Consider the following 72089-nt stretch of genomic DNA (forward strand, 5'->3'; position numbering starts at 1 on the left):
CTGAACTATTTGGCTGCAGGGCTGCTTTTGAAGGAAAGGCCCAGAACCTGAGCCTTATGGTGTCATAATTTAAGACGGCACTGCCAAAAATGAGAACTTATTTCCTGCACAGGTCCCTGCCTGCAGAAGTTTGGGGCCACGGTGAAGAAAGCGGTGTGCATATCAACAGAAGCTTTTCCTTTCAGTTTCTTTTCCTCCTGTAGGTGTCTATAGTCTTTCTGCCCCTAACTCCCACCAGCTGGCTGGAAACAATGTCGTTAGGCTGTTAGACTAGAATCCAGCTTGCTGATCTTGGCCACTAATCTAAGCTTTAAATATTAGGCTTATGATGAGGCAGTCCTCCTAAATTAAATGTTTCAGTCTCTACACAGTAAATAGGGAAAAGGGAAGGCTTCGATAGGGAGATTATGTGTCCAAATCAAGTGACCAAATATAGATGGACTACATAACTTTTCAGAGTTTTTTTAGAAACACTTATCATCCCCAAATATCTATACAGAGGGCACCCATATAAAAACTTAGATAATTCTATAGAATGATCATTTAACAAGCAGCTTAAAATTTAAGCTAAAGTTAAATACATAAAGTAGGAGGACTAGACCTTATCTTCATCTTGTATGCCAAGTTCAGTTTCTTTTTTTTCAATTCAACCAAAAACATAGTCCAAAATTATTTCTTTAGAAGTCAAAATTAGTTTCCATTCATAATCTATTCAGTAAAAATCATTCTCTAGCCAACCTTTTTAACACAAATATTGTGGGAGCTGAATTTTCAGTCACTCTTTTACAACATTGAGAGTCACAGAGAATGAATTGTCATCTTCTTACAACTGAATTCACACTGCACTAGTTTTATAAGTTGTCTGCTCACACATCAGACATAGAGCTATCCTGAAAATATAGGTGAATAGTAGATTTGATCAACTATGTTTTCACATGGTAGAAACTATGTAAATTTGACTTGCATTTATTTGACATTTCATTTGAAAAAAAACAGGAATGAAATTTTCAAAATGGTACAACATTTCATTTCAACATTTTCAAAAGAAATCTTTTGCATTTTTTATTTTCAAATGGTTTTTTGATATCAAAATTGACCTCATTTAAAAATAAGGGGATTCAATCGTATATGGAACATGTGGGTTTAGTTGACTACACATTTCAGTTATGCCAGTATGGAGCAAATCATATTATTTTTCAGTCTCTGCATCTACCCCCCAAAAAAGAGAGACACTCCAGTTTGATGTGAGTTGAGCTGGGGCTTTTTTCTCACAATTTTTTGTCTCAGCCCTCAAATTGTGAACTCTATGACTTGTTATTTTCCCATTAGCAACAAAACCCTAGAGTCACATTCATCTCATCCCACTTAACTTAATGCCCCCGAAATGCAACAGTGGAATTCAGATACTTACACGTAGATGTCTAGGATGCAGGTCTTTACACGAGGTGGACTTCCTCCAAGAGTAAAAGTGAATACAGCCAACAGAGTCTAGAAGGGTACTGAGACCAACTTCGAGTAAACACATACATCTGATCAGATAAAGAAATCTCTAGTTTCATTGACCATGACGACTGAGGGACACACGTTCAGGGATTGCAACACACTGTAAGCACGTAGGGCCATTTGAGATGCCCCAGAAGAGGTACCTATGACACAGGGGCTACGGAAAACATGCCTCACTAGACCAGATAGGGGCAAGGCAGAATCCCCTAAGACTTTTCAAATGGCCTTCAAAATATCAGGGTGGGCCACAGAATTAAACCCCACATGTTTAGTCTAATCCACTTAACATGCAACAATACTCCAGTGCTACCTATTTTTATTATTTCATGGTTTTCCTTAAGGAGCAGGTGAATCAGGGTTGGACAGTGCCTAACTCTTTCTACGGATAGTGCCTATACAACTAGCTTAGAGTAAATACATCTTGTAGATTGATAAAGATGCGTAAAATAAATTCCGTTCCATCTGATGCATGTGGCTTTGCAGTATAATAACAAGTGTGAACTTCAAATATTCACAGCAAACTCATCACACTGAGAGGACCATGAATGAAACACAGCCAGTCACAAGTACTTCATGAGCTATTCACTAGCAGTTTGCAAAAAGGAGAAGTGGGTTCAGTTCTATAATTAAAGCATCCATGCCAAATCATTTGCTCTGTTAAAATAAAACTACTCGTTAAAGTGTCATAGACAGCACTTAGTTTCAGTTGTGGAAGCCCAGGCGGTGTTCTAACTGGCACTTGGGGGATTCACGTTGCCAGCTTTAGGCATCCCAATGAAGTGCCTGAATTAGGAGGCCAATTTCCCTGGGCTCCCTGCATAATCCACAAAGAAAGAACAAAAGGAACCAATCTCCCTAACTACTACCTAAATCTCCAACAGCAATCAATTGTGCAGACTTCAGAGCCCTTCAAGCCCTATAGATGCTTAAAATCATTAATAAATTAGTTTTTGGTTGCTCTCACATGGACGTTTAGGATCATGCGAGATACCCTGGAGTATCATGGTGATCAGATAGGAAGCATAGACCCCTCTGGAAAGGTTGTGGGGGCCAAGCACAGCACCTCAGAGAGCTCTAGACCTAAACTACCTTAAGGTCTAAGTGACTTCCTACTTCACCTCAAAATTCCCAGAAGTTTATCTTTCATTACCCATGCACACTGAAAAGGACCTCTCTTTTGAGGCTAAGCATTTATTGACTGCCTAAAGCTCTATTGCAGTCCAGGATTAGGCAGACAGGTGACGTTCAGGAGACTAAGTCTCTTGGAAAAGCTCAGTTTATTCTGATCTGGCAGAAATTCCATGGGAAGCCGAACGGCCCTCTTGCTGAAAAGGCTTTTTGGTGGCAGCCGAAAAAGGTAATGTAACGATTTAACGGTAATATTTGAAATTCACTTCACTTCACTGCGTTTGGACTTGTTCCCCCCCCAATTGCCTCCCCCTTGTCTAGACTGAACAATCCTCCTGATGTGACTATGGAGGTCCTTGAGATGTGCACCATATTTGGGACAAAATAATGCTATTATCATACAAATGATGCTGAAGAGCTGCCTCTGTTGTGCAGGCTACACTAAAAAAATGAATGAAAAAAAGATTAGATTCTGTGAGATCCTTCCTTGCAGGAACAATGTATTGTAAAGCAGATTTGCTTCATTTCCTTCAAAATCCCTCAGATAATGCAGGACAACGCTTTTCAATGGTTCCCACTATAAGCACTGCGTGTCTAAGTAAATGGGAACATGGTACACTTCAGAAATCATTGTAAAGAATTACTGTTTATCTGGATAAGGAAGGGTAGTCTTGAGGCCTGATTATGCCTACTGATCCGAATGCATTGAAAACTCTGTTCTCATTTTCACATTCCTCAAGTAGCAAAACTTGACATCTGTGCAAAGACTGTCCTGCTGAACAAAAAATATGGCTGCTAGTGCAACTAAAAGGGCTAGAGTTTGTTGCTAATGAAACTTTCACCACATTTTTATCTGTCCTTCAGAGGAGTTTGCGGTTATTGTTTTTTTAAAGTTCCCACAGGAAATCTCGGCGGTTTTATCTGCACTTTGAGGGTCATGTAAAAGGTTGGGGCGTGTTTGAACGCTGAAGAAATTATTCAGAATGCAGATTTGTAAACGAGAGCGATTATTTACTCAGAACAATTGAGCCCGGGCATAAAAGCCAGGAAGCACATATAGAGTGAGTTAGATGCCAGCTCTGTGTGCTCGCTGCCTATCTGGGTTTCTGAGCAGCTGTATCTCTCGGTCAGTGACATTAATGAGGGATGAGGATTTTCAGCATCTCACAGGCTCCGACTGCTGCAGGGCTGTTTGCATGGACCATCCTGGGGTTTGCATGCTTGCCATAGTTCATGGAAATACGGCAGTGGGGATGTATCACCTTGCACCTGGACCTCTGCTCTAGCCTTAAATACATGGCACGGCTTCTGACTGCTGTTATTTGTTCATCTCTTTAACGTTAGAACTGCCACAGTCACAGTTATGCTGTATAACTTGACAGTATCCTGGCAACAATTTTCATTAAAGGACGACAACACTGAATTTTCCTAAACAGCCTTTCCGTCCTGTAAAACCTCGCTTACATGCATAGAACGCAGCTGATATCTCCTTGAAAGATTTGTATCTGTTTCATGTAGAGAAATGCTGAAGTCAATCATTTGGTCATTTGTGTAGTGAAATCAGTCGTTGACCGTAGCAAGGAGCAGGCTGCAAACAGTGCTGATTTCATTATGCACAAAGAGCAGGTATGGAAATGATGGGGCATTCAGCTCTGCCTCCTAAAAATTCCCCACCACACAAAGCAGAGTAATATAATTGTTAAGAATGGAGGGGTACATTTTCAGAGTGCTTTGCTCAGCAGTTTATTCTCCTGACTCTGATTAAAGTTAATGGGAGTCATGCAGCTGAAACCCCATGGATTGCACATGGTTTGATGATACAATACAGCTGCAAACGAAGGCAGGATTGTGAAGAGTCAGGTACAAAATGGCAATTTTTGCTCCATTTAACCATCATCTCTTTTCCAGCTCTCAGCACATTAACCACTTTTCTGCTGATCATGTCTGCAATGTCTAAAACTAAGCGGTGCACTTTGGAGCACCCTGTTTCGGCAGTAAAACTGAGACATCATCAATACAGCCACTAGTACCTATGGTAACGCCTATCTTATGTTTTGTTCCCAAAAATAGAAGTTTTTTTACAATGTGGGCTAACATTGGATGGTTTTCACCCTGTTGCAGACTACTAATAATTCCTCACCAATATATATGAAGGATTAACTCCTGGGAATGCACCACAGGTGCTACTGCTAAACCCTGTTCAGTGCATTGTTTAACAGCATTTTTCACTGTATGAAATAAACTTGTGTGATTTGGGGGTACAGAATATTTCTTGGCCAAAAGTACATTGTGAACATAGTTTATGGGCTGTAAACACACACTATATATTTAAAGGAAAAATGTGCCAAAAGCTTGCTTAATAAAGTATTTCAGTGCCAGGAAAATTTGGTAAAGCATTATTTCTCTCAAAGACTGTAAGTCCAGAAACATTGCGGTCTGTCATTGTTATTTTTCACCCCCAAAATCCTTTCAAAGCCAAGCCATTCAAAACCCTTCTTTCTGTTTCGATAACATCCCTGTATTTACACCTTTCACTTTTACCCTGTTAATATCATCTTCAGATTACCTTGGACAACACACCACTTAGGATATCCTGTCCAAAACCCCACCATAGGCTGGCAATGGAAAAACTTTTAGCTCATGTTTTCCGGATATATTTTGTATGGAACTCAGTTTCCCAGGCTGGGAAAAGGTATATCCATGACCTGCCTGTGAAGTCACAGAAATCCCCATTGCTGGAAGCTGAAGCTATGCACTAAGAGAAGAGCTATACTACTAAATAATGGAGGATGAGGATCCATGCTGGATGTTTTCTCACCCCCTGGCTCTGCTCTGAACCCCTCTTAACTAGATTTTTTCAAGCCTTAGCTATGAAAGAACTGGGAGGTCTCACCAGTATGGACTAGCATCAGTCTGTGCCACTTGGACTGAGCCCTGTTTCCCTTGCAATCTAGACAGTGCCAGTTACTTTTCTGAGGGTTGCAAAAAAGGATTTTGGTGATCTGCTTATGAATCCACAATTCCATTCTGAGGACATGAATATGTGCACTTAAAAAGCCATTGATTTATGAATCTAACTATACTAAAATGCTTTTAGGAAAGTTGCTTTGCAACAGAAAGAAGTTCCTTGCTCATATTTTTCCAGTTGGAAACATGAAGAGTTAACACTGGATAAAACTAAAAAACAACAAAAGATTGTTCTTGCATTTGCAGTTCTTATGTTGTGACCATCAACCCAGAATTTGGACATCACTCAAGAAGATCAGAAGAAGAAAAATAATTGCCATCCTCCTTGAGCCTGATTCTGTGCCTGCAGACGCATCTCTGGATCTCTCTAGGCCACTACTCTTACTGCCAGTACAAAGGGAAAAGCAGAAATTAGTCTGAGCTAGGGAAAAGAGAAAATACTTCCCATCTCTCACAGAGAACAGACACACAGTTAAAGCCCCCAGGCCCTCAATAAGAAGACATCAAAGAATCACTTCCAAAACATAATCCGGTTCCCAAAGATTTGCACTAAGAAATCCCTGCAGGAGCTGGCGATGCCAGAAGCAGTACCCGTCCCCATCCTGGTTCCTGTCCTGCGTGGCAGGGCTGTCGCGCTTTAACCCCAGCCGGCAACGCAGCCCCACGCAGCCGCTCACTCACCTCCCTCACAGTGGGACAGGGGAGAGAATCGGAAGGGTAAAAGTGAGAAAACTCGTGGGCTGAGATAAAGACAGTTTAAGAGGTAAAGCAAAAGCCACGCACGCAAGCAAAGCAAAACCAGGAATTCATTCCCCACTTCCCACGGGCAGGCAGACGTTCAGCATCTCCAGGACAGCAGGGCTCCATCACACCTAAAGATGACTTGGGAAGACAAACGCCATCACTCCCAACGTCCCCCCTTCCTCCTTCTTGCCCCAGTTTTATATACTGAATATGACATTGTATGGTGTGGGATATCCCTTGGGTCGGTTGGGGTCAGCTGTCCCGGCTGTGTCCCCTCCAACTCCTTGTGCCCCCCCAGCCTGCTTGCTGGGGGGGTGGGGGAGAAGCAGAAGAGCCCTTGGCTCTGGGTAAGCACTGCTCAGCAGGAACGAAAACATCTCGGCATTATCAACACTGTTTTCAGCACAAATCCAAAACATAGCCCTGTACTAGCTACTGTGAAGAAAATGAACTCTATCTCAGCCAAAACCAGCACAAGAGCGTAGTGTGAAGGTGCACAGACTGCACCCCAATTTTTTTAAGGGAGTCAGGTTGCTCGAAGGGAAAAGACCCCAGTAGTCAGTGCAAAGACAAAAGCCCAGATGTACACACTTTGTCTGACCTACAGAAACCTGACTGTCCCCCACTCTGCAAAGCTGCAGATTCCTCAAGGGAAGGGAAGATATAAAAGGAATGCTTTGCAGATAAAGAGATCTTTCACAACTTCCAGCTGACTTTTTCTCCTTCTCCATTTATAAAGGCATGGAATTTAGCATGAATATGAGGAGTATTATTATATCTTCCCCTTCTTCACATTGAGGTTTTCATGTTAAATTACTGTTAGTGAAAGACTCTGTGGCCCACAGATAAAAGACACTATACGAAGAGCTAACCATTATTATTCCCATTTAAAAACCCAAATGAATTTCTTTCCCCTTTAAAATGCACCAAAAAGAGACATGCAGAAAATGTTAAATCAAGGTGCATTTGATCACTCCAAACTTTCCTAAGTTCCAAAGACCCAGCATCTTTATCGTCACTGTTTCTTGGGGGTATTTTTCATCACAATAAAACGATTCAGCAGAGAATGTTTCCATTCAAAATGTTTCCAATTGCTTTCCTGTCAAATGTATGAAATGTCCTGCATTATGCATAAGAAGGATTTGTACCTCAGCTTTGCTAACATAAACAGTGTTTCCGGCATAGGCGACTAATAGAACAGGTTAATGCTCTGGGGTCTGTTCATAATACAGATGGTAATGATTTGTGCAGCTTGTGTATGTGCTTCCCACATAAACATCAAGAACATGAGTTCTTTTATGCCAATCTTTCAAACACCGATCCTCCATCGCACAGGTAATGGCAGCAATCCCCCGTCACATCAGTCTTTCCAGAGTCTTCTTTGGCCCTCCCTGATTACAGGTCAGCGGCTAATTAATTGAGTCACAGAGATGCACGTAAAATTAGCCAAGAACCCAGTAGGTTAACAAAGCTATGGCTCACTAGGTAAAGGCACAAAAGGCATCCCCACGTCCAGTTGCAGAGTGCCCAGCACTGAGGAAATTGCCCGTCGATGTACCCACAGCAGGGTGCACAGACGGGTTTGTCAGGTATTTCTAAACAACCTGGGTCATTTCTGTGGCACAGTGCTTGCGCTCTGGAACCAAGTTAGTCACATTAGCATAGCCTGCTAGCCAAGTGCTCACGTTCGAATCGTGCTAAAACAGCTATCCTGTTTTTCAGCTTAAAAAAGCTGTCTATACTGCCAAATGAAAGACGGCAAAGAGATTTCTGTCCCTGGTCCAAGAGGCACTGGCAGCTTTACATCATCTCGGCTTTAGTGACTGAAGTGTCACTGTAAGGAGCTGCACCGCAGGGCACAGACGCGTCCTTGGTTCCCCATGCAGTATCTTGAGAGACCTGAGCTTCTAAGAGGAGGATGCAGAGCAACCAACACACGGAGCCAGCCAGAAGGAAATGCCAAAGACAGAAATCTCCTAGTTAGTTGCCGTTGCAACACTAGGAGTCAGAGCCAAACCCTGTACAAATCCATGTAGCCCTCAAGTCTCATGACAGGACCAGCAGGCAATAATACAGGGGCTGGGGTGTGGGGTTTGGGTGCAAATTCTCCATCCCTCCTCTGAAAACTGTATTACCATGCAGGCAGGAATGCAATATCCCTGGAGGCTGAAGGATAATGACAGCCCAGGTCTTCTGTGTCTCTGATGAAGAAGTCCCAGGGCTGGCTTCTATAACTTAGACAGCTTCTGCATATCTCATGCACACCATTCATGAAGATTAGACACAGGAGGCAGGCTGTGGCACTATCCATGTTCAGGGAAGTTGCTTAAGCTAGGGTGTTTGCCCTCTTCTTGTTTCCTCTCCTCCTGGCTCCTTAGTGCTTTCCTTTCAAACCAGATGGGGCCCAAATCCATCAGCAATAGAAAAGATGGTGCCAGTTCCAAGTGTTATGCGTGAGATTTACAGGTAACCAGTCCGTTCTCCTCAACGATGACGAAAAAAGTTGTAGGTCAACTGAAAGGAGAGATCAATACAAATTTTATAAGGTTTGGAAAACTTGACCTAGGAAGAAGGGGTGGGAATCTGGGCTTTCTTTGTCTAGAAAAGAGAAGACATCATAGATATATGAAAAGCATTTTCCACTGGGTAAATGGTTCTTACACAGATGAGAGTTAACTGCGCTTTGAATCTGTTGCAGGCAGACCAAGAAAACATTCCCAAATTTCAGGCTAAGGAAGTCCAATGGCAGGATTATCACTGCATCCCTACCCTGCTTCTAGACACTTCTCTGAAGCCTCTGCTATTGGCCACTGTTGTATAGAGGACACTGGGGCAGTTGAGCCTTTGGTCTGAGCAACATAGTCATGATTATCTTCTTAAATCCGCTTAATTTGCAGCAAAGAAGGTTTATGAAAAATTTCCCAGTTGTGAGGGTACTTAAGTGCCCAAAGAGGCCACCTAGGGAGACTGCAAAATCTCCATCATTAGAGGTTTTAAAGAACAGATTACACAAACAGCTGTCAAGGGCAGCTCAGACATATGTGATCCTGCCTTCAAGCAGAGGGATAGACAAGGAGACCTCCTGGGATCTCTGTCTAGGATTCTGCCCCTCTTCTGCAGAGCTCCAGCCAAAAGCAACACACTCAGATTGTCTTCTTCCAGTGACAGCTTCCACCATCGGTGGATCCACTAGCTGTGTAGCAGTATTGCCCATCTCTTTCCCTCTCCCGCATAATACACGTACCAAAGGCAGAGAGATATATGTGGGATATGGCTGTGTCCCGCTACTCCCTGGGAATCACACGCAGCAGGCAAAAGATAAAGAAGTTTGGGAGCTGCTGGGCTGGGGACTGGGCCACCACTTTCCAGCCTCATTGCCGAGGAAGAGCAGTGGTTTAAAGCCAGATTTACCCCCACCCATGGCCCAAGGCCAAGTACAGCCCAACTGGCCTGGAGAATGTAGGCCAGTGACAGGAGCCATTCCCTGAAGACTTGAAAGAACGGTTGCCCATGCAGCTTCCCTCACTTCATTTGCTTCCCCGTACACGGCTAACAGCTTGCAAACTGGCAGCAACCCAGCAAGCAGAGGGGAAGGATTCCTGCTAGACACACACATTCACCCTCACACGTGCTCACTTTCACAAACCGTAACGTTGCGATTCCTTAATTCTCATCTCTCCAAACCCAGCTCAGCTACAAAGCGAGCATTTTGTCCTGTTAGGAGGAGAACTCCTAGTCCTGCAAAATCACAGGTTGTTTGGCACTATGAAAAAGATCACGGCTGCAGACTCTGTGTGTGGTGCGCACTTGTGCCATTGGTCTCTGGCTTTCAGGGAGCAACTGTGGTGCAGCCACAAAAACGCAAAGAAAGAAAGGAAAGAAATCAAATATTTACAGGAGGAAAAGAGATCCTACCCCACATGGTACAAATTTAGGGTTGCATTGTAGCTACATTATGTGCACATAGCTACTGAAACAGTTTCCAACAGAATGTTTACACAGTTGTCTGGAAGTGTATTGTTTGCCTACTTTTCAAAGACAATTTATATGCAGCACACATAGCAACATGCATGAAAATTCAGACAAAAACACAGATGCATGCAACAATCCCTGGCCAGCTCTTGCTGCTCTTTACTGTTTGTTGCTCAGAAGTACCTAGGAGAGAGGAGGAAGGTAGCAGCCCATTGTGCTAGGCGCTGTACAACCCCAAACTAAAAGACAGGTATTTCCCGTGAGGAATATACAATCTCCACTTAAGACACAACAAGTGAACGTAACAGAGAGTGAGGGAGTGACATACGGGAATGAATAATAAGAGGGTTTATGCGTGCCAGCTTTATGCTCTCATGTGCCAGCTAATTGAATACATGATGCAAATAAATACCAGTCTCCTACTGAAGGCAACAAGTTAGCTGTAGTCAGTTGGCAATTTATGAGGAGCTTCACAGAGAAATTCATGAGAAATTTGGAGGAGCCCAGGGAAGCTGATAGATCTGTTTGGAGAGGGCATCCCAGAAAAAAGTGTCAGTGTGGGATAAAGGGAAGGGTGTGTGACACGGGAACAGGAGGATGAAGGAGGTTGGCGTCACTTAGGCAGCAAAGCAGGGAGGCTCTGGTAACAGGGTTGCTGAGAGGGAAGGATGTGAAAGTCCTGGACCAAAGAATAGAGAGCTTGTATCTAACTTTTTAAAGAGATGGTGGGACCAAGAAGGGCTGCAAAAGGCAAAGGAAGATGGATTTGTCGCTGCACTTTGAACAGACTGGGGGGAACGAGGTCGGTGGGTGTCAGGAAAGCCTGGGTGAAAAGCATCAGAGTGAAACTTCTGTCACTGCAGGCTGTCTAAGAAATGGTGTGGAGCCACCAAACCAGTAACAGCCTGTGCTGGGAAGCATGCGGGTGAGACCTTCTCCATTGCCAAGGAGGAAGGAGAGGAGGAAAAGCCCCCAGAAAGAAAGCAGAGGTAGCACCAGCTACGGGAGGGGACGCAACAGGGACAGCGAGCGAAGCCTGCCCAAGGCTGCGTGCAATTGCCAGCTCAAGAACACACTTTGATTTTAACAGCCAGCACTACTGAACCACCTTCATCCGAGGCCCGAAAGAATAAGTCTGCTGGAAGAAGTGAGAAGATCTATTACTCCCTCTTCTTGAAGTGCTCCTTTGCAGAAGGTCCCTCATTCCCTGCGTGCAATTGTTGCACGGGTCAGAGCCGAGTCTCCTGCCTTAGGTGCCTCGAGTTAGGCGGTGTGAAAACCACTCATCAACGAAATTACATCAAAGTCCCTGTACTGCAGTTCCCCGTGTCACCGCGCAGACAGATGTCCTCTCCTTCGGGCTCTGTGGCAGGTACTATTTATGTTCAATATTGTTTATATACCCCAAAACCTCAGCAGGGAGATGCCAAATCAATAGGCCAAGAGCTGGAATATAGTCATTCCGTGCCTCTATTTTTCTGGCTTTAAAAGGACGACGCTCTTTCTACAAGTCTGTGGAGCCTTTTATCAACAGAAGCACTGCCAGCTGCCAGGCCAACAAGGGCACTTTTGGGGCCTCACCGCCCACCCTGCCCACCCCCTGAGGACTCCCCCATCCCTCCCCACGGCCCAGGACCCCACGTCAGCCCCCCACAGGCTCTCCAGCTCCCCACAGCCCTGCCCGGCCGTGGGTACCAGCCCGGCCTCGGCCACCAGCCCGGCCTCGGCCTTTCTCTGTCCCCGGGGAGGTGCCCGATGCCCGGGGCTGGGGGCTGCTCCCGGTTCCCCCGGCTTCCCTGCTCCCGGCTGAGGTGGCAGGACAGGCCCCGGCTGCCGGGCCCTGCCCTGACAGACCCCCAGGAGCCCTCGCTGCACCCCGGCACCAGCTGCCTGAGGAATATTAGCACGGGACAAACATCAAGGGACCAGCTCAGCCTTGCCAGGACCGAAACGTCCCAGCCCAGGCCCTCCACACAAGGTATTTTAAGGTTTTGTAAGTGCAGGGATGTTTCTGCTCTCCTTCTGGCGCTGAGCTGCTGAGGTCTGACCTGACTGTCTGTTATCTTCTCTGCAGTGACGTTGTGCGGTCCCCTGAAGACATGGCTGCCGCTGCTGTCTTCCCACCTCTGGGCCACCTCAGCGAGGTCCTACTGGAGCCTGGTGCCAGGTCACACAGGGTCTGGGCCACACCGGGGTCTGGGCAGCCATGGCATCCCCACCGCCACTGTGGAAGCCTCCAGTCCAGGTCAACTGCTGTTTCCAAAGAAGACAAAGCTAGACCACAAGGACCTGTCCCCAGGAAGGACTTGAGAATCACAGAATCACCAGAATCGGCTACGTACATGCTGACATCAACACCCTCCCCAAATGGTGGTGAGCTGTGGAGCCTCAAGGCCCATGCTGACAGCTTTTCTTCATAACAAGTGGGGAGCTGCTCACCTCAGCTGCTCACCACACACATACAGACGTAGAAGGAGAAAATATTTTTTGCAGTATTTTCTTCTTCCTTTCTCAGCCAAGTCCTTGCTTGGGCTGTTACGGATTATTCACACGGCAGCCCTGCCTGTGCTGACTGATCAGATTACTGCACCAATGCCTCCATGGCTTTCAAATTCATTTCACAGGTTTCCAAGAAACAGATGCTGATACCTGATAAGTGGCAGCACCTGGCTTCAAAACGTGTCATCAGTTCATCAGCCTCTGATGTCTCGAGTAACATCTCAGCTTGGTGGAGAAGTATTACCCTAACCAGCTAACATATTTCTGTGTGGGGAAATAAAGCTCCTCTTAGGTACTTGTTGACATACTGATTCACACCTTCGTGTTGTTCCCAGAGCTGTTTAAGCACACAGAGCCCAAGTGAGTGCAACGATCCTGTTTCAAACATTTGGTGCCCTAGCTTCCCATTGCACCCCAGAAGTTACCTATTTGTCACAAGCAGCTTTACATGGCTCTATAGCCCAGGTGAGATCCTTTGAAATATTTTTTTTTTATTAAAACAAAAGCAATAATTTGCATACGTATTGATTTTGATTATCAGACGACACAGACTTGATTGCATAGGTAACAGAAGAAAATGAACCACATAAACTGCTTTCTTCATCGCTGTAGAGCTCTGAATTTCAGTATTTCAGCCTGCTTTCTGACATGATGAAGGCAAGACATTGTTACAGTGCACACACAGTCAGAAACTATTACACAATACCCATTAAAAAAAAAAAACCACCACATCGTATAACCAACTAGTTTGACCAGAGTTCTGTTTTCCACAAGACCTCTTACCTTGCTGTAAGACAGAAATACCCAGGGAACAAATTGGACCCCACACTAACAAGGCTCTCAGGAAAATAATTACAGAATGGCAAAAATGTTGAATAGAGGCACATTAAATAACACGGCTGTCATTCTATGGCAATGCATGACATACACCTAAGAGCCACTCGTGGCCAATAAAGTCAACAGGAGGATTTGCATCAGTTTACAAGAGCATAAATGAAAGGAAAAGTGTTTCTTGCACTGTACTGCCAGGAAAATGGAGCCATGGTGACCACAAAACATGGCTAGATTGCAGTAAGACCATTCGTAAGGCCAGGTTTAGGCACATGGAATTGCTAAGGGAAGCAAACTGGGACAGAGGGAAAGTTGGTGAAAGCCTTGTTGCTGGTTTTGTCCCCCCAGTCACTCTGAGAAGCCAGGCTGGTGCTCTGGCAGTTTGGGAGAGGGCTGAAATGCTAGGAGGCAGTTACAGGGGCGCCCCAGGGGTGGTTGTCCCATTGCATCAGTGATGGCGAGGGCAGTGATGCCTCAATGCCTTCTCTTCCCTCCCTGTGGTAGGACTTCAAACAGCAAAGTGCATTTCTACCCTCTGTCCTGAAGCCTTGAGCCAGATACTACTGCTTGCACCAAACGAATGGGTTGCTGTCCTCCGACCAAGCCTACTTCCTATACTATTTTAATCCTTTGATTAATTTCTCTGAGGCCTCAATTCACTCTGATGAAGATCAGTGGAAATTCATTCTCAGTTTCTGGGTGACTTGCCTGTGTTATACTGACAAATGCACATCAGTGGGTAATTAGCTTCTCGGTCAGTAGATAGGCTGTGCCATCAATTTCTGTGAACAAAATGCACTAAGTCTATGCAGTAAATCTACCCTTAGAGGCAGGACAATTGTAAAGCACTGAGCATCAACAAACACCAATCAAAATCTAAAGAACCCACTACTGCCAAACACTGCTGCCAGCAATACTACTGACCGGAGTGGGCAATTCCTTTAAGGAGTATAAGTAATATATATAACATCCACAGATACAGTACATTAGACCAGACGAACTCTAAACTGGCAAGAGCATTGTCTAAAGGCATATCAGATCTCTCGGTTTAGTTGCTGCCAGTTTTATCACGTGCTTATGTCACTGAGATACTAAGGCTGAAAGGTCACATCATATCTTAGAAGGTAACCATCATTGTAAACATACAGTCTCTGATCTGTGGGGTTATAATCAATACTCTGGATCGTATCTAACTTTTTATCCATGATGACACTAATACTACCTTCTTGGCCAGTACTTGTGTCATACATGTAGAAGATTTCCTCTTTCCTAGTGTTCATTGGCCTTGTGGCGTACAGAACACCACATAACATGAAAGCATTGGAAACAGATGGCTTGTACTGTCTTGTCTGCCAAGTATTTAGCACATCAAGTGTGGTCTCATTGAGTTTGCTAATCACAATGTTGCCCATGCTATTTTCTGTTGAATATATTACCCATAAGCCACTTTCATCCACGGCAAAATCTATGTCTTGCCATGATACACCTGCATAAGAGAAACGGTTACTGGTAACAGCATCTGGAAGCTCCTTCCTCAAAACCATGGTGTTTGTTTTTAAATCATGCTTCACCATATGTCTTGAACTATAAGCATGATAGTACAAATAATTATTATAAAGGGCAGCACCACTTCCTTCCCCATATCTTATTCTACTTTCATACATGGGTCTAAACAGCAGCAAATTATCAAAGGAACTATAAATTCTGTAGTATTCCAAATATCTCCCATCTGTGTTCAATGGTGCAACCCAATAGACTTCCTTCTCTGGGTTAGAGGGAGAGTAATCTCTACCCCAGGAACCGTATTTGTAGGCAAATCCTCTCCAGTTCAGCTTTACAATATAGGGCTGGCTAACATTCAGCAGTCCACGGTGAACACAGCTACCTGTAATTAAAAAGAAAAAAATGGGTTTTCCAAATGTCATCATTAGGAGAGAGGTTTTGCATACTGTAGCCTCTAGAGTGTGCTTACTAGGGATTAGCTCTGTGGCAAAGCACAGACATAAATGCATAGCTTCGTGTGTAAAAGGCTCATTTTGGGCCAAGGTCAACAACTGGATAGCACTAAGTGTTCCAAGTTGACTCAGAAAGTTAGTAAAAAAAAATAGAGCACATATTATTACAGCTATTTGGAGACGATGGGAGGGTGGAGAAAAGATAGGACATCCGTCCTCAGTCAGGATTAATTTGCAGAAAATAAGTGCTCACTGCGCTATTCCTGAGAAGGGACCGATTTCTGTTTCTACCCATTTGATGCATGCCAGCCTGATGCACTAGGAAATCCCTTGGAAAATACAATTTCAGAAGCATTTTAGGTTATTTTCTACCTCAGTGGAACTGAGAGTATGGGAGATGGGGGAAAAAAGAAAGAGGAGCATCTGATTTCGTTGTATTTCACTGCAGAGGAGAAGGAAGGAGCAGTAGCAGCAGTAATTCCAGAGTCACATTTCAGATTAGCATTCTGCTGTCAGAATCACAGCTTTACAACAGTGCGTCACAGCCGCATGGTGCCTTCCACCTCAGGCCCACAAAGAAATCTGCAGACAGTAACAATCACAGCCTAGGAAATGTAGCCAGATATTACTCCGAGTTTTCACGTGAGACAACTCTAAAGGGAATATGACTTCAAACTGAACCACAACAGCTCTGTTTTCCACATATCAACTACGAAGCCATTTTCAGAATCATGGAAAAATGAATTTAGATACAAGAAATACTTTCCTTTTACCCATGGTGAATGGCAGTGACTTTCCCGTTTCCTGAAAAATTCTCAATATTGTAAGTCACTGGTGGAAAAAAAACCCTCCACTCAGAAATGTCCGTGGGCCTCTGATGAGTCTGAAGCTGCCACTGGCAAAAACCAGCATGCTTTTATCCAAATGTTAACATTAGCTTTTTGTATTACTGCCACAAAAGTGTCCCAGATTTTTCATTGTAGGGATATGTTCACCTGAGGTAATGGAGACAGAGATGTCAAGTGACCGGCACCAGCTCACAAGCTTAGTGGTAGTCCCATGTTTCCCAGTTCAGTGGGATCCTCTAGCCACTAGACAGCCTTCCTTATTAAAGATGGGGTATAATATGAATAGACCCAAGTCTCACATTTCAATTAATGGATACATTAATGGCCACGACTGTTTGATGTTAATAATACCTCTCTCAGCACAGGAACTCTATGCACTACCAGCTGTGGCGTCAATGATGAAAGTCAAACTTATCTTTTGAGGTTTTAATACTTTGCATGGGTACCACATCACAATTGCTTGCAGCCCGTATGAAAAGAATGGCTCTTCATAAGCTCAGCCATATGAAGGGATGTCTAGCATATAAATAACCTATGTCTTAGCACAAAGAAGAAAGAGAAATAACAGAGAATTTAGGTTTTGCCCTCAAAGCTGTCCATCCCTAAGCAATTCCAGACAATACTTATGGAACCAAAGTGGAAAATCCTAAAACCACTGACAGAAAAACCTGGGAGGTATCTTGTTCTCAAAGGCATCCTAGTCTGTCCCACAGATAGAGGGAAATGCGGAGACAGAACAATCTGAAGTACTCTACTTGGAAAAAGCCTGGGAAACAAGACATGTGGTGAAAAATGGACTGTTGCAAACAGAGAAATCTTTTCCTGATCTGCTTTGCCCAGGAGGAAGGTTCTCTGCCTCTGGGACAAGGAAACCTGTGGCCTGAATGTTAGAAATGTCAAAGCAAGAGGGTAACATTTGTGCCAATGTGTAAAGTCGATTTGGGCAGTGAAGCTCTCCAGGTCTCCTCCTTTCACAAAATGTAGTATTTTTCTCCTCCCTCTACATAACATCTTCCTCCCTCACAGTTTTGTGCTGTCTTGTGCTAGTGACTTGGGGGATATGTGATTCACCTGTAGCCTCCTCTCAACATCTATAAGGAAGGTGGGCAGTAGCTTTATATTAAATCACTACGCTGAGCTAAATCCCTGTGTCCTCGGGCTGCACTGGCAACTTCCTTGGGGTCAGTGTTGCCCACGGGAGCAGCTCTGCATCACCGAGAGCCCAACTCACGGCAGAGAGGGTGACACAGGTTGTGAAGAACCCCATCTCCTCCGCCAGCCCCTTTCAAGTCCCGGGATTCTTGCAGCTGAAACGCGAGATGACCCTGGTTGAACGCTGCTTCCCTCCGTGCCACCAAGAATCGATGGGAATCAACATTCCTGGCTTGGAGCAGATGAGCATTTAAGCATGCACTTAAGTGCTTTACAAAGGACGAGGCCCTGGAGCAGAAACCTCATTTCCAAATATAGCACACGAGGAAGGCACTGCTGTATGGCTAGCCAGGCTGTATCTCTGGAAATGGCACGTAGCATGGCTAGTAACGTGGCCTCGGCACTTGGCACGGATACCAACGTTTGGAGGTGCTTGTACCTCAGCTCATGCAAAGAAAGCAAGCTAAGGCAGACAGTGCAAAATGGCTTGCAGCCTGCCAACTCCATAAATCAATTTGGGCCAGTTTTTTCTTATATCTCTATTATGTATTGTTACCTCCGGCGTGAGGGCTTCTTTCAAGCTGGTGACGTATTGAATATATTACTGTGTTTAAATCACAATAAACTTATCTCAGAATTAAATGGTTATTAAATGCTCTAAAACTCTTGATTTGTTTAGAAAAATATAGCACCGAACCTTGCAGGTAGTGAAGTACTGCTAAGCTCATCTATATGCGACCTCAAATAATTTTTCATGTCATTAAGCAGAACACAATTCCAGATTTATTTTAATAATTCATACGTTGTTTCATAAATAAAAAACAAACGTGTGTTCAGCAGAGAGACCTTTTTTTACAAAAGAAATAATAAATTATTATTTCTTCCCTTAAAGAGAGCTCTCTGCTGAACACTTGTTTGGTTTTTATTTATGAAACAATGAATTATTAAAATAAAGTTAGAAGCGTGTTCCGTTTTAATGACATCAAAAATTGTCTGAGGTTTCTATAGAGTATGTGCTTCATTTTGATTTCCTTGAAAACTCTCCCAGAATTTTTTTATTTTTTTTACCAAAAAACTCTGTGGTAGTCAGGGGGTGATCTGTCTTCTGCACAGGTTCAGAAGAATTCATTGTTGTTTATTTAATCTAAACTTGCCTCCCTGTCTGGATCTTCTGGGGAAAAAAATGCACAAAGGAAACAAAGTGTCATGTAATTTTGTAAATATTAGAAGGTACTTGAAATAAATCCATATGCATTATTCAAACTTTCAAGTTTTTAACTCCTTTCTGCACTGTTTTGTGCCACTGATAAATGACGTCCTGGTATTTTTGCCTTCCTTTGTTTCATTCTTATGTAGCAAATAGGCATGAGGAAGACTAACGTAGGTACATACACACGTACTTCTCCTTCTCCCTACATAAAGAACCAGTATCTCAGCTCAGTTGTTTACTAATCCTTCTGATTCATCAGAAAAGGAGCTGGCATTTAGTTGTCAGGACTGAAGGGAGCCTGACTTGCTTGGCTAACAGGCTGCAGAACTGAGCATGAGATGCATCCCGTTGGGTCTCGCTTCACCTACTCCGCTCTAAAGCGCTCGCAGAGCACATCACCTTCTCACTCCAACAATACAGGTGCCAAAAAAACTCCAGCAGCCTCCCCCCACCAACAGCTGCATCTGATGGCAGAAGAGAAGGGACCACAGTCTGCTTATGCAGCTGAAGACCACAAGACAAGGTGAGACCCACGTTTAAAGGAACTCGCACGAGGGGCACAGAGGCCGGAGGCTGGTGCTACGCTCTCACACGTGTTCCCAAGCACCAGATGTGCACCCTCCTCTCCCATCAGATGAACCACTGCATCCAGATGTGTGAGCTGTGACCAGCCTTACTACGGCTTGAGACACAGGAGACAGAGCTGCTCAGGGAAAGGCTCATTTTGGTTCCTACTGTCTCACTGACATAGGAGGAACCCACACAGACACTTCAGTTTTCACCAGTATCACAGGGCACAGACACAGGCAGACAGCTGCGTCAGAGAAGACTTATGTTGTCAGCGTCTAACAGGAGATGAGGTGGAGGGCTGGAGTTCATCTGACCTACCTGCAGGCTACTAAAAGTTCAGGTGCCTCAGCTAAGCTCCCTCCATCGCCAATGGAGAAATGCATGTGTCTCCAGGGGCAGTTCGGGCAGTCCTGGAGAGGAGGCACTGGCCAGCTCTTTTCAGGTGCCTGTAGACATGTCTCTTTCGTTGTGTATGGATGTATTGATTTCAAAACACAACCCGAAACACTTAAAAACCACAGATATCTTGAGTACATAGGAGGTAAAATACAAGGTAAAAGTGAAATCACTATAAGACTCCAATAGGGTTGCCTGAGTTTCAGCATTAGGCTACACCGGGTCTTTCTCCTGCTGAGACCTATTCACCAGTAACTTGAAATCCTTAATTTCTGACTAGATAAAAGCCAGAAAAAACAGCTTTGCTCTTTTTTTCCTTCCTTTCTTTTTTGCCTTTGAGAGTTTCATCTGACTCACTTCTCCCTGCTGCCTCTTTCAGATAATTTCAGTGAGATGTGACAAAGAAATCTGCGGCAGAGTCCTCAAAGAACCATCCTGGGGTCTTTTCTCTCTATACCTGCCCTGATGCAACCAGGTGAGATCGGCGTAAAAGAAAAACAAATGGATAAATATGTCTTCCCATTGGAGTGGTGATGAGAGAGATGCCAGGAACAGCTGCAGGTAGGAAAGCCAGTGATGATGAGGAGGATTATTAACTATATATTTACTGAGCCCCATCTCAGACACCCACCTCTCCAGATGGAGAGAAAGGCAAACCCGTGATTTCTTTCTGCTATTTTGTTCGGGAACAGGCCTGCTCACTCTGAGAAATACAGCAGCAAAAGCCTTGGGGGACAGAGTCAGAGGGGCTGTGTGCTACAGCACTGAGAAGCAAGAAGCTTTAATTAAACTTGCCTTTAGACTCACGGTCTTAGGCAGCTTGGGGATTAGCCAAACTCTCTCTAGTTCATGTTGCCTACCCAAAATATGCAGGAGAGAGGATGAAGGGGGAAAGAAAACTCAGTCTGAAAACAGGACAAAGAGTCAGTTTAATACAAACATTATAAATATAATATGAACTAAAAGCAGGGCAAGGCCAAATGGTTTGGCAGGAATTCAAGGCATTCAAGCTTGCAGAGAAAACGTATGGAAATTTTGTTCAAATGCATAAATGAGATCTTCAGAGGCCTAGGTGTGAGCATCCATGCAAAGCCTCCAAAATGACCACCTAGAAAATGCAGCTCTCTCACATACTTACTCCATCTCCCCAAGCAATAACATCTTCCTCCTACTACTTGTTTCATATACAGTCTGTAGGACATGTAATTGCTCTACAAAGTTCTCTGCCCAGAGAACATTTGCTCCCCGCCAGGCACACAAAGTCAGGATACGCCAGTCCTGCGTGGATTAGCAAGGATCTGATCCTTCATACCACCTGGGTTATCTGTATAGCTGGCATCTCCCAACACGCAGGAAACTTGCCAGCCCTCTGCAGTTGCTCTGCCATTCCTTTGTGCCAACCTCAGAGACCACCCTCACCCTAAAGGTGGCCACGTCAATACGCTCACACACGTCATCCAACCCCTCCGGCATTCCTATTGCTGTGGGCAGGAGATAAACTCACAGGTAACACCAGAGGATGTCCTCAGCTGACGTCAGTGGTGGTAATTCTCTGGAAGTCATTGGAGCTACTGGCATTCCTACCACATGGGGCTTTGCACCTTCTAGGTTATCTCCTGCTCTGCGGTTCCCACACAATGCAGTGACATGCAAGGGTGCCTGAGGTAGCTGGCACACCAGTCAGGAATAAGGCAACGCTTAAGCAGTACCTTTTTGGTCCCAGATAAACTCCATCCACCTCCCCATCATGCCCTAAGAAGCAATGCTAAATAACTCTATTATGGTCACAATCCTGTGCAGTTACATTTACCCATCCCAGAGCTATCATCCTGCTCTAGGCACGACTTGCCTATCCCTGCGTGGAGCTGCGCTGTGAAGCATAGACCTCCCTTTCCCACTCTGTGAAAGCTCCTACACGGCACAGACGCTCAGGCCAGCCACCCAGGCATGAAAGCAGCCTCTTCCTCCACCACTCATGGAAGGACACAGTATTCTTGTTCGAGAGCTCAGTACTTTCTCAGTGAAACAAAGGCTTGCTGTAGGCTTGAAGAGAAAGAGGCTGTTTCTTTCCACACACCGTCACCCTCAATAAATCAATGAGATGCCCTTCAAATACTTTTAAAACACTGCTTTGCTTTTTTTTTTTGCGTTGAAACATTTTAAGCCCTTCCTTAAGGAGCAGAGAAGGGCCCTGAGATTTTGTGATGCAGGTTTTTGTTCGAGCTTTCTCTCCTGCCTGATCCCCAGACAAGGTGTTACTCGGGCATCGTGTCAGGGAAGCGCAGCAGCTGCCCGCACCGCGATGAAACCCTAAGGAGATCGCAATAGGAAAGGCTGCTGACCCTAAGGGAAGCTTGTATTTCTGCCTCTACCTTTCCAATGAGACGTTTGAACTAGCTGACCCCAAGGTGATGAAAGGTAAATGGTGGTAGGTGCAAATCTGTGCTCCTTGCAAGCAGGACACCACTCCTTCTTTTTTATGGACTCCTCTAGCTGATTGCTAACCAGCTTATGTGAAAAAGCAGGATTCTTCCTCTGGGTATTGTAAACAACAGAGCACTTTTGCTCTTACAATACTCTGGCAGAAGGAATCCCCTGTGTATAAAAAACTCAGGGGATAAACACAGTTTGACAAATCCTCCTGTCTGTTAGCAAGTGGGATGCTTGACCTGGCATACCTAAACTAGTGTTTCCTAAACAGTTTGTTCCAGTGTATCATACCTGACTCTCAAAATTTCTCAGACTATGATTCACTCACAATGTGATTTTTCAAGCTGAACACACGGTCAAGACAAAAATTATTCCAGTTGTAAACTAATTACTGCATGCCCTGTGACTTTTGATACATTTATATGAACTGCACTCTGGGAACCACTGATCTAAGCCCCAGAACATAACCTTTCCTAGTTAAGAAAATTATAAAACCCTAGTTCTGCTGAAATCAGTCATAAAGCTCCCACTTATTTCCCTGAGACCAGAATTTCCCCCCAAGGTTCTTGACCTTCTGATTTAGAAGAATCTTTTGCCTGTGAAGCAAAAGTAATCTTCATGCAAAGCTATCTTCCAGAGCTTGCATACCAACAGCTTTAGTACATCAACTGTTGCTCATACATTTCCAAGCAGCATTAGAGCAAAATTGCCATGACACAGGTCACTTTCACAGGAACTATTAAAAATCAAAGCTGGTCAGAAAAAGAAAAAAGCATAGTTTCCCACAAAAAAAGGTAATTGTTTTGAAAAAGAGAAGGGGGGGGGGGGGGGGGGTAGGAGAGATTCACTTTTCGCACTGCGGGTGAGAGGAAGATTACAACTTTTTCCAGTTGAAAACAGCTACTGTGTCTGAAAGAGTTTGTTTCCTGCCCTCATTTTCCTTTTGAACCCGTTGATGAAACATTAGGAGCTGTCTGCTCAATTTTTCAAGAGCTGAGTAGTATCATTACAATTGTATTTAATATTAACAAAGGGAAATCTCTGCATTTACTGTTGTACCCATGCATGTACCCATTATGTTGTTCCTTATCTGATATACAACAGAAATGCTTACCTGGTGGGAAATAAGGGGGTACTGTAGTTTTGTTCATGCCCTCTTCACACTCTTTCAATTGATTCTGCAGAGACACAATTTGTCGACGAATTGCGAGGATGTTGGTTTTGTCCAGTGATTCTAGTTCATTTACCAGTATAGTCAGATTGGTGATCTAGAGAAAAAAAAAAAAGAAAGAGAGCAAGTTTAAATTTCTGTCAACTTCATTTTACAGATATTTGCAGGCAGGGTTGATCATACCACAGAAGATGCTACAGAACAGCTTTTAAGAAATATCCCTAAGAATAGTCCTTATCCTGCTAGCCTGAACCTTACATTTCCAGCAGAGGTATGTGATCGCAAACAAATGCTGTAACACTCAGTTGTATAACATAATGCAAAAATATAGTGTTATTTTATACATAGTGTAAACATATCCAGTAAGTCTTAGGCAAGTACTAGCTATTATATATAAAAAGTACTTATTCCAACCTTACAAAAGTATCTGGAAATTTTATTTGCAAAGATAAATAATGTTCTCAATCACCTACTTGATGATCTAGAGGACAACGGAGAAAATTATATTTCACTTTCCATCTGAAGTAATTATTCTCTCTAGGTGAGTGATTAACTACAGTTTTGCAAATGTGATTTATAGTCTGCTGGGAAGGTGATAGTCTTTCCCACTTCTTGATTTCATATTGATTGGGCCACTGCCCTAGCAACCAGAAGCTAATTTTTTAATTATCTAAGTTAGAGCACAGAGGTTTTCAAGCATTGGGGTCTATAAATTAATACTTATTTTAATAATTTAATCAGCTCATGTGCTTAACACTATGCAAAACGTTAACTTTCAGGCAGGTATTTGGCAAAAATAAAGTTGTCTCCATTTGTTTTGGGGTTTCTTTGCTTTTCTGTGCTATCAAGTAAAAAGATCTTAATATGTTTGAGGTCAAGCTTTCTTTTAATTTATGCTGATGAAATGCTAAAATAATTCCACTGGCTGCAGTAGAGACAGGCTACATTTCCTCAACCTACACACTAAAGAGAGAATAGACTATCTGTATGTTTGAACCCTCTGTGGCTAATTAAGACCTTGGCAATACCTCCAAATATATTTGCTCAACGGTGACACTGCTTCCAACAAGGCTGGATTTGAGCTGTGTGACCAGTCTCTTTAGGTCACTGATTTCCACTTTCAGTAACTGGAAGTCCAGTTCTGTGTAAGATACACTGCTCTTCTCCATATGCTCCACTCTGATGGTTAGATTAAGGATTTGCTGCTGATACAGGTCAAGCATTTTTGAGTACTCTCTAACCTTAAAGAAAGGGAAAAAAAGGTACATATTCATGTCCAGGTTAGCAAATAAGACAAGCCTGTTTGACATCCTTATTATATTTCTGAGTGCCTCATGCATAACTTCCACATACTTGACATATATATTCTTCACATAAACTACATAAATGAAATTCTCATCACATACATAAAAAATGTGAAATTTAACCCTCATTTATTGTTGGCAGTTCCACAAAGTCCCCTCAGGAATGCCTGGGGATGACTGAAGGCAGAATTTTACTCACAGTCTTCCATTTTTTTTAATTCTTTGCCAATATTGTCTCTGAGAGCTAATTTTATCCTCAGTATGCCAAGAACTTAAACTGGCGAAAATTTTATTAGGAAATCTGCAGTGTATTATCTCACAAAAGCAAACCAAGGAGGCTGAAAAATGCAATAAAGGATTCCCAAGTTTTTCAACTTCATTTCCTATTAACTCTGAATCCAATAGGATTTTACCCTGTGTACATTTGAATTGTCTCAAAAGTTGGCAGAACTGGTTTGGGGTTTGTCTTTGGGCAGGGGGGAAATATTTAAACACAGTGTTAAAAATCAAATCTGGTTTAAATGAAAGTGTAAAATATATTGCAGGCTTTAGCTAAAGTAATTTACCTAGCAGCCTTTTCAGCCTTTGAACCATTAAACAGTTGTCCGGATAAATATATTTTCACACATGTATCTGCTGAGGTAAAGGTCACAGCACAAGCATTGTGATGCAGAATGTTAAGAATATTATACGGATTTGGGACATCCCTTGGGAAATGTTAGTTCCTTGAAATTTAACACTTTGGGAAAGATACATCATTTCTTTTTTCCCTTAAATCAATATAATTATATCATGAAAGGTAAGAAGTAGGTATAAGTATAATTAGTTTGTTGCACCAGTAACTCTGTATTTATACTCTCAGATGGTATTTGTAATACAAGTCCCTCTCTCTATGGCACTATGATTTCCATAACTATTACTTCTTCGACTGAAAGATTTTTAGCCCACATCCTCCCAACCATTCTTGCATTATCTTAACATAAAATGAAAGTCAGTATTTTTCCCATTGTCTCTGGCATCTAAAATCCTGTCATGGTGTGAAGACCATGGAACCCCCATTTTCCTGTTCTGGCAGCAGCCCCTGGGAGAGGGACCGCAAAAACCACATCAAATAATTACTTTCAATTTTGATTGAACCCTTTGTGTACCAAAGAGGAGGTGTGGGAGCCCACGGCATGGAAATTCATGAAGGGCAGAAAGGATCCTTTAAGATCATAAGATATTCAGTGATGTGGTTTACGAAGGAGAACAGTAAGAGAGAAGACCCTCTTTTCAGAAGTATAATTTTCAATAGTGGCACAACTACACTATAAATCTGAAAGAACCCGCTACCAAACCTCTGTATGCACATACATAACGTACACCAAAAACGGGCTGCTCAATCCCATGCATTCAAATTAGAGTTTGAAACAGATCTTCTGCTCTAAATGTGTGCAGCCAGACTTCGAGCTGCTCTGGTATAAACTGGCAAGTCTCCATAAGCTGCAGTAGAAGCACCCTGACTCATAACGCTGGATGCTCTAGATCTCCCAGGTCAAGCCAGGGTAACTTCAAGCTAAGTAATTTATTATAATTAAGAATCATAAAATAGCATATAAAGGCTTAGATCTGGTTCCTTGTAACTGGCTGGCAACAGAGGCAGCTGGGATGCCTTGTCCTAGCTGTCACCATCATCTGTTCAGGAGGGAATAGTAGGAAATACTGGGCAATGTTCTTGGCAAAGCCAGATGTAGTTGGACCTCACACTTTCACTGATCACCCAAATCTGTTTGGAGTTGGAAGATACCCTCAAAAAAAAAATCTTCCGAAAAAAATCTTCAAAGGTCAATGTTTAAACTGTGTGTCTAGAGCTTGCACAACAAAAGAAAAAAGGATATATTATTACACCCTGAGAAATTTAAAGCAAGCCCATGCCTGAACAAAATTGCACTGCTGTGTGAAGCTATGTATATCATAGAGGTATTTGGAAATCCATCTAGGTATTAATAACCTTTCTCAGAACGATACTAATACTACTACTACTACTAATGCAATACAGACAAATCTACAAATCACTGAAATAAACAGACTTCTGGAATTAGTGATGGCTACTTATTAGTGAGAAACCTGTGAATTTGGAGTTTTCTCCAGGGTCATGAGAGCCTGGACAAAATGCTGAGAGCTGGAACAAGGCATACACGGTTATTTCAGCCCTGATCACAGAGTGCTGCAGGACACAGACCTGAAGTTCTTCTCCCACATCAGAGGGTTTTCACTCAGTTCAACCATCTAGGTCATTTAAGGACATGTCACCACCATCCAGTGGAGTATAGCTGAGCAATACCCACACAAGTTGAGCCTAAACTAGACCCAGCACTCTGCAGTGCTCTGTACAGCCACACCAGCGTCGCAATGAACTTAAGCTAAGAGCTCCCCTGGCGAATTATTGGGCAAATATCATTTTCTCAGCAGTGCTGCTCTAACAGATCCATGCTGCTTTTGCAGACAAATCCAGCACATATGTCAAGCACTGCAATGCCCTGTGTGGACATTCCCGCCTGCTCAGATCTGGCTTAAGAGTTTCAGTAGTTTAGAAATATCTGTTGAAAAAAGGAACATGATGTTGCTCTGTTTGGCAGAGAGATTTAAGCAGCTTGTAATCCCCGCTCTTCTACTGCATCTACCTGCTAGGGGCTGTCTCTTGACAGGCTGGCACAGAAATTCTGTGCATATCCCATATTTAAGGATACAGACCAATAACTAGTACTGATTGCTGCCACATTTGTCGTAAAAGCTTAAAGTTGGGTATGACGATTGCATAGGGCCTGTATTAGCCCTTTATAGGAATAGAATGGAGCCATGTGAGGCATACGTAGGAAAAAAATTCCTCAGTTTCAGTTTTTCCTCCTTTCGAAGCCTTGTCACCCTCGTGGAATGAAAAGGGCAGGAAAAATCTGCAATGTTCATTTACTGTGTCATTTACCTGCAATTGGTATTTATCAAAACAGGTTTTGCAGCATGCAAACAGACACTTCTCCAGCACGCAACTGGAGATTACAGAAAGGGGAACAAAGGTACAAGATGAAGATGTAAAAGAAAGAATGCGGAAGGACTGAGGGAAGATAAGAAAGAAGTGACAAAACCAGCAACTCTATAACGTCACTCAGCCGAGGACGCTGGCTTCGGGCAGGCCTGACCTGTAAGGAGCAAGGTTGGCACGTGGTCTTCGAGCTGACACCAAGCAGAATTCCACTGCAGGTTAACTTATTTTGAAAACAGCTGCTCCTGGCAGAGGGCAGGCATGATTTTTTTTCTCCTCTTTTTGTTACATGAGGATGTTGTGGCCGTTGTTAGCCAAGTTCTGAAAGGCATTTTTCTCTCCTTGGGATCACGTGCTGATCCATCCCTGTTACGGAGGTGTCCTCTCCCCTTTCCTTTTGAGAAGAGCAGCCAATTCCTGCTTTGCTTTGAAAGGTTAATTTACTTCTGTAATCATAATTATGCTGGCAAAGGTTGATGTGACAGAGGAAAAATTAGTCTGGTATTTTCAGCCTACGGTTTGTACTCATTTGGCACATGAGAGCATCTCTTTATCTGCGAGCTTCCTTGCCTGCTGATTCTATAAAAGGACCCCCTTGCTTTTTGAATTAGCCTACAATCAGGCAAAAGGTTAACGATTCAATCAGGTTGTTTATCTGGGACTTCTAGCGCATGGAAAGCATCCTTAAGGGTTCCAATCCTGCAGCTCTTACCCAGGAAAAGCTCCCATGAGCTTCAAAGGGTGTTTTAGAAGAGCAACTAAAGCATGGATTCTCGGAGTCAAAAAAGGAAGCACTCAGTAGAAATTCCCACCCCTGTGGTGAGACTAAGTTTTTTGAGCGTGATTCCTTTGGAATTTGCTCAGGATCATTTCTAATAATGATCAGTAACGAGAGCTTGGCTTTCCTCCATTTCATTATTTCCTTCTTTCTATGAGTATTATCATGACTAAAGTAATATACAGGATTGTGTAAGGAGGATTTTTTCCACAGCTGGAAAGGTGAAGGTGCGTCACAAGATTTCAGATTACTTAAATTCAGATATCAAGAGGGCAGTGCTCAACAGCTTTCTTCTTTCTACAGAAAAACAACATCATAACTGAGAAATCTTACACACATAGAGTTACACCAAAATGCAATCTGTTCTTTTTCATTTCTGACCCAAAGTGTCTCTGCCTATATCACACCAAAGTATATGTCACCCTTTGTCTAACTAGATGAATTGTAACACTGCTTCACTGATTGGTCTCGACAGGATGAAATTCAGTCAAGCCTGAGTTAGGTCAAGAATTTTCACTGTCTGCAGCAAGAATTGAAAGCCAAGGTCAGTGTCTACACTGCGGTACACTGCTGGGCACCTAAGGATGACAACACAGTTACACCGGTTGACACCAGCTGGCAACCTGGACATTAAAGTCCATGGTGGGGACTCAGCTTGCCCTGAATTTAGAGGTGAGATTCAGATACAAATCTGGACACCTAATTTTAGGTATCTGTAGTAACCTGTGCCTTTATATGAGCAAGATTTCTGAACTCAGTGGAGATCGGAGGCTGTCCGCACAGAAAGGTCGAGCAGCACTTGAGATTCTCTGCAGACCTGCATGGCACTGGCAGATAAGTCACACATCTTAAAGGAAAGGTGCACCATTCCGAGGAAAGTACTGGTAAGAGACTGGTTACACCAGGGCAAGTGACGGGCAAAGGTGGTACACAAACCCCTTGAAGAATCACGCCAACTTTCTGGCTGGGAATCGTGCCCCTGATCCTGTCCCAGTGCAATTAGCTTAAAATGGCAACACTGACCACAGTGGGAACAGTACGGGGACTTGAAACCGCAGTGATTTTCATGGATCGTTAACTCTGAGCTACGCCTCCATGCTGCAAGGGATCAGGTAACTCCTGTGCTTGGAGGCAGTGGGGCTTCTGTCAGCTTGCCCTTCATATCCCTGCTGACAGCTGAATGTGTTTCGTTGTTAGCTCCAGTTCTTTCAAAACAAATGATTTGAACTGAAAGATCTTACCACAGGATCCTCCGCCTGTTGTTGTGTTTTTTATGCACAACTTCTTATCTGTTCTTGATTATACCAGGGAAGGGTTATGAATATTTATGGTTAGAATTTATAATTTAATGCTGTGCCTTTTCTGCTGATTAATTCAAGGACACTTCATTTCTTAAGATGCTTGGTTCCTGGAGAAAACACTTTCGGCTGGACACCTAATCTAAATTCTGAATATTTATCCACTATCAAAAGTCAAAGACAGATTTCTGTCTTCACAGGCAGCTTTACCCAGTGCACCGCAGCATGTGTAGGTTTGCCCAAGTTCCTCAAAAAATGGATCTGAATTCATGCAACTAGCAGCCAAAGTAGTGGAAGGTGTGTTTGTCTTCAACAGCAATGCATAATTCAGCAGTCTCACTGCCACGGCTTCAGATGTTGACAAGGAAGGTACTTGATTTTTTTTTTTTTTTTTTTTTTTTTTTTTAATCTGTGAAAGCAAAAGAAGTGAAGGGGCAAATATTCACCTACTTCGTCACTCTGGGCTGTGGTGACTTTTCTCCTCTTTCCCTTCATTTCCCTCTTACAATCTGGCTGGCTTGATACAAATAATAACACATGAAAGAGCAGGAAGCTTGGTTTCCTATAGCTCTGTGTAGCAATCTCAAACCAATAAAAATGAGCCAAAAAAGGCAAAATATAACCATTCTTCCAAAAATACCATATGCCTCTAGCTGCAAAGGCCTAGAAAAGAGACCTAAGGACGTTCAAATGTATGACATGCTACAATGTCAAAGATTCGAGATTTAATCACCGTTCTTGTTCTTACAGAGCCCTCTTCCCCGCTGTTTGAAAGACATGTCACAGAAAAGCGCTGACTGCCGTACTTTTTCACAGGCAACCATTTTTCAGCAAAGGTACAATTGTTATATTTATGAGAAAAGAACACCTTACTTGAGAAAGCTCTGTCTCAAATTTCTCTGAGAGTGTTGCGGCTATAATTTCCAATTGCTCAGCCTTCTGCACTGGAAAGGTGGTATCTGGCAAGTACACAGAGCACTGACAAGTTCCCTCGTCATCCACAGAGCCGGACACATTGGCAAAGAGCTGCAATAACAAATCGGTAAGGAAAAAAGTGTTAATATTCTACTTTGGAAGCAGTAGCTAATGTCTGACAATAATATGAGCTGTGATAATCATGAGATCAACAACTTTGTTACGAGGTAGCTTTCACCTTTTTCTTCCAAGGAACTCAAAATACCTAGCAATTTTTATGACTCAGCCTTACAAATCTTTCTGAAAATAGTTAAATATTGCTGTAAAGATTTTACCACCAGAAAAAGAGAGGCATATAATAGCCCTTGCTTTCCCAATCTTGTGGACAATGTTCCTAAGATAATGAAATACCTTTTCCAGCAGATAGAAAAGCACACAACAGCAGGAAAATAATAGCTCAGTAAGTTAGGCCTTATAGTTACTGCTCTGTTAATCTGAATTGATCAGATCATCTAGACATTTCCATCCATTGAGATGAAAGCACCAAAATAGAACTAGTAGCAGGGGAAGTTTTGAAAAGAAAAATGCTTCATTTGAAGTTTCTCAGCCAGCCCCAGCAAACAGACATGTGCATTTAATTACACACCACTGAAAGGTGATGAATTAAAGACGCAGGCTCAGACTAAGGTACAGATACTTATTTTGCTACAAAATATTGGGCGTAACACCCACATACCCACCCATCCACGTTTGTGGATAGTTTGTGAAGCTATTGCCCATGCCATTAGGATGAATCACCTTGTCCTGGTTGTCTGCACACTCAAAGCATCACCATTGGAGCAACGTGCATGGTGTATGGAAAGGTCACGGCTGGCAATTCATGATCTTGCCATAATTTACAGCCAAAGCACATAATTTCCTATAAACACTGGGTTGAATACTGAGTATGTTTGGAGCAGGTTTTTTTGTTTGTACACAAAACGTTTCCCGGTTCATAAACCTATCACGAATTTATTAATAAAGATATTTGATGTTACTTTATAATATGCTGGCACACACTTCAATGCAGCTGCATATTTTAAAGCTACAGATTGCTCTTTAAATGCACTTCTTTCTATAATGTCTCCTCCTGCCTTGCAAAAATCCCAGTGTTATTCAAACGTTTTCTCTTTCTCTCTCCCTTTTAAAAATAAACAAGCAAACAACAAAACTATCTACAGAAAGTTGACATTTCAGCACTTCTTCTCTTGCTTTTTCACAGTGATTTCAACTAACTTCCTCACCATCAAACCAGCCCAGAACACGCAGCGATGGCCAGCAGCAAAGCTGTCTTGATCTGTGAGCCCAAGAAGAGTACAGCAGCAAGCAGGAATGATCCCAGTTCACACTTCTGGCAACCTCTTTACCGCAGCCATAACAAACAGCACACATCTCATTTTGCAAGAAAGCATGAAGAGACATTTTATCTGTGTTATTCGAGCACCACGGGCCTTAAAACTTCACTCATAGACGGACTGTTGAAGACATTTAACATGAAAGGAAAAAAAGAAGTATCTTATGGCATTCCAGAATGGCCCAGCACATAACTTCCATCCATTTACCTGCCAGGTAGGTTACCACTGAGAACATACTGCAAACTATTTCTATGTTTCTAAGCACTTTTGAAGATACGGCTATCAGTACCTCAATTACTATGAAAAATAGGTTCCTCAGTCACTTAGATGCTTCTGCACCTCTGAGTCCTGTGCGTATGGGCATGACTGTGATGGCAAGCTGCTCAGCAATAATAAAAGAAACAGATGCGAGGGAGGGAAAAGAAAAGAAGGAATAAATGTGGTTTAGTGAGGATATGGGACCTTCTCTAAGAATGTTGTGCACCGGCATGCTAATTTTTGTGTGGACAGTATGGTATTCAATCTCTTCTGTGTATAACACAAATATAACATATACACATATAATTATAGGAAGAGACAGTATACTAGAGATAGTATGGCATAGTGTGTACTATAGATACATATACATTTCCATACATTATATAGTGTGAATTATACACTGTATACTGTCCTATAAACTACAGTCTTGACTATATATAGCTATCAGTTTGTCTAGAGGTACCATGATTATTTCATGTGCGAAACAAACCATTCATAAATGTATTGAGATGATCTCCCAAAAAACCTCCAACTTGTGCATTTAAACTCCCTATGAAAAACAATTATTCTGTTTTAACATTTGTCTTAGGAGAGACCCTTGAGTTGAAGGCAGAGCTTCACTGCAGTAAGTGCAGCTTATATCTAAGCCAAGAGACAGTTTCCCCAAAGAAGCAGACAGCCTGGGCAGACGGAACTGCTTCCATTCTTCCATTGGCGTTACAAACATTGGCATCTTGATGCTGACAAGACCGAGAAACATTGTTTGGTTAAAAGCCCCTTGGGTCAGTCAGTGCTTCAATCAAAATATAATACCACTCAAATGACAACCATGTAACAAAAAAGTCTTCCCTCATCCTGTAGAAAAATGCACAAGACAGGCTGTTACTTTTGATGGAGTTGTAGGGGTTTTAAGGTTTAATAATTTACACTGAATGCTTAAAAGAGAGCAAACTGTCCTAGCTTACAGCAAGGACTTGACAGCAACATTTCACTCTGTAAAATTAAGCTGTTACATATACATATTTGAAGCTATGAGAAATGTTCCTTTTCCGCATCCTTTCAATTTAAGAAAGGGAGTAGGAGCCGGCAGTTACTCAATTTTCTGGAAACCAGAAAATTTATTCAGCTACCTAAATGTGGACTTAGGGTTACATCCTCAAAACAGCCTAGCCCTTTCAGTGCTTAATTTCCAGCTACACTGTAGCCCAGTGGCACTCACACCTCTGAATTAGCTACTGGCTCATCCTAAAACAAATGGGATCCACAGAAACCACGCGGCAGGGACAGAGTCCACGGCAAAGATAGAGGTCACCTCAGCTGAACAAGGAGATGGATGAGGTTTGGGACCTGCTATTGAGACTCAGAGAGAGACTCCTGACTCCATTTAACTTCCTAAACACTCTACTGGAGCCAGAGTCTTAACTTTCTCTCAGAAGAGGTCCCTCCACACCTCCCAGCTGCCAGACTTGCCTAGCTTAGACGGCGAAGACCTGCCGTCAAGCTGTCTACCATCTCCAGCCTGATCTGGAGCTGTGCTTGGGACAAACTCTGTTCTTGATACTTGGTTGCAGGACCATTCAGAGCAAGTGTGTCCCACTGAATCTGTTCCAAAGCAAACATGTTATTAAGCAGTCAATGAAGGAGAGAGGGAAAGAGACCAAGCCCTGAAATCCACAGACCATGGACTTGAGCACTATACCAGAAGGCATGGAAATCAGATTCATGTCCCTCTATCAGTAAATAGTTGAATAAAATTTGAGCTAAGTAGAACAGGGAGAATCAAGATTTTCTTACCCCCAGCAACCACAAGTGGGCACTTCTCAGAAGATAGTTTTAAGGCCCTGTTCTGCTTTACATGAGAAGACAGAGCTGAAAAGAAGCTTTCCCCTTCCTCCAGGGAGGCTGTAAACACCAAACTGTTTGGTACATTGCCATCAAACCCCCACGGCCCCAGCTGTTTCGTGTCTGGGGTCCACTTCAGTAGTCACAAGGGTAATGCCAGAGCTTTCGATGTGAATTAAGGCATAGAATGACATGGCAGCAGCACTGATGATTTGAGGTATTCACTACTGCCTAAAATCCCGGATACACAACACCTAAATGTTTTTCCTGGGCAGCTTAATTGACATACCTGTATCAGGGTTAAGCCTCTGAGTGACTGTGTAGCATTTAAAAAATGGGACACAAGTTCCTAATTTTGCTTTTTTCTGGACTTTATTGAAGAACAGTAATGGTTATACCTTTGGGGCAGCGTGCAGGTTGCCAGGCATCTTGCTAGGCTGAGTCAGATACGGAAGCGTCCTATTGAGATGAGGGGTCTAAAAAGCAAAAGAAAGCCTTTTTCAGTGTGAATTCCTGCGTATGGCACCATCCCTTCCCCACCAGCTAGCCCCCATTCTGCAGCTCCGAAGCACTTTGATTTTATTATGGGAGCCATCCCCAGCAACTGTAAAATTAATTGGCTTTTCTGATCTGCTGCTGAGGCGACTAACGTTTCCCCGGGCACAGTGTCACTTCACAGACACCTCTTCTTGAAGAAAGGCTCTGTGTGACCAGTGCGAAGCAGGGGATGCTCAGCCTGCCCGGGAGGTGTGAGCTGGGGCTCTGACAGGCAGCCCGGGCAGATAGCGTGGCCATCTAAAACGACAGTACCGTGCCCCCCTGCCCTAAATCCGGAGACTACTGTCCTCCCAGCAGGGATGCCCGCTCCTCACCTCCCAGCTCACGCTCCAGCCTCTCGGCGCAGGACTCGCTGCCCCTTTCACGCCAAGCTGTCAGGTTGCGAGCTGCGACGGCTGGGGCACGCGTCCCGCTCTGCCACTAGCCCCACGTTGGGGACAGCATCCCACCGCGGGGAGGGAGCGCCGGGAGAAGCCGCCACGCTGCCAAGGATACGGCCAGGTTCAATCTTGGAAGTCTTTTATGTGGTAAGACTATATAGCAACCTCCACAGCAAGGAGAGCGGCTGTCACCCTGGCACTGCATTGTGTGTCCCTAAAGGTCTACCGTGTCCCCACGTCGCCCGTAGTGGGGTCTTACCAAAATCTGTGGCAAACTGGGAATTGCAGCAAGACGCCCTCAATGTCAAATGGTGTGACAGATGGAGCGTCAAATGGGCTTCCCCCGCAACAGGGCGCTCACCCCTGGATCTTTTTGCATTTCCCAAATCCCAGCCGGAGCCCCATTCCCGAGGCAGGGAATGATGGGGAAATCCAAATGGCCGGCAAAGGGCAGGTCTATTAAAGGGCACAGCGTAAATAAGCTTTTGTGGGACAGTTTGTCAAATAAACCCATTTGAACTGCTCATATGATTCCACTGAACATGGAGGGGGTGGCTAATAGCAATTAACAGTGGTAGGGGAGAGAGCATCACAAATTGTGTAAATTACACAAACTGGGGACTAGCTTAAAGCTAAGCAGACCGAGGAGCAATGTCTCCCATGTTAAGCTTTCTACCCTCAGCTTATCAATGTATATTTACGCCTCCATCTGGACTTTTGCAACTTTCTGTTCTTCAGCAGATAAAAGCACCTTCCCAGGAGATGCTGACTTCACTGCCTGCATCCACAGCACTCCCAAACTTCAAAAAATATAACTAGGGGCATGCAGGATTTTTCTGGTTGGTGACTAAACCGGACAAATAAGAAAGTCATTGGGAGCCAAAATGGGGTTTCTTCCAGATTTTAACTAAAAAAATACCAAAAGGCAGTCACTTTGGGTCAAACAAACCCAAAATGTTTTGTTTCATTTGGAAGAGCTTTTAAGCTGTTTGCAAACTTTTTCTTCTGATAATTTAAGCTCAGTTTTAAATTAAAAAAAAAAAAAAAAGAGGCAGCACAAAATCAAATCACTAATGTAATTTTTTACTTTTTAATTTTTTTTTCAAATTTTTCTCTTCTCTCTTCCTCCCTGGATTTGTGGTTGCTTTGGGGTTTGGGGTCTTTTTTCTGATTGAGGGCTTTGATTTGAATTCTCTTGCCCATCCAGATACAGTTTTATGGGGAAGAGGGAGAGCACCCCACAAAAACCACCCAGCATGGCTTTCACGTGCCTGGTCACAGAGTATGATAGCAACCATGCAACTGGGAAAGCCCCCACCTCCCAGCTCCTTCCACATCAAAGATGTGGATCCTCTCCTGCTATAAGCCCTTGCTAATTAATTAGAAGCTACACAGAGCATTTAATATCCACTCAGATCCTCACTGGGAGTTGCACTCATCTAACCAAAGGCAGAATTTGACTCTGATTTTAAACCTGTGCCTCACTTCTACATTTATTACCCAGTCCCTACACATTAGTTGGGGGGAGGACGGAGGTATACTTTAAACTTTCTCCATGCAGAGATCTCAACTTTTGCCTAAGAATTTTCCAGTAACCTTACAGGAATTTTCAGCAATCAAAATTACGTGAGAAGACAAGAAGGCACCACAGCTCAGGTTATTAGACCCCCATCTTACCACTTCTGTTGTTGCCATTGATGCAGCCAGAACAATCATGCATTGCACGAAGAGCAGCACAGCCACCTGTGTGTGCTTCATCTTCTCAGCCAGCAGATGTGACAGCAAAGGGACAAAGGAGATCTTTTATAGTAGAGTCCGGGGATTTCCCCAGCCAAACCTTAAGGAACTAGCATGATTTTTTTTTCCAGTTTTTGGATAAGTGATATCATGAAGTCATATAATTATAGGTGCCAAATTACTAACGTACAAAGAACGTACAAGTTACTACCAAAAATTAACTACGTCCAATTTCCTAACAGGAAAGCTTTCCCATGTGGTGCAGTATCTAATCTTAATCTTGGTTATGCAGAACATCGTGTGCTTATTTGCTAGGACAGGTAGATAGGCATTTCCTCTTACTGTGACTGAATCACAAATATTCTTAGATTCCTTCTAAGTTATACAGACAATACAGGTCTGGGTGGTATTTATTACTTATTACAGGTACAGAGAAGAGCAGGTCAGGGTAGACTGTTCACACATCAGAAACATCCTCCCTTCTTTTCAAAGGCCAGCAGACCTCTGACGATAAGTAAAACGCACAGGGGTCTCTACAGCTTTTCAGTTCCCTCAATTCTCACATAGCACAGGTGGGACACAAACAGACTATCTCCTATTTCCTTCCCAGCAGGCTTATGTCTTGTACATTAACACTATGTACCCATTAATGCTTACTCGTGCATTAACACTGTGTACCCATCAATGCTTACTCACTTGCTCTCTTTTCATGGAGCTGCACGCCACCTGACCACACACTCACTGTCCTGTCTCCAGATCGCTGATGCAGAGAGATAAAAAAAGGTCACAGGCAATGTCTGGTGTGGCCCCCACACTCCCCAGCTGTACCACACCATGGTGTGACAGGCAGCGAGCTGCCTGCAGTTCCCAAGGCATCCAGCCCACCATGGGAACTCCCCACTTCCAACAAGCTACCCCCTCGGTGGAGTCAGCTGCAAGCCTCCACCTGGCGCAAGAGACATTAAAATTTCTCTCCAGAGATCACTGTGGATCACTGGGAAAATGAGCTTGGTGTTTGGGAGGAAGGTTCCAGTCGGGACTAAGGGGATGGCCATGTCAGTGCACTTGTAAAATAAGTCAGAAATCCCTAGACAGAAACATGTCATCTCTTGTCCCTTCCTGTGCCTGTACCATCAATGCAGCATTTGCCCTTTCCTTCCTCATTTTGTCAGACTTAGTTTTTCTACTGGTTCAGCAACAAAAGGATGCTGTTGAGTGTAACTGGAGAAAGTGGTTAGGAGACCCTTATTCCCTTCCAACGTTGGAGAGCGGAGGTAAGGGCAGGAGCAGCAGTACTTCTGAGCAGCAGTACTGCCTCATATGAAACCCACCTCCTGGGTGAAGAACTCCGGTGGCTTTCTTGTGTTACCATAGCACTATCAGCTCCCGGTGGAAAATGGGAAAGCTGAGGCTTAGGGCAGATGCATGCTAGAAAATTTCAGAGCAGTCAAGTCCATTGGGTAACGTGTTTTTACCACAGCTTCCCGTAAGTGTAAGCCTCCCAACAGATTCACAAGGCTGGTAGCAGCAGCTTTTTTGAGGAGTAACTCATTTTGTAGGGAATGGATATAATATGTTCTTGCAAAAACACTTTTTCACAGCAGTAGTTGCATCTCCACTGGAGGATTTCATGGCTAATAACTCAATGTAAGATAGACAAGATCTGGAAGACATGTGATAATGTCTAAGCAAAAAGAATGAGAGCTATGGTGGTAGAGCAAGAAAACAAATCCAGGCGTCTTCCTCCCAAGTTCTAGTGGTCTGCTTTCCTGGGGTAAATCACAGTACTTTCAAGGGAATGGCGCAACTGAAGCTGTAGCTACAGTGTCGTTGTAAGGGCTCAAGCCCTGAGCTCCAGTCCAAGAGGAGCAGACCGGCCCACCTCAGAGCAGCTATAGGCTATGAACTATCCTCTGCACCGTAAGAAAAAAACTTTGGCCACTTCCGAGCAGAATTCAGGTGCAAACAACCACATACATACTGCAGATAACTCGTAAGCCTATGCTGCCCACCAAGTCAACTCAAGTTTACTCTCAGGTTGTGATATCCTGATATTGTGTAATTGCCACTTCCTCTTTTTTGGAGTGAACCAACTGATCTTCTCCATACAAAACTGAGAGAAGTCCTGGAAACAGATTGCTCCCAAAAGGTGGCGATGTTAAGGGTTTGTTCCTTATCAACCCTGCCTGGTGCTAACCAGCCCTCCAACAATATCCCACCAAGTCTATACTAAGAAATTCCTGCCATAAGCTCTCCTGGTGCATCCTTTGTTATGGAAATACCACTCCAGTGGGGTGCAACCCATGCCTCAGGTTATTTCTGATGCTCCAAACAAAAACAAAAAATGAAATTAAAAAAAAAAAAACACTCACAGAAAAGCAATGATCACATGTCAGAGCCAAGGGGCCCAGAAGAGACCCAAAAGGACAAGTGCTTCATCATGTGGATACAAGGGAAACCACCAGGCTGCTGTAAAGGAACCAGCCCTGAGCAGGGTGTGAACAGACCACTTTTCCTGTGGAGCAGACATCATTCCCAGGGGTAGATCCATTTAGCAGGATAGATGCAGCCTCAAGGGAAAAACCTAACACAGAGAAATAGGGAAACCAACCTGAGAGTACAGATGCATCTGTATGTACGCAGACCCCGGATGAGCAGCATGTTCCATGCCCATCCATGCCGCAGCACCTTGGAAACCTGCAAACGGCTTGAAGGCAGCTGGCTATGGCACGTACAAGCCCACTGGCCTTGCTAGGGCACCTGGAGTCCTGGCAGCTACAGAGAGGGCAACCTTGCAGCACACATGGCCACGCTCGCAGGCTCCAGCGCGTAGCGAGCGAGAACAGTTTCAAAGGCAGCTTTGGGCAGTCAGCATAGACAGCCTGTGAGTTTGGAGCCTGGATCTCTAATCAAGAGAAAAACCTGTTTTCTGAGCAGAACAGTGAGTCTCTGTTCCTTCCAGAGGCTGGTACTGCAAATCACCCACAAAGCACAATAGTTTCTCACCAGTTTTTCTTTTATGCTTAAAAGCCAGTTCCAAGATAGGAAGCAAATATTAGCTAAGTAATGATACTTAATCACTTGCTTTGGCAATTTCTCCTGTATTTCTGTTTGCACATGACCTCGCAGAGACAATGGGGACCTACGTTTTTATTCCTAGTCAAAGCATAATAATTACTAAATAAAAAATATCTATATATGTAGAGCCCTGCATCTGAAAAATAAGTCAGACAGACTCATTGTCTGCCTGCATTTTAAAGGAGAGAAACTTTACTTATATGTTATACAGGAAAGTTGCACTTATTTAGGAATTTCCACTTAGGAAAACAGCAAAATACAAGTGTTTTCTCTTTGTAGAGCTGCACCCACCGGTACTTCCTTCTTGTGCAACAGACCTAGCGGGCAATCCAGGGCAAAGTTCCTGGGGCACAGACCTCTTTGATTTCAGTGAGAGTTATACATTAAAAAAACCCCTTTGTCTCTCAGAGACCTGTTCAGCAGAGCCCTTCTCAAACCTAGCCTAACAAGCATTGTGTTTATTACAGCAGAGATTATTGTGATTATTGTTCAACAGAGTGGTAGGTGATTAAGATCATCTGTTCTCTCAAGCTGCTGTCTCGGTCTAAAGTCATTGGAGACAAATATTACTTGATCATACTTGGTGGTATAAACAAAACCCTGTACATCTCAATTTCTCATCTACATTTGGAAAAGGTAGTATTTTGCTGCCTCAGAATCATGTTTTGAGATTAGATGCATTAACAAGAGGCACTCAACTATTACAGGAACAGGGACCACATTAAACATGCAAAAATAAAGGCAAAAGAAAGGATATAACTTGTCTCAGCTTAGTAGACCAATGACAGGATGAAGAATTGAATGTAGGTTACATATCTTGGTTCTATCTATCAAATAATCATCAACCAATATATTTATTCTAGCTGATGTGACAATTTCAAATTCTCTCTGAACTGTTCAGGACATTCCCAGGACAGGCATATGACTTATACTTTCTTAAAACAAAGAAAAATAATAAAAAGAAGATTCAAAATGGGGTGTAGTATCTAATCATGCTAACTTGACAGAAAGGTTCAGGCAGAAAGTACTGCACTGCACGTTACATTTTGCAAGTCTAATGTAAAAGCATTTCTAGTCTTTGCCTGCAGACGCGATAAGGCTCCGAGCCTCATGGAATCAGCATTGCAGTGCATGTCGTCCAGTACACTCTATACTGTCGATTTAGCAAAGCTTGCCTAAAGCTTGTTAAATTCCCCCTCCCACAAAACTATGTATTTCTGAAGTAAAGCCAGAAAGATGGAGAAAATATTAATTCGAATTCATCCTGTGACACAAGAACATAACAGCTAATATTCCTTTTTTTTTTTTTTTTCTGAAGGTGGCTGCAAAATGGTTCTTTCTGAAGCTAACCAGACTGGGCTTCTTTGGTGATAGGATCATCTTGTAGTGAAACAAGGAAGTTATGGTAGGCAGCTCTCTTCAGTAAGATGCTCTGTAACAACTGACATCATGAAATCCTCCTATTTCACAATATCAGTGTCTGACATCGGCCTGTTCTACTCCGCTGATCTCTTTACAAATTACTTGCACTTTTTCCCCCTCCAAGTTATTCACATTCTTATGCAATATATTTTGGTGTCATCTATCATAAAGCCTATCTTTTTGGAAGACGTTATGCAAATGCTTTCATTTAGTCCCTTTATCAGTAGAATGTTAAGTTAGTGTTTTAAGAACCATCCTTCTGCGCCATGTCCGAAATAAGAAAGCGTATGAGAAATATTAACACCTAGTTTAAAAAATTATGTTAGTAAGGGTGAGCCTCAGTTTTCTGATACTGTAGTAAAGCGGCATCTTACTGCAGCAGAATGAGAAACTGAGTACTATTTGCAGAGAGGGCAAAATTTCCTTTACACCTTTAAAAATGCCACTGACACAAACTAAGCTGATTGAGCTGCCAAAACTGAAAGAAGAAAACATTATCCATAATATCAAAAAAGAAAGACCTTCACTAAGAAAAACATAAGAGGAAGAAGACAGCAGGTGAGGTACACGCCAGACAGAAGGATGAGAAATGATTAGCCACAGATTCTGTGGCTTGGCAGAAGAGCTTGTTACCCTGAAACAAAGCAACCTAGAGACTCTTGCATAAATTAATTGTGTCTAGCCATAATCTGCCTATGAGTTCAAAGCCAAAAGAAATCAAGAAAGTATAGTCCTGGCCTGTAAGAAGGGAAAGACAACAAGCAGAAGGGAGAGGATGGCAAAAAGGAGAGAGCATAGAGGAAAACTGGCACATTTTGTTAGACAACATCAAAATGCATGAAAAGCAAAATCTAGAAGAGGCATAAGTGTGTATATATGAAACACGGATGGCAGTATCAAAATGTGCTGGGGTGGTGAGTAAGAATGAAATCCCATTGCAGGGGCACTTAAGAAAAAGCAATAACTACTTCATTAAAAGAAACTAGAACAAAACCAGAGAGTAGGGTATATTCATATAGCATAGCAAAGACGGGCAGAAGAAAACATCTGGGAGAAGGAGGGTCAGAGGACAGTCGGGCTAGGAAAGAGGTGTACCGTTACATTGAGATTATGATAGATTTGCATGGACAGCTAGCCACATGTATAAAGGCAGGAGAAACCTGCATGCAAATGTTTTTAAAGAATTAAAAATAATTGCTCAACAATAACCTGGGGCAATGACAAGGCAGGGAGCATGTTATTGTTAACAACAGGTAACTGCTCCTTCAAAAGGCGTCTCGGAAACAAAGCCAGCATGACATTGAAAGGAATAATTTACTTTGGTGTCATGTTGCAGATAAATTGATTTTCAAAAAGTTGACAAACAATTAGGAAAGACCTCAACCTAATAAGGGTTGTCTTCTCACCTGAGCAGCTATTTGTTTAGCACTTCAGTACACTGCAGTTGAAACTCTCAGTCTTGCATTTAGTTCCTGTCCCTTCCCTTAAAAACCGCATCCAATGATGAGAATACCTACTCCTTCAGAAAGATTTGTCCTTTATACATATGTCCCTTGTCCCAGGGAACAGATGAACATGGTCTGGACATGGTCTGAGTCATTAATACCAATCCCAACACTTACAGGCACCTATATAATAAAGACTTAATACAAAAAGGTCCTTGAAACATCTGCTCCACATACCACCATATCACAGGTCCCAACAACAATAAGACCTTTATTAAAAAAAAAAAGCCATTTCTCTGATGCCTGCACATGCCTCTGGTTGGTGAATGTAAATACAGCCACTTTGCCAAAGGGAAAAGGCTCCCAGCTGCTTTTATGGCTCTGCACATTCCCAGCAAACTGCTGCCTCTGTCAACTCGCAGAGCAGCACCAACCTCATGCACCGCGGCCCCAGCTGCTCCGTGAACAAGAAATGTGGCTACCCCAGCCAGGAGGCAGCAAGCGTTTAGTGACCGCTTGACTAAACATGCACGCACCGTGGTGTGTAGAGTTAATGGATGGGGAAGAAAAAAATCTTCTCCCCCACAATAAACCCACATCTGAATGATGTGGTCCTCTGCTTCTTATTCTTTCTACCTGTTTTGAATCTCAGCCCAGGGTTGCCTTGACCAGGCTAAGGAGGTGATGAAAGAAATGGGTTTTCACGGCAGTTCTGCTAATGCTTTCCGTCCCACAGATAGAGAATCTCTTCCCTCCTATATGGGCAAGCAATGTGAAGTGTAATACGTTCATAGAATGATAGAATCATGGAATCATTTAGCTTGGAAAAGACCATTAAGATTCTCAAGTCGAACCGTTAACATAGCACTGCCAAGTCTACCATTAAACGATGTCCCTAAGTGCCACATCTAGACGTCTTTTAAATACCTCCAGGGATGGTGACTCCAGAACTTATCCGGGCAGCCTGTTCCAATGCTTGACAACCCTTCTGGTGAAGAAATTTTTCCTAATATCCAGTCTAAACCTCAATTGCACTAAAACCAGTAATGACCACTTCCTCTTCAAAAGGCAAAATCTTCTGGGCTTGGCATGGTAGCAAAAAGGTCGTCCTTCAGGCATCATCTTCAGCCAGATATCACAATAAAGATGATATGGAAAATATCTGAGCTGGAATAAGAAATAAGGAAACCTATAGACTATCAGCTGGATACAGCTGCAGCTTTATTTAGCCATTAGCATTGTGAATATTTTCACATTAATATTAGACATCCCCAAGGAGGCCCATAACGTGTATTTCAAAGGCCTCATTGGTCCCAGGCAAGGAGAATATTCTCATGCCTTTCCTGTGACATGCACACAGAGTTAAACTGACCCTACACCTACTCAGCCTCCTTGGAGCATTGCATCATCAGAGCATTAATGTATCCGGGATCAAGGTGTGGCCGTTGCATCTTCAAACAGCCCGACATTGCGTGGCATAGACGTGCTGCATTCATGTGTGAGATAGACTGTATAGGGACTTGACTATGATCGAACAGACTAGATGAGCAGCTATTCACACAAGTAGACCCTTCTCTTCAGCTACGAAGAAAAGAAAGCTCTCACCCAGATAACACTTGATCCTAGAAAAGAAAGTCATCATTTGTTTTTATAAACTATTCGATTGTTCTATTTTTCTTTACCTGTAGACATGGACATGTGTGCTTTGGGCTTTGCAATGGACACAATAATCCATTCTGACCAGATACACACTTTGCATAACGGCAACCGCAAGCAATGCCAAAGTAGCCCTGCTCTCCTAGCAATAAATAGATGGACCACAGAAGAATGTGCATATTGGTCAGCACAAAGCAGAGTCATGCTCAGAGATGTTCTCTGCAGCTGATTGACCTGAACTGTAACTATAGTGGCAAGCCAGATTTCTGCAAATCTCAGGATGGGTTAGGCTCTGTGTCACCTGCAGTTGCTATTATGCACCTCAGCCTGCTTCTCAGAACAAATTTACATAACCACTTTCAATGTTTGAGACAACTGAACCGAGAGTCTGAAGAAAATAGAGTGGCCCAAGCAGCCTACCCTCTCCCTGCCCTGGGGACCCTTGAGCAAGGAAATCTTTCCTGCAATAATGCTCACACTCTAACATGCACGCTGATTGCTTTCTCCACTGTTGACTACTGCAGGCTTTCTATAGGCTCTGGAGTTTATTAGTCCAATCCATCCTCAGCTGCAGTGGGCTTAATGCAGTCGTAGAGAGAGCACAGGTAATGACCCCTCTATTAAGGCATTTACCAGGGCAAATGCCTCATTTTCAGTCCTTTGTAATACAGCCAAATTTCAAGTGTCTGAGCTCAGCGCTTGCCTTAAATGGTTTTTTAAGACTCAGGAGGACCAAAACAATTTTTTGTTGCTGTTGCTTTGAGAACAAGGTTAAAGGAGAACAGACAGTTCTCCTGACTGCTATTTTTTGGCAGAATTCTGAACAGCCTCACTGGCTTTCAGAAGAACCTGACATTCAAATGAACCTAGCGCAGGGGCTGGAAAAGCTCTCTTGTTGATCTCAAGAAAAATCTGATCCAATTTGGCCAAGTTATAAATTCACCTTTTATAGACAAATATCAAAGACACTACGCAGGGTCACTCATACAACGATGGGGGAAAGAACACGAGTCTATAATGTCCAGACCCCAGGGTGAGCTACTGAGGCACGCTGCCTCTCAGGCATCTTCTGACAAATCTCTGTGTCTGGTTAATCTTGCTGCAGCAGCCGAAGATGGTGCTGCATCCAGCTGCCCCACTGAAACAGTTCAGCACCCCCAAAAGAGAGTCAAAGGAACAGAACGTGCATCCTCAAACACATTCCAGTTCACAGTCCAGTGTAGCTGATGGGTGAAACTGGGTTTGTGCTAAGACAGTACCCTTTGAACTGGAGCGGTAAGATTTGAATGAGCCGGTGCTCCAGTCTGCTATCTGCCACCCTGGCAGGAATTTCTGACAGAAGGGCTGTGATAAATAGCAGAGAAAGTGGGGAAGTGATAACATCTTGAATTGCTGTAGGTTGAATTGCACATGAACATGAGTTGGAGTACTCACAAAAGCTTACAAATGTAATTCAGAACACATGGCATGCTCCCGAGGGCTTGTTTACACGACAAAGCTTATTTAGACTGAGATAGTGTCAACTTTAAAGAAATATAAGTCTTTCCTCAATCAATTTTTGGATAAGCTTTCTTATGTCAAAATAGGAGTGACTTAGTCTGAATTAGTTTAAGTCCACTCTGACTTGAGCAAAGCTAATTCAAAAAAAGACACTCTATCGATGGAATTAGAGCACCTGCCTAGAGAATGAATAGCTGTTAATAGATCTCTATGTAGACAAGTCTGGAGCAATTTCTCAAAACACATATCAAAACCAGGTAAGAATGTAGCACCAGAGGAAATGATGGTAAAAAGGAAAGAGGAGCAAAGAGAAAATCCGGGTTGTAAAAAAAACCAGAATTGTGATGTTCACTTATCTAGTCATTAATTGCTGTAAATGCACTTCTTCACGTGCCTTTCTGAACAGTCAAGAGCAATATCTGAAAAAAAAAAAAAATGTTTTTTTCACAGATCCTGACTGTAGAACCTGTTTTTTCTTTACAGTTTGGATTTCAGCTTCTCCCTGAAGGTAAATGAGTGTCACACCAAAAACTTGACAAGGACCCATCTGCATGTCTACATATTAAAAACTCAGTCCTCTTCCCATAAGACATACTCCTAATCACTGTTTTAGTGGAATAGCAGCTAATTTCCAAGAGCCTGTGGAAGTTTGCCATTGGGTTTGAGATTTCCTGCCAGGCTCGTTTCTGCCCGTTTGTGACAGTATTTGCACTGCTTTATCATTATCATCTCACTGGAGTCTGAAGCAATGATAAAATGTATTTACACAAAAATAGACCTTGTTTCCTCACAAACACACTATATGCCATCAGAATAGTTCATTTTGCCCACAAGAAAATTAAGTCCACCATCATGAAAGATTCTGTGCACTTCTCTATAATAACCATAAATGAATCCTCTAGATTTTCTATGTTGGTAGCAGTTTTTAAAGAACAGCATTAACATCCTAGTCAAACAGCATCTCAGTTCTGATCTCTTCAGTTGTTTATTTAAAAACTAGATTTTCACCTTTCTCACATGTTAGTTTATAAACTCAAAATGGAAGTAGAAAGTCTGTCCCTCCTTAAAATGCAATGAAAGTTTCTCAACTCATTTGTTTTTATTTTAATTGAAGTAACATTGCTCCCTGGTTTGCTTAAAAACGGGAGTGAAATGTCCATATTCTTACACTCCTTGTTCAGTATCAGCCCATCTGGACTCTTCTCGTTATCAGAAGTATATCAGAGGGATGTCAATAGGGCTTCACCAGTGCAAATTTGAGGAGAAAGGAGAATAACCCTCACCACCTGCACATACCACCACAACCTGAAATCTCCGATAGGTGAGTTCTGGCAGTTCTTGCCATGAGACTTTCAGAGGTTTCTGCCTCCAACTGTCCACCGCGTTCCTCTGCTGACAGTACCGTGCGGTAACACGGCAGGATGCGTGATGCTCCCCAAACCTTCTCTGCTCACATCTCAGCATCTCAGCTTAAATGGCTGGAGGAGGCAACGTCTGCATGCAGGATGCACTACCCCTTGCTCGCTGCCTTTTTGGCTGGGGAGGTGAAGCAGAACATGAGGATCAGCAGTGGAGAAGTGGCAAGGACTGCAACGCTTCCCCCATGGGTGACAGCAATGGACACAAGCCCGCGGGGACCAGGGTGTGCAAGAGAGGGAACGGGACCGCCTGGGGCAACGGAGCTCGCAGAAGAACGAGGTGTGGCGTGAAATAAGTCTCAAAAGGGGACTCGCGTCCCCAGCTAGTTCAGGGGAACTCAGCTGCGCTACCTGAGCCAGGGTGAAGCCACCTCACCGAGCCCTGTAACACTGCTATCCGATGGCAAAGAACATGGCAGGTGTCAGACCATAAGAGGGGAAAATCACGGCTGAGAGATGCTTCCCATTTCCCTGCTACGCTTACACCAAATGCTGTATAGATATTGTACAAACGGCTTCCCTTCTGTTGGATTTGCTTGCACCTGTTATAATCTAATTAGGAGAAAATTGGACTTCTTTTGCTCACATCATAAGCAAAGGCAACATAAACATGTAAATCTTTCTCTTAAATTCCTTTTTCTTCTTTCTGAAATGCTAGAAGACTGCCCCGTGAACCCAATGTGCAATTCTCTTTTGCATAGCATGATGAATAATGGATCAAGCTTATATCGACCACAGATGAAAATCATGCCTTTCTGAAATCCATTCACTGCTTCACGGACCCCAAATCCTCTAGGTGCTATACATTTCAGCTGTCATAAATCCATGTAATGTTCCTGTGCATGACACTATTCATTTAGACCACCAATTTAGTTAAAATGACAGATGTGAAAAAAAACCACATGTAACCAAACAACTCCCCAGCGATCACGCAGCTGCTGATGCTGAAGGGACTGTGTGCTTTATTCAGCGATAGTCAGGCACTTCCATCCACATTTACCACCTGCTGTCAATATAATGTCAGGTGGAGCTGTGCGGTTCTCACTCAGCTTACTTTTATTCCAGCCGTTCTCCTTCAGGTTTTTGCAAGCAAATTAAGTGCAGTAGCTGGGATCCTGCACCCGCTGCCCCTGTGGCTCGTAGGAATCTCCCTACCATCGGATCAAGGCCCAGAGACCAACTCTTAAAGATGAGGAAACCTAGCAGCTGATCCTCATTTCATCTTTTTCTTTGCAAAACGTCCTTGTATGTATCAAGAATAATTCAATGTAAAAACAGAGAATAGGACAACACACTAGACAAAGGGTATTTATTACCCTTATCTTTAAAGTCTAGATCCCGGCATTCACACTGCAGTGTTCAACAGTCCTTATTCTCTAAGTAGTCCTGGGCACCCTCAAAGTAGTTTAGGGACCTTCTCAAACTCAGCTAGACAAGGTATAGCAAATCAGGCTCTTAGGCCCCTATTCAGCAATGCCCTTAAGCAAATGCTAATGACCCGTTGATGTAAGTAGCCAAGCGCTTTGATGAATTGGGTCTTTAAACAACAAGGAAGCCATATCTCAAAGCAGCACCGTATATCTCTAAAATGAACATATGGCTCTTAATGTTTTCTGAAAGGCTTTTGTTTTACAATATGCGTCAATTTATTATGCAGTATCCAGTTTTTCTCAATTTTTGACATAATGAAAGTCATCAGGAAAAACTAAATTTGCTTTTCTGATAGAATGAGCAAAATGTCTTTAGATTATATTTCTCTTTGGCATACGACAAAGAACAACCAGAGGATGTGCTTTCTTCACAGAGAATTCACCATTGTCTTGATATGAAATGGGAGAAATATATGCTTTTCTGTTCAAATTACTATAAATCAGCTTTCATCGTGGACTTTGTGCATAAAATTAGCCTGCCCAACCATGTAAACAAATAAATGAATCAACGTAACATTGTTTTTATATGGCATACTGTCATAGTTCATTAGTAATTTAATTCTGCATGTGTTCTGCAGTTTGATAGACAAGTTGTGCACAGGAAAAAAACCAACATTCTTAAGACTTTGGCACCTACAGCTAAGCTATTAAATTCATATTAATGCGTCAAAATAAGTAATCAGCAACTCTGAAAATCAGGTCATTCATTTTTGTGCCTAAATATAGATCTAGATGACTAACTTTAGGCATTCATAGTTGAAAAATGTTCATCCAAATGTGTCATCAGGGAGAGTTGAATAGATTTCTAGAAGAAACACTTGAGAGAAAAACTCTAAACGATAACAATTTAGATGATAAACAGTATTATAATTTATTATTCATATAGTTCTATTGGTATGCCTGGCATTCTAAAGGCAAGAGAAGAAATACAGCTAAATATGCTATTCTAAATATACTTTAAAGACTAGAACTGAGGCTATAAAGATTTAGAACACAATTACTGGTGTTCAGCTGATTGTAGTGTTTTTCTGAGGAAAGGATTTATGCAGAGATTTTTCTCCTCTACCCTGTGAAAATAAAAGGTAAGGTGATACTTGTGAACTTAGAAGCAGACAGAAAAGTCATCAAACAGAATTTGCCAGCTTAGACCTAGATCCATAAAGATATTTGGATGCTTAATTTCTATGTCAACATCGAACTTCCCACTGACATCAAGGAGGAAACAATGGGGAGCAGGGGTGGAATTCATCTCTAAAATCAGTAGAGAGAAAGGTAATTCCAAAGAGTGACCTAAATGACACTAAGGTAAGTGTCTTAGAAAGATTTGTGATATGACTCTCTTTCTGTTAATTAGAGAGGAAGAAAGACAACTAGTTTCAACTGGACATCTGACTTTTAGAGGTGAAATAAATCCTTTTCTTTGTGCCTACATCAAAGTTGTGTTTCCATTTTATAGGTTTTTTTGATTGAAGCACTCAAAAATTCCAGCATTGGCAGATGCTGAAATCTAGCAATATTCAGCACTGAAAAAAATCCCATGGCTTTGTATAAAAATGCTTGACTCCCTCATAACCAAGAACAAGGTATTTTATCAGAGACTTTAAAAGGGGCAACAAGCTTTTGCAAAGGGAGCCACCACACTCCTGACAAAGTGAAAAGCAAGCTTTCATTTGAACAGAGGGGAACAGGTATGAGGGCCGAGAAAAGATGTGCTCCTTTTTAAAGATGTGTTGAACAACTCATATATTTCTGGTGAATCCCACTGCTGGCAGGCTGTGTAGTAAGCAGATAGTGACCATCTGAGTTTCATTCTGTGCCAGCTTCTGTATCTGGCATCCCAGCCAGTTAGTACAATGGATTGCTCTTCCTAAGGATCTAACAGCACTAATGAAGAGCTACTGATTGAGTTTAAATGCAAAAGAAAACACAATATAGCAGGAACATTCACAGAAATAACTTAATAATAGCTGCCCATTTTGCAAAGAGGAAGATGGATGTTGTTTAAAGGATCTTTTTTCAGTAAAACACTCATTTCTGTCCCTCTAGCGAAATGTGTCATCATACGTTACAGAGAACCCATTCCTTTTGTGTCTAGGGAGAAAACAGTTGCAGGGTAAAAATTTCCCATGAAGACAGCAATGAGGCCAGGACCTGGAAAGCACTTTAAATGTGCACGCCTGGATTACATTTAAGAAAAAATGTTTACAGATTAAATTCCATCTGTGCTACCAATCCCTGACATGAGAATGGCAGCAAACCAACTCTGAGTCCATCTTCAGCGGCGACACTTGAATCTTTTGGAATGTTTCAATGTTGGACAGTACATCTTTTTAGTTTGGTCAATACAGATGGCAAAGCTGAGGCTCGGGCTCTGGTTAACTATAAATGATGCAGCCAGCAAATCCTTTCATAAAGAACTGAAGCATGAGATGGTTCAGAGAGGGTCAAGTCCGTCTATATAAAACAGGCTAGATGGATCACCTGCCTCTCTCCCCACTGGCAGTAGAGTCTAGAGACAGGTTGTCTGTCTAGTTTAGGCTAGACATCTAACTTTTAGACAGTTACATTTAGGTAAGACCAATGCAGGGAATAGCCTTAAAGCACCAAGGCCTAAAAGATGGGCTGAAAGGTTAAATGAAGTTCACTATGTGGAGGTAACTTAGCTCCTTCCTACCTCATCTTTAGTAGGTGACTGTCTTCTGAGAGGTACAGAGGCACCCATTTGCCAACATGATGCACTCTCTAGAGAGCTGTGCTGCTTACTGGGGGCTTGTATCAGGGATGTCACCGAGAGACTACCAAGCGTCCTACAGTCCACTGACTATTATCTGCTGCTGTTGTTTCACGTGGGCACCAGTGATACAGCCAGGAGGAGTCTGAGGAGTATCAAGAAGGATTACAGAGCCCCCAGTGGTAAGGGACTCTGGAGTGCAGGTTTTTTCCTCAATCCTCCAGGTCAAAGGGAAGGGTTTTGAAAGGGCCAGTCAAATCTGGAGAATCAACAAATGGTTACAGGACTGGTGCCGCAGCCAAGGGTTCGGCTACTTAGACCATGGGACTCACTTTGAGAAACCTGGTCTACTGGGGGCTGATGGGGTCCATCCGTCAGAGAAGGGGAATAGCATCTTTGGTCATAGGCTTGCCAAGCTGGTGAAGAGGTCTTTAAACTAAAGTTGCTGGGGCAGGGGAACCTCAATACACGCCACTCCTACCCATTTGATGCCAATGCCAGCAAGAGATGCCCAGAGCCTGGGGAGGGATCACAGGTCAGCAGGAGAGCACTTGAAGAGCAGCACAAAGGAATTTCAGCCACTCCAGCCAATAAGTCAACTTCATTGGGGACCAACTTAAATGCCTCTATGCAGACACACGTAGCATGGGGAATATACAAGAGGTGTTTTCCTCCTGGAAACTATGCTAGAGCACATGGAAAATGAGGTTATTAGTGACAGCCGACATGGCTTCACTGAAGGCAAATTGTGCCTGACAAATTTGGTGGCCTTTTACAATGGGGTTACAGCATTGGTGGATAAGGGAAAGCAACTGACATCATCTACCTGGACTTGTGCAAAGCATTTGACACTGTCCCACATGACATCCTTGTCTCTAAATTGGAGAGACTTGGATTTGGCAGATGGACCACTCAGTGGATAAGGGATTGGCTGGAAGGCCACACTCAAAGAGTTGCGGTCAATGGCTCAACGTCCAAGTGGAGACCAGTGACAATGGTGTTCCTCAGGGGTCGGTATTGGGACTGGCGCTGCTTAACAACCTTTGTCGGCAACATGGACAGTGGGATTGAGTGCACCTTCAGCAAGTTTGCCAATGACACCAAGCTGTGTGGTGCAGTCGACAGGCTGGAGGGAAGGGATGTCATCCAGAGGGACCCTGACAGGCTTGAGAGGTGGGTCTGTGCAAAACTCATGAAGTTCCACAAGGCCAAGTGCAAGGTCCTGCACATGGGTGGGGCAATCCCAAGCACAAATACAGGTTGGGAAGAGAATTGATTGAGAGCAGCCCTGAGAAGGACTCGGAGATGTTGGTTGATGAGAAGCTCAACGTGACCTGGCAATGTGTGTTCACAGCCCAGAAAGCCAACCATATCCTGGGCTGCATCAAAAGAAGCATGACCAGCAGGTCGAGGGAGGGGATTCTCCCCCTCTACTCTGCTCTGGTGAGACCCCACCTGCAGTACTGCATTCAGCTCTGGGGCCGCCAACATAAGAAGGACATGGACCTGTTGGAGCGGGTCCAGAGGAGGGCCACAAAGATGAACAGAGGGCTGGAGCCCCTCTCCTATGAAGACAGGCTGAGAGAGTTGGGGTTGTTCAGCCTGGAGAAGAGAAGGCTCCAGGGACACCTTATAGCAGCCTGCCAGTACCTAATGGGGCCCTACAAGAAAGCTGGAGAGGGAGTTTTTACAAGGGCATGGAGTGATAGGACAAGGGGTAGTGGCTTTAAACTGAAAGAGGGTAGATTTAGATTAGATGTAAGGAAGAAGTTCTTCTCTGTGAGGGTGGTGAGACACTGTCATAGGCTGCCCAGAGAGGCTGTGGATGCCTCATCCCTGGAAGTGTTCAAGGCCAGGTTGGATGGGGCTTGGAGCAACCTGGTCTATTGGAAGGTGTCCCTGCCCAAGGCAGGGGAGTTGGAACTAAATGATCTTTAAGGTCCCTTCCAACCCAAAACATTCTATTATTGTATGCTGCTATGTTTCTATGATCTGCAGAGTTCCCCTCTTGGTCCTGCAGTGGTAAGCCCTTCATCCTTAGTCCCTGAGAACAGAGCAGGTTCCCCAAATGGTGGTCAACCAGGAACATATGTGATTTTCACCTGGATCTAAGGGCCAGCCAGAGCAAGAATAGCATCTTTAAGTTTGAGAGGTGTGTTTTGCTGAAAAGAAGTAATTCTTACAATCTGCTTCCTGAAACAAGAAGAGTAAGAAAAACAGGCAAACTTCAGCAACAGCGAGTCAAACCAATAGATGAGAAGCATACATTTAACTAGCTTCACCACCACAACACAGCATGTAAAGGCCTGCTACACTCATAGCACAGCTAAACAAGCCATGCATCAGTTGGTTACCTAATCTGAAAAGCACAGGCTGTCAGTGCTTTCCTGACATCTCTAAACTTCTGCAGGACTCCTACCATGCCAGCGGTGCCTCTGTCTTTGTACAGTGCGTTTCCCACCAGCAGGTCATACAGCAGTACAGTTGGGGGAGGGTGGGATGGATACAATGCCAGCTCCTGATCACCCCCGTCACCAACAAAATTGACTACCTTTCCACTGCTCCCAAGCAGTCCCTGATGAGGAACTCCTACTGGGAGTTGTCATTTTGATAGAAGGCATCAATGACCCGCTTTCTCCCCCTGACACCTCTGGCAGAGGTCCCACTCTTCCTTCTATTGTCTCTGCACATCCTTAAAGAGAAACATTAAACTCTCACATTCTCAGAGTCGTCCCCACTCAGGCCCTCCCTGTAGCAGGGTGAAATAGCAATAATGAGACTGAATAAATCCCTGATGCAGTGAATATCACTTTCCTTAAGACTGGTCAAGAGCAAACACAGAAATAGGTTTGCATCCTGCAGCCTCCATCATTTGGGTCCTGCTAACCTAGGCCCAGAACAAATATCATGTGTCATATCCTATTAGGGAGAGCGTAGAGAAGTCGTATTTAATTCTATTCTATGTTTTATACCATTTTTACTAACTTTTCTCATTTTATGGACTTAACAATTTTTCACCACTTATAAAGGCGAATATTATTCCTTAACCTACTCAGTGTTGACAGGGGAACAGAATAAAGAGGATGCTTGCAGTTTATGGGTATATCTGGTAACACTGCAGCTCATGAGCCAAACAGGTTATTATTTAATTGAGTGCCATCTACCACCAGTTAAATACAATCCCCACAGTTCCCATGTTAAAGAGGTTGAAACTGAGCATATTTGAACCAGGGTTTTAAATTTAGCCCTTCTTGTCTTTCCAGCCATTTGAAAAGAAAATTGTAATTTATAACCATAGTGAGTTATTCTGCTACCAAGCTGCTAGATGAAAAGGAAGAAGTCTTCATATTCATAGGGCCTTCACATAGTTAGAGCATGTAACCTCCATGACCTGCAACATCAAATGAGAAAAGGCCACACTCAGTCTTTCAGCTTTTAGCTTTAAGCACTTTGAATCTACAATTAACCCAATTCTGAGCATCTGGTCTTTTTAACCCTTTACATTCAAAGGTCATTTGATCTTTCTCCTGTCAAGATTTGTCAATATGACAAACATCATTTCATACTTATTAAAAATGGAAACCAGTTGGTGACATGGGAAATTGGCTATAGTGGGGTTATATGTTTTTTCGATCCTTCCTGTTACTTACAATTTCATTGAAATGCTAAAAACTAAAAAAAAAATAAATTCATTCTGACCATTTGTATGACACCTCTTCTGGCAAACATGCAGTATGGTACATGACAGAGTTTGCACATGCCGATGAGAGTTACCAATTCACAAGTAGCTCAAGCTGTCTTTTGTCTTCCCTTCAAGCATTTATCATGGAGGTTAGTTTGGTGTGACTGGATTGATTTGAGCCACTGCTGCTTTTTCTAACTCAGTTAGCTTCTGGTGCTGATGAAAGCAGGTCCCTGCTGTCCCTGAAGTCAATAACAGAGTCCTGAGATCTTCAGCCTGTACCAATAATTGGCTGAGAAAGAGTTGTGACTCTGTATTTCACACTAATATTCTGTGCAGAGATGAATCCGTGTCTCAGAATCCCAGTGCGAAATTTAAATCCAAACTTCCACCCATTTCACCGATATCAGGTCTAGTGCATCTGCTTGGATCTCTGCTCAAGGTGAGTGACAAAATCCAGGTTTCTGTCCCAGCTTTTTTAAATATGAAGCCTTCTGAAACAACATCTGGGGGTCTAAGTGTCTGAGATTCATTTTAGGCATATCTTTAATTCTCCAATATTATGAAAGTATTTTTATGACTCTGCTTCAAACACTAAATGAGTCAACTTGAACAACCATTCAGCTTGCTTGGATATGAACTCTTCAGTTCATACTATCAAGCTAGTAACTATAAAAGATCCACCACTGTTACAAACATTTAGGCTTTAACTAACTCACTGAAGTCAATGAGACTATTAGGTGCACAAGTTGAAACACTTGAGTTCAGCACCTTATTTAGAAGGCTGGGAAAGAGGTGGGAAAGAAAGAACCAATTTCAATTTGAAACAACTCACTGAGGTAATAAATAGGGAATTCAGTAATCTTAAATGATTTTATACAATGAATAAAGCAAAGAAGATATCTCCAGAGAGCAATTCATGTTAAATCACCCTTAACTGGCATTGTCACACACCCCCAGCCCAATACTTCAGTGCAGGATTCATAAATAATACCAGAATCAAGTCATCTTTTTCAGCTGCTTCTTGATTACCATTCACACCAGAATTAGCATATCAAGGTAGGAAGAAATACATGAATATTTATTATCTCCATTCCTACATGGAAGCTTAAATGAAGAATTTGCAAGAATGTGAAGGACAGACCTACAAATATTATTTGTATGCTTAAGCAAAAGCTTTGAGCTAAAATTCTGATGGTGCAGTGATGACTTTGAAGGAGTGAGAAAGCTGTGTCTATGAGCATGTTATTTCTGTGAAATATCACTGAAATAATGGCAACAATTACCCTAATTGGCTGTACTGACAATGAGTGCAATCCACGGAGCCCTTGAAAACAGGCAGCTAGGAAACAAGGGGAAGAGCGCAGCTGAAGCTGGCTGAACCGTGGCAGCGCACATGAGCCAGCCAGGCGAGCATCGCTTGGGCGATGTTTTGGTGTTATGGGGACACATGAACTCCCTGGACTTTCTTCCTTTCACCCTGAAAACTCTCAGTGGCAAAACTCCCAACCACTGCCCAGCAGCTCCTCCCCATCACCAAGCCCTCCTTCCCCCAGTCACCAGCCCGGAGGACTGCAGGGAAGGCTCTACCAGTGGGTATCCTGCTATCCATGGGCATCAGACTTTCCATGGAGAGGTTTAGGGTCGAAACCAGTCTTTCTTCATTATTCCTCCCCCTAGGTCTCAGACAGCTGTGCATAACCATACACACCGTCTCAGCATCATGTGGCCCTTCTCAGCCGTTCCTGTATTTTAGAAAAGACTGGGAAATCTGGTGTACCACTGTGAGACCCCATTAATTTTCATGAATGAAGAGAGGAATGCCTATAACCCAGGAGGTTTTCAGAGTTGTGCACCTTTCTCAGGTGTCTCACCTTAGAGAGAAGGTGTTCCCTGCAGGAGGACACAATTATCCCTCCCTCTCAGGCACAGGTAACAAAAACGTAGATACATCTGCACTCATTAGGTAAATACCACAGTCATACTGAATCCAACCCCTAAATATTTCACAGGGGTACAATAATGCTTTATTACATCTTTTATGATTGTCCCATCGTGGAAAATCCCCAGCTGATTCCTGCATTTTGCCTAGTAACCTGTGAATGGACTAAAAATAATGGTATGTATTCATCACATCAGAGCAGCTGGTCTGCCTCAGACCAAGCAGCATCTGTTTTGGTTCCAATAGTGGCAGGTACAGGGAGTATGAGAAAAGGGAGTTTTCCAGGAAGGAGAAAGAAAGGGAGGAGAGGGAACATAAGAGACGAAAAACAGAACAAGGAGGGGGAGATGAGAAAGAACATCACTGAAAGCAACGTTTACTGCAGCTTAAGATTAATGATTGCTCATCCACAAGCACTCTACAATCTGAGGTAAGTGGAAAAAACTGGAGATGCTACTCAATAGCCAGCGTAGCCCTTTGCAGACATAAAAAGCAGTACGCTGATGTTCCCGCTCAGACATATAAAACCAATGTGATGTATGTAGCTTTTAAGTGTTGGTGCGGTATAAAAGTTTTATTGCTGCTTTGGCTTCAAGAAAGCTACAAACCTCAGTTTAGGAATTGCAAGCCCCTGTAAAAATGGTTATGAAAGGCATTTTTCCTAATCACGTTAGCAAACCCTTCTCTCCATTTTCCTTCTCATTAAAAAGCTTAAATATTTTACAGCTATAGTGTGCGGGCTTATGTCCAGATTACCCTTCATTAAATGACTTTTACAGTAGCTGGATACAAGGCTTTTCTATTATTACCCACCAGCTAATTATGTCTCCTTTGTTTTCATTTCATCATTTTAAACAAAGCTTTTAGGGACCCAGCCACTCTGTGAGAGGTGTTGCCAAGCTGAACACATTTCCAGCAAATCCCAGCTGGGCTGCATTCATTTCATCTGATGATCTTTGCAACATGAAGTAGCTCTCTGAAAAAAATAAAGGGGGGGGGGGGAGGGTGTGACAGAGAAGAAGAAGAAAAATAACAAGTGTCCAACCTATAGTGCTTTTACAGTGGTTTAGTGCGAAGACGACTTCTCACTGGGGAAAAATCCAGCAGGATGTCAGTGAAGAGTGAAATACGATGTACAGTGATTCTAAATATCATAGCTAAGCTATGTGAACAACCGGTTCTACCAGGCATTTTCTGATTTCTGACAGTGTTGCTGTTTTCAGATTACCCCAGTAATGTTTCCAAAGTGTATTATTATATTCATGGCAAGAAGGGGAGGAGGCCTGAAAATTACTTCCCTCCTGGCAATGAATTGTCATTTAGGTCCCACGTTGAGCCAGCTCTTTGCATTGCCTGGAAAGCCAAGGGAGCCAACAAAAAGATATGATTTCCCCAGAGCTGGGGGGCCAAGGGAAATGATCAGGCATGTGAAGTCTCCCCAGGGTGCAAAGAGCAATAGCAAAAGGCTTTGCTAGAGAGAGATACTTTTTGGTATCTGTGCAAATAAAACCTACATTTAAATATTATTTTAATTACTCATTCTCATCCACGATACACTGAATAATCAAAACAATCATATTGGGAATGATAATAAGGTTCATTTTGTGTATTTGCATGTACAAGGCAGTATATCATTCCTTGTGAACAGTATGCAAGATGGCTGGCCCTTGCTCCACAGAGCCTAAAAGCCCATGTGTGACATGGCACAGAAGCCAAATGAGAAAGGAACCTGTGCAGCACTTCACAGGAGTCTCAGTTCTCCTCCGTTTCTCATGGGCATTTTGTAACTCTCCTTTAACGTTGTTTTGATTGTTCTTCAATACTTTTAAGTCTTCCTTGACCACGTAGCTTTCTAGCCTTCCTTGTGCAGATGGTATTCAGCTAGCCCACTGAGGGAAGTTTTGCACATTCCTGCTATCCACATTGTTTGGACTTGCCAGTCCCACACTTTACTTTCTATATATTTGCAGGTTTAGCCACATGTAAAGCCTTCCAGGACTTAGTGGGTATAAAATCCCAAAAGACAGTAAGTTCGAAGATCTTCCATTGTTCTCAGTCTAGAAGTTTATAGGATTCTTAAGGGACTGGCTAACCTTTCTAAAAGTTTTTAGAAAAACACATCACTGCTAAGGAACTCAGTAGAAAACTCACAAGACTGAAAACATGACCTTATCTGTACAGAGTATCACAAGCTGGTTCATTTTCAATTAAAATCTGTGAAGTTTCATCACATATTCTTACTATGTATTGACGGAGAAACAGTCCTTCTTTGCCTCTTAACTGCTTTCCCACGTAGACAGGGGAAGAAATGAGCTGGCAAAGGCAGCAGATAGAACAGCCTTCCTTCAACCTTCGTATCTTGTAAAGAGGCTATGCATGGATGGTTGTCTTCATGCTTTCCCATCCCAATTCCAGGTCACTCTTCAGCTAAATAGGATCCAGGCTAACCACTCTTCCCCAAAATCAGTTCCAGCTGCCTAAATAGTCCATCACTGCTCTTCATCCCAAATATTGCCAGAGCAATATGACCAATATGCTCATAAGATCAATACCCAGTAAGTATAATATATGCACTCTGCTCCAGAAACTCTCTTCTCTCCACCCACTTCACCAACTCTTTTTTCTAATACCAAACTTGATGGACTGTTTCAAAAAGACCTGTGAGGTGAGAAGGCACCTTTATCTCCCACCGACAGAAGGCAGAAAGCCACCTCCCATCCTATTAATCCACAAAGCTCCAACCCCATTTGCCTTATACAACAGCAAAAAGTAAGCACAAGCTCCCTCCCCACGCTTCAGATGCATGAAACGTAATAGGAAAATGAAAAACAGTTTGGCAGAAATGTAGCTCTGCAAGATCCCCAGCCAGGTTCCCTTTCCAAATCATGCTTGTTTTTCAGAGATATTTGTTCATGGAAGAGAAAAATATGGAAAATGCACCTACTTCTGCCTATGTAGGTGTTGCCTTCATTTTCCTCTAAAAAAAAACAACACCACACCTCCTCTCCCTTTCCAGCCCAAAGGGAGAGGGCTAATCCCATAAGGGGACCCCCCAAAATCCTGTGTCCTTGTCGCTGTCCTGTTGCACCAGCTCTGGCAGCAGGACAGCAGGGATCCGCTGCAGCTCTTGGAGAGCCTGCCCTGCCTGCCCGCCTTTGCCTTTGCTCCTGCTATTTTGCTACTATATATGCAGTATAAATACCAAAAAGAAAAACCTGTCAAGCAGACCATTTCCCATTATTTGGAAATTAGCAACCTTCATACTGTTTCTAAAACAAATTGTTTCCATTATCAGAACATTGCAATGCTACATGCATCCACAAGAAATCACCACACAAATATATTTCTTGCTTTAATATACCGTTTGTTGGTTTTTGTGTGTGTGAACAATTTGCCTCCCTTTTTCCTGACATTCCATTCAAGAGGAATATAATAAAAACTCAGGTACAAACAGACTGTTTGCAATTATTTTCTTGTGCCCTTCAGTACCAGGAGAGCAATTTGTTCTCCTTAATTTCAAAAGAGAGCAACAATTAATTAAGCTAATGAGAATTACAGAAAAAAAGCATGAAAGTACTTCAAAGGATTTCTGACCTACGAAAAAAATCTTATTTTGGTCCTGATGCTAAAAAAAACTTTTTCTTTGCATAAATAATCTTACTGAAGCTTTATCCTTCAAACGTATTCCCAGGATTGTGGATTTGGCAAATGCGGGCTTCAAACTGCAGTTGTATTGATGAACTGATTTTGATATGTGCATTTGTTCGTAAAGTCCTTTGTTAAGGGAGGATATTATCAAGCTGGAAGCTAAGACATAAGCCCAGGATGCCACCCAGTAGCAAACTGGGCAAACATTTGTATGTTTGACAACAGCACGCAGACATAGACTTTTTGACTGTTGCTTTGCTAAGAAGAAGAAGGAAAAAAAAGTGCATTCACTGGTCCAAATATCCCCCTTAGCAGAAAAAGGCCTGCAGGGAAAAGAAAACACATAAAAATGCACTGAAGCAAAGTAATGCTCCTTGAAGCTGGCTGTGCCCCTAAACTATGCTCCTGAGATTATATCCCGAGGTGGCAGGGGGCATGGTTAAGAGCAATTCTCTCCAGCTCCGAAAGAATGAAGGCAAGTGTCAGAACTGCCATAAAATCAATTCATGGATGATTGCTCCCAGGATGACTCGAAGCAGCAGTGACATGAGTCTGGACATTGTGCTGGTGAGGAATCACCCCTAATGGGTGATTTCCATCTGATCCCTGGCTGCAGGGGTCAGTTCAGCCACTACAGGAGCGCAGGGCTGAAACGCGAGGTCGCAGATCCAATGTGTTAGTGTGCAGCCGGCTCCTGACGGTGACACTTGTTGCACCTTAAAGAGAAGGTTGCCAGACAGGATGGTGGAGCTTAGGATGCCACGCAAATCTGGCAGGTTTCCTTGTACCCTGTTAATCCACTGTTCCTGCACCTTATAAAGCACTATTGGGGGGGGGGGGGGGGGGGGGGGTGTTCTTGGTTTTGAGGTCTGAATTACAGCTTGATCATCAGTCAGATCCAGTTAACAAGGGACAGATTAACATGTACCATCATAATATAAAGGGACTTTTAACCTTTATATTATGGCAATTACCCTGTCTCTGATACTCTTTGCAGTATGTGCTAGCCTGGTCCAGAGAGCATGGATCAGTCTTACACGCCACTAATGACATCTCTCTCCTTACTGCCAAGGAGATTGCGTGCTTGCTCACAGAATTTGCACTAGTATAATTAAAATTGGTTTTCAAATTGATTCAGCCTTTAGCTAGCACAGCTTCTCTGCACAGGGACACTTTCATCAGCTTACCATCAGGTTATAGTAGCTAGCAGAGGATTCGATCCCATGAGGCATTCAAGATACCACTGCTCACCAGTTGCCATCTGTCAGCTGAACCATGACCACAGATTATAAACCCATTCCTGGTCTGCTCCTAGTGCCCAATAAAATGCTCTTAAAAGCCCCACTCTCACTCCTCTGACCAGCTTTTCAAGACCACACAGCACCCTGGGGCATGGCAAGCATAGCTGGGACTTCTCAAGCCTGCTCTCAGAGTCAGCACAGCAGCTCCCCGCATTCCACTTAGGTTCTGCCGACATGTTTAGCACCTTCAGCTCTTTTCCTCTTCACTGCAGTATGCAACAGACTGGAAATCAAGCCTTCGATGGATACCAGTGGCTATTAAGAGTGAATGAGAATTCTAATTACAAGCAGTCACATTGTGAATGGGGTTAATATCCCTACACTCCCTGAAGGACATCAGGAGGTGAAAGAAGGAAGACATATGCCCTGAAATCCCCAAATGGCAAAACAATTTCCTTTCTGCATTGTATTCTGCCACTCCTCATGAAAGAGTTGACTAGCACAGGATGACCACTGGTGCAAACACACTTCTGCACTCAGTGGCATAGCAAGGACAGTGAGAGACAGACACTTAACACTGGATGTGTAAGTGGGAGGTGTGCTTTGGGTGGGTAACAAACCTTCTAGTCTTCTGCTCCTGCAATCTTTCTGTATTCTCAGCTCCCCAGCTTTTTGCATGTTCCTCTGGCCACTCAGAGTAACCATTGGTGGCAGTTCAACCTCAGGCAGCAGCAGAGGCAACAGGAGTCCAAGGAGGAGCCTCAGGGACAAGGGAGAGGTGTTTGGGACAGACAGTTCTCACCATTTCTTCTTCATACACACATCACAGCCCTCAAGCACCTGAAGCCACCTCTGATACCCTGGCCTGCTGTCTGCATGGCAGCAGGAGCCAGAGGGGACGCCGGAGAGGAGATGGGAGCAGGCAGCAATAGGACAGTGGCAGCTGTACGCTGCGAGACGCAGAGGTGAGGAACCACGTCCCGTGGACTGAAGCAGATCTCGCATTTCAGCCACAGATGCCCGTAGCAGTATAGCCCCCAGCTGCAGACAGAGGACCTGCCACAGTACACTGTATAGCTACTGTAAAGCTACCTTCTAAAGCTGCACTCCATGGCTGCAATGTAGACTTCTACAACTGCCTGTATGTCCTCTGACATGGAAAGTGACAATGTTAAACTAGAAAACTCATCCTGGTACACAAGGGGTTATACTGAAGAAGGATCTATAGTAGGATCCTAACATGATACCAGTGAAAATCAATAGAGACTTTTATTTTTAATTAAACAGCAGATAAGTGTGGCTTGGCTCCTGTGAGCAGTGAAACATTCACATGGTTTTTACTCATGTGAGTAGTCCCATGAGGTTGGAAGATCACATTTCTCATGCAAATCAGCACCAACTTTTCCATTAATATTATCTGTAATTTTTAAATAGCAGTACCTACATGCTAAGAACAGGATTCATCCCACTTAAATGCTGAATGTCTAAAACCAAGTTGTCTAGTCTAAGCTCATTGCTGCAGGCTAGCCTAGTCAGTGGGAAAAGTTAAGCACTTTCATTGGGTGAGTCGTCTCTCGTAGAGCAGGTGTCTAAGACATGCCCTGTGGCAGTGCTAGCTTCTTTCTGCTGACTATAACAGGAGCCAAAGGTGACTAGCTCAGAAATAGACTTCATTTAAACCCCAGACTTCTAGAGGCAGGTAAGGTGAATCCTATGCCATATGTTTAACAATTGGACCTGAATTCTTTGAAAGCTGCCCCTGTAATATCAAACCTGTCTGCTTTGACCCTTTCTAAAAGGACAATCTACTATTAATGATAAATAACTTATCTGGGGAATTAGGTCAAGGTGGTCAACATTTTTGAAGTAGAAGAGGTTTGCAGAGCAGCCACGTCTATGGTATGTCCCACCTCACTCCGATGCAAATGGCTTCTCTCGGAGATCCTGCAAGCATCTACCTTTGGCAAGCAGGATGGGACACCACACTTCCTTGCTTGTGACAGTAGGGTGCCTTAGGCACATCCAAGACTGTATTTACAGGCTCAAAGCCCTGCTTAGCAGCCAACCACCCGCTGACCCCACTTCTGATACAGCATCCACGCATGACACATGACTGCTGAACGAGAAATTGCTGTAGCGCACCACAACCATTCCCTACAAGGACAGTAAGAAATGAAGGTCTTCCTTCAGGAATGCCAGAGACACTGCAATCAGCATTCACCTTACCAAATCTACACGTGACCATCTATGGTTGATCTACTAAAACCACCAGTCAGAGTGCCTTTCCCTTTCACAGACATGCGAGAGCCCTATAGTGGGAGACTTTTACCTCAGTTAACTCTAGCTGCCAAAGAATGAGGCTCCTGGTGTAAGCCAGTTGCTCCCTGGCCTTCCTCCCTCCACAGTCACCAAAGAGACATTTCCTGGTGCTCATCAAAGGCTTCTGACCCTATTTCTCTTACGTACCTCATCAGGACAGAATACACAGGTTGGAGAAGTCTATAGTTGTTCACTGACTAAAAGCAAAGCCTGGATGGCTACCTTATGTTAGCTGCCTTTTGGGGTTTTTTTTTGAACAGCTAAAGGTAGGTGAGATGAATCCTACCTGAAATTTGTGAAGCAATTCAGCAAGATTTACTACAAGACCAGAAACAAATATAATATTTATTATTCTGTGTTCACTCATCTTCACATTAAAAAGACAAACCAGTGTCCTCTCTTAGTTATAGAAAGTGGAGACCTTTAATAAGAACATAAAATGTTGCATAAATACTTTAGACTACTAAATTTCTACCTATTTTAGTTAGTCACTTATCATAAGATGTAACAGTCAAAAATTCTCCTTCTGTTCCCTAGCATATGCCTGTGTTTGTTTTCATAGGTTTTCAGGAACAAAAATACTTCAGGACCACTTTTGTGGAGTTGAGGCTTTTCCAAGCAAAGGATTACTACAACAACAACAACAACAACAACAACAAAACAGGTTATTGCTAGGATGCTGGATTCGGTTTTTAGGGGCACCTACTGTATTTAAGGGAAATAATGCTTTTACCATGTTGGAGGGCAAATTCTGATGCAAGCCCTTTTCAGGTCACAGTTTAAAGATCTGCAAGGGAAGGAAGGTGGGACCAGGCAAGACACAAGTCAGCCTACCTGAATTTGCATTCTCTTCCTATCGCCTACCCTCTTACTCCTTAGAAAGAGTATCTGTAGATCTAAGCTAGTCTGAAGTGCTAGCAGTCTAACTACAGAAGTTAGTCCCCTGCAGTATAAAAATGATGAATCAACCCACACCAAGCCCAGTGCTGCTGCAGTTATCACCTAGCCCAACTCAAATTAGCAGTTTCAAAGGTAACTTAGGTATATCACAGGTACTTATTAAATGCTACCAAGCCATAAGAACACTGTTGATGTTGCATTAGAATTATTATTCGTCATGGTTACCTTTGCAGCTGGAGCTCACTAGCCAGAATCCAGCCCCTGATTAATTAATTCAATTAATTCTTTAAATTTGTTGAATTACTTTTAGATTTAATAAGTTTGAGGACTTCCAAAGGACATCAAGCTCCTGCTTTTATTCTATTTTTAATTAGATTAGAGGTAATTTTTATATTCGGATGAGGAGTAACAGATGTAGCTCTGTGTGGTAATGCTGAATCAGAAAGTAATCTTATAGTAAACAGTTAGGCTTTTTAGCAATGTTGACTGTTCAAATCAAATTACAATATGTGCATTTCTAAATTTCATTGTCCTAGTTCTCTTCGCTTTGTCCTGAATATCAATATTGATCACAGATGCTTTGATTACTCAACTTTTGATATTTTGGCTGGGTTTAGAATCTATTAATGCATTAGAAAAAAATCAGCTTTTAATGTGATGGGTAATTTTTCCCTCATTATTTTTACATCGAATTTTTGGACAATGGTTATAATTAGGTGTTTGCACCTCAACTACAGATTTTACTCATTCTGGGATCCAGTCCATTGCCAGGGTATTTAATTCCAAGCCAAGTTCTCTCCCCAAAAGCCTGCAACCAATACTGGAGTTTGGCAAGTTTTTGCCTGTAAAATACACATGAACAAAAACATTTGAACCCTGCTGGGTATGCTTTTTGAGGCACTAGATATTTAAATGGCAGCTAGAATAGACAACACAATCTGCAGAAGGAAGCGCATTATTCTGTTTTGCTTTCTGAAAGTAATAGGTTTGTAGACAATACCACAAATGTATTCTGAAAGGGACTTTGATCAAATTCTATCCATTCCAGTTACAAACATAAAAGTTAATTGAAGCAAATGGAATTGCAAAGATGGGGATTGAGGAGCAACCGCAGTTTAGCTCCTGAGCTTCCTTAAATGTCTTACCAAGTTTCTTCTATTTATGGACCTGATCCAAAGCTTGTTATAGCCAGTCAAAAGACTTCCACTTTCACAGAATTCAAGAGTGAGCCTAAATACATAGGTTACCATCTGCACGGGAAGTAAACACATACTTGACATTAAGGAAGAAAGTAGCCCCACTACAGTCAGTAGCATTACTGAGAAACTTCAAGGCTGGCTTGTATTTCTATGCCTGACTGAATCAGGTCATCATTCCTAATTAGGATCCTGATTATGTTCCTGAACTGAAGTCAGTGGGAATAAGAGCAGGGAAGTATGTCTCTGGAGGGTCACATCGACATAAGAATTAAATCAATACCGTGCAGCTCTATTCTGACGAAATCATTGGAGTTAACACCAGCAGAGAGTGGAAGCATACAGTGGTAAATCAGATCCAGAGTCTGTTACATGGTTTTGACACATCTTTCAGTTTTATCAGAAATCCAAACACAAAACTTTGCACTCCGAAACATCAGTGGATTTTAGACACTCCCTGAAGGGCTTTGAGTACTGAAATCAATGAATGGATTGCAATGAACTGACCTATAAATGCAGTTTTTCAGCTGTGACAAATAAAATATTGATAATGGTCTTCATTTTGCTTAACTCTTTCCCACTCTTTCAAAACATCATGTGTAATAGACCATAGCAGAATGGAATTACTTTTAAAAATGTGAGATGGGTTGGCAAGGTTTCACAGAAAGCAACAATGATATTTATTTCCCCAAGTGACATGCCACATACCATGAAATGCAGCAATATATACTGCAAGAGGCTGCAGCTATGATTGGTCCAGCATAGGGATTACTGATGGGCTGTATCAGCTCGCAACTCTAACATACATAATTAGGTTCTTCATTTGTGGATTCATTATTACAGTGAGTATATGAGCCTTATCTAGCCATGAGAGTTCTCTTATCTGAATGGCCAGCAAGGCCACCGTGGCTTTACAGAGAGAGGCTCACAAAGCAACGGTGAGATTTACAAAAGGAGTTGGGATCCTCCTAGGAACCTAAGTGCTCATTTGATTTACCAAGGACTTGCCTAACCCCTAAATAATCTAATACCCCTAAGCATTCAAAGCTTTCTCATAAACAGCTCCATGCATGTGCTAAAGCACCTTCTTCAGGCATGGGCTTCGCAGCTGAACAGGGGCTGCTCAAGCTTTGTTGATCCTAAAGGCCCCCCTGCTGCTGAACATGACAACATTACAACACCTTTGTGGACATCCTCTTTAGGGACTAGTCCAAGATCATTCAAGAAGCTGAGTTGAAGCCAGGTTTCCTCAGTGCCACCATTTTGACTAGACTCCAGAGGCATCTGTGGGATGAAGGAAAACAGATGTCTCTCGGTACAGAAATAACCACAATTCCATGAAAAGCCATCACATCAGACATTAGTAAGCACACTCTGGATTGCTTAATCCACCCAAAACACAAGGTGAGAAACACCTAACCGCATCTAGACAGCGGAGGAAAAATGCAGAGAGAGGTCCATAACCATAGTTTCAGAGGGATCAAATAGGAAGACTGGGGCAATGCCACAGTGCAGGTCCCTAAGAGAAATAGGGTGGAATTTGCAAGTTAACCAGGCACATCTTCAAAAGCACAAAATGGGGTCTTCTATTATGAATTACCAGGCTGTCTCACAAAACTATCACTCTCCTTCCGTAATCCCCATCTCTTATTCTTTCAGCGGAACTGTGCGGGGAAAGCAATCAGGAAATTAGGATAAAATAAATAAAAACCTTATAAAAGTCATTCTGATCAATTTCAAATGCATTCCATACACCTCTCTCTAATGCAGCATAATGAAGTTTCATTGCTGTCTCTCCACAATGTAAAAAGAATCACCAGACGTGAAGGAGCATATGTAAAGTGGACAATTAGTGAAGAGCTGGCATGTTCTGAGCCACTATTCATTTATCGGCATGAATCTTTTTCTTCTTCCTTTTTTTTTTCTTTTTCTGGAATTGGCTTTCAAAACGTTTCCATGGAAAACAGAGAGGAAGGCAGCTATCAAGAGCAACAACAGAGCCTACCCAGCAATGTGCTTTTCGGACCCTCCTTTTTCTCCCCCTCTTTTTTTTTTTTTTTTTTTCCTCCTTTTCTTAAACTCGTCCAGGCTTAAGTTGAACAGTTTGCACCAGCATATGGCAAAGGTTGAGGTCAGACAGATAAAACGTTTCATTGCGCTGCAGAATGGTTAACAACACGTGAATGTAAATTCTAACACATCGTAAAACTGTTGCAAAGCCGGCTGAAAGGGGGCTTTCCTTAGGGCAGGAAATCTGCTTCCCAGCCCCACCCCGTCCCTTTCCAGTTCATTTCAGGTATTGTGGAGCCCAGAGGGGCTTTTGAGCCCCCTCCCCTAGGCAATCTGTGCCCAGCCCCTCCGACAGATTTCTAACGACTTTCCAATGAAGATTTAGGAGGTTTTGTGTCCTAGGTGCTGTGAAGGATTTCAGCCAGCCACCCCTCTCCGGCAGCCAGCCCCTGCCACCGCTTTTGTCCCCTTCTCGCTCCACCGCTCCGCGCCGGGGCCCCGCATTCTCCTTGCAGATCGACCGAGCGGAAGGGGGACACGCACGCACCCCCTTCCCCGACACCCCTCCGCCGGGCCCGTGGCCACGGCAATTTGTAGCCGCGCTGGTGGCAGGACCACCCTGCCGCCGGGCCTGGGGCAGCTGGCCTGGGCCTGGGGCAACTGGCCCAGGCCTCAGGCAACTGGCCCAGGCCTCAGGCAACTGGCCCGGGCCTCGGCCTAGCCATGGCCCCATGGGCTGCCACCTCACTCCTCTCGGACAACTCCAGTTGCCCCAGGACCCCTCAGGCCCCTCTGACCCCTCTCACCCTCAGCCTCTCCTCCTGGCCAGGCCCCAAAATGCCCCGCAGGCCTTGCCGGCCTCCGATCCCGCTCCCCAGCTGGGTTTTCCTCAGTTGAAGCAAAAACAAAGAGAAGGAGCGACCTCCCCACCTCTGCAAGGACCATTCCTCCCTCTCCCATGTCGCCGCTTTTTCTGGGGTTTTTTTTGGTTTGTTTTTTTTTTTTTTGCTCGCGTTTATGTTCGTTCTTCCTCCCCCGCCCCGTTCCCACATTTTGTCACCATTATTATAATAAATACAAAGGTTCTGCGCCTAAGAAGAGACTACAAAAACATAAATGAATAAATAAATACTTAAATATCGAGTGACATGTTTGTGTCAGGCATTAGTGCAGGCTCTGGGTTGATGTTTTCGTTTATCATTTGCTCTAAGTTTCTGCAGCTGGAGAAGATAAACCCCAGCTATTCCAAAAAGGAAGAAATGTATAAATCATAACAAAGCACCCAGTTAAAAAGGGCTGCTTTTTTTTTTGCCTTTTTTTTTTTTTTTACTACTCCAGAGATAAGCCGCAGAAGCGTGGTGTTCAATCGTATGCCACTGTCTCTGGAGTGAAACTATTAAGGTGGTGGTAGATCATATATATTGGAGCAATATATTGGGGTCTGTAACGCGCCTGCGGGGAGTTTTTTGTTTGTTTGTGACACAGACACAAACACTAACCAACGCATGCACTGAGACACCGATCACCTTAATCCCCCAGGCATCTCTGAAACTGCGCCTGGTGTCCTACTTCCCTCCTCAGCGCTGCTCTGAGGCAAGAGTGATTAATGCTCTTTTTTAATCTAGGAAGATGTTAAAAGTGTGAGGGACATTGAGTTCAATTATGAAATATGAAATGCTGAGAGGGTCAAGTCTGCTCAAGCCCCATGATGGAAGAAACACTCCCAGGAGACTTTGATTCTTGGTCGGATGACTGATCGTCATGTCCTCAGAAAGAATTAAATTTTATTACTGGCTTTTTGGCAGCATTTAGAGTTTAACGTGGCTAGAATTAAAGAGTGCTTAGTCTGATTTTTCTTTCTTCCCCTTCCCTTTTTGTTCAAAAGCTGCTCCATTTTTCTCACTGACTTGGAGGTGCCTGTTAGAGAAATGCAGGTGGCAAGTTATCTCTGGAGGGGTTGTACTGCCAGGATGTTATTCACAGCTCATATTTGCATAATCTCTTGTCTCTTCTTAAATCTTCTGTCTTATTCTCCTTCCCTTCTTACTCCCTCAAGAAGCCCTCACTACAGTCTGGCTTGGGTTTCTTTCCTTCTGTGTGCCTCGGTAACACTGATTGTTTTTATCAAGGGGTTGCAAGGCGGTGATCAGTCACACCTTCCTTCCCTACAGAGAGGCAAGGAACACTGCAGAATGTGTTTACTTTTAACATCTGCCAAGACTTTTAACGTCACTGTGCAAGGAAAGCCCCAAAGACAAATCCAGAAATGAGCATATTAATAATGGTTGGCAACCAGGATCCTGCGGCGAACCAGAGCTTTACCTTTTGGTGCTGTTTGCCCTTCCTTAAAGTTCTTTCTTGCCCTACATTATGAAAAGACTTCTGCTGGCTAAGAAGAAACTAACTGGTGTCATTGAGAAGCCTGGTAGTAAATCTTAAAATGCTCAGTTTACTGTGCTGAGAACATTAGTGAAAAATCAGTAGAAGGATTGGGGCTGTACAGAGGAAATTCACATGCCTATTGCACATGGAAGCCTTTACTTGGGAAGGAAATCAACTCTTAGTTGATTCCTTTTTAGTTTAAATACGCATAATTCTGTTTTCTTTTCAAGATTCTGGAGTCTGTTCTGCAGTATGTAACTGCTGTAGCCAAGTAAGACAAATACAACAGAGAATCAGAAAAAGAAGAGAGGAGACGAGGAAAGGAGAGGAGCCAATGCTACTGAGGTTGTGACTACTGATTCCCTCCTCCACCCTGTCTGGGGTCCAATTCAGTCGCCTAAATACAGGTACCTTGTGCTTTCCAAGATGCCCTCATGTCTGCTGAGCCCCCGGCTGCTCCTTCAGAAGACAGCAGGTCTTCTGCAGGTCCTATGCCATATCTGCCTGCCCCTGCAGATTTCTTACTGGCCTCTCAGATAGGACAACACACTTTTCCTTAGCCAGCCAAGCCAAGCCCCTGCAGCCTATGGAATTAATTAACTCAGAGTACAGTGAGATTCCAGCACTAACATCTAAATTGAGGTGTCTAAAAGTAGGTGTCTATTCATTACAGTTAGTGGAGACTGATCAAATGCTAGTAGTCTACTTTTGGATGAGCTGGGTTGTTCTCCATTCTCTGTGGGATATAGTGGGAGACAAAACACTTAAGTCTCTTCTAGAAATCTAAACTTACAGTCTGGACCTGGGACCCCCAGAGAGAGAAACTGGAATTAACCTCTGAATTCACTGACTTTGGTCCTTTACTACCTCAGGCACCACATCATGCTTTCTTCCTCCATAAAACTATCAAGTTCCATCCTGGAAGCAGTTAGTCCTTCCTTACTCTGATGGGAAGACCGTTGTAGAACCTCACTGCTGTAACCATTAAGGATGTTCTCATAACTCCAAGGCTACATCCGTAGCGAGCCTATACCCACGTGGTTCTTATGTCAACATCAGCCTTTGCATTAAAAGTTCTTTTTTTCCTTGCTGGTGTTTAACCACCTGATGCACAGAGAGCAGTTATATCCCCTCTCAGCCTTCAGTTTGTACAGCTAAACAAACCAGAATCTTCTATCTTTCTCTCATATGATAATCTTCCCTTTCCCCAATCACCTCTGCAAGAGTCTG

General features: G+C 43.2%; 1 protein-coding gene across 1 annotated transcript; it reads right to left on the reverse strand.

Annotated features, from left to right (window-relative positions):
* Positions 1-14735: 14735 nt before the first annotated feature.
* Positions 14736-36880, reverse strand: OLFM4 (olfactomedin 4). The gene is made up of 6 exons (XM_049815862.1): positions 36800-36880; positions 34583-34660; positions 30649-30801; positions 24405-24617; positions 23320-23473; positions 14736-15529 (listed from the first exon to the last, which is right to left on the reverse strand). The coding sequence occupies exons 1-6, from the start codon at positions 36878-36880 to the stop codon at positions 14736-14738; spliced, it is 1473 nt and encodes a 490-aa protein (XP_049671819.1).
* Between the last annotated feature and the right edge of the window lie 35209 nt (positions 36881-72089).

This window comes from Accipiter gentilis, chromosome 13 (genome assembly GCF_929443795.1).
Source record: "Accipiter gentilis chromosome 13, bAccGen1.1, whole genome shotgun sequence".
In the NCBI taxonomy this organism is placed as follows: Eukaryota; Metazoa; Chordata; class Aves; order Accipitriformes; family Accipitridae; genus Astur; species Astur gentilis.

Bases quoted from the DNA above. Each gene is read 5' to 3' on its own strand.
- OLFM4 (XM_049815862.1), bottom strand. From the start codon at position 36,880: ATGAAGCACACACAGGTGGCTGTGCTGCTCTTCGTGCAATGCATGATT. The intron at 34,661-36,799 runs GTAAGATGGGGG...TTTGCTTTTTAG, and splicing joins CAATGGCAACAACAGAAGTG to ACCCCTCATCTCAATAGGAC. The intron at 24,618-30,648 runs GTAAGGTGTTCT...CCTTTCTTTAAG, and splicing joins TTGAGACAGAGCTTTCTCAA to GTTAGAGAGTACTCAAAAAT.